A 72,089-nucleotide genomic window follows, 5' to 3' on the forward strand; every position below is an offset into this window, starting at 1 on the left:
CTATTCATAGAAGAGTCTTATATGTTGGGTTGCAGAGGGGCTTTATATCTTAGGTTATAGAAGCAGTGACACTCTCAGCATTAGCTTCTTAGATTGCTTATATCACCAGCATCCCAAAGAGCAACTGTCCTGGGCCTAAATGCAAGAAAGTAGCTTTCTACAGATAAAACTACCTTGCCCTAGTTCCCACTGTGCATAAGAAAAAGCCCCAGTGTCCTTCAGGAATATATATATATATATATATATATATATATATATATATATATATATATATATATATATACACACTTTCTCTCCCCAACCTGTTCTCATTATTCCCTTAACTTAGCTAGATTTGGGGGATTAGAAAAGGGTCATTCATGGACATGGTGTTTTACTGTCTCCCTTTTCTGTAGAAATGTATTGATTACAAATTTTTCCAATGCTACACACTCCGGGTCCTGAAAATAATATATATAAGTTTGTCACCCTATTTAAATTATCATAACAGAATCAGAACACCAATCAGAAGATCAACTTAATCTTCTTATCTCCAGTTGACTTCCCCATTTTACCCACATATGTCTAATGCATTTTCTCAAAACTTCAAAACTGGCACATAGTTCATGATATAAAGACCAGATGAGGAGGACCCATTATACAAACAGGATCTCCCTTCCCTCTCCTCTCATTGAACCATACACTCCAGCTCATGCTAGCACCTGGTTCTGCTGTGCTTCTCTGAGGTTCTACATCTCTCCCTTCCTTCTTATCTGTAAGCACTAGCACAAGAGCCACCACATCCACTATTACCTAGACTGAAATCTGTTTCTACTTTATATACCAGAGCATACTTTATTAATTGAATATATCTACAGTATCCCATTTCATATTGCTAATTGGGAGAAACAAATTGACTTATACTAACACACAATAAAAAAGCTTGGCAGGGGAAAAAATGTGACCAAAACATACGCAATGCTTTCAAAGAGTTTACAGTCTAAAATTATGCATATTCCTATCTCAATTGTTGTGTGTAATATAAAAGAGGTCGTATCAACAGGTTTCACCTTTGTATATTTTGTAGTACTTACTACATAAAAGGTAATTAACAAATACTACTTTCAGATCTACACTATTTCTTTAGCTTTGGAGTCCACTAACGTAATAGAGATTCCAATGTCATACTACCATTTGTATCTTTCCTATAATTAGACCTGAATAAATATTTCCATTCCTGACTGAGTCTCTTCTACCTTCTCACTCAAACTGCTGTGAGGAAAAAATTCACACCAACCAAAAATTAACAACATTCTTATAAAATCTGGAAAATATTTCTGCTAATAAGACTTAAAATGATGCACTGAGCCACCATCCTAAGCAATGTTTGTCCTCCACCTCAAAGAAAAACTAGGGCCAATTTCTTGGGCAGCCCATCTTAGTGTTACAGGCTGCTGTGACAAAATACCATCAACTGGGTAGCTTATAGATATTTTAAACATTTATTTCTTAGAGTTCTAGAAGCTCAGAAGTGCAAAGCCAAGGTGTCAGCACTCCCAGGGCCTGGTAAGGGCCCCCTTTCTCACATGTGTATTGTGACTGCACCCTCAACTGGTGAAAGTAGTGAGTATTCCCTTGGGCCTTTCCTAAGGGCACCAATCCCATTCATGAATTCGCTCTTGTGATTTAAGCACCTCCCATAGGTCCCATATACCATAGCCTTAGCAGTTTGGACTTCTAAAATCAGAACATGGCATGGTCAAAGTCATTCCTTCATTTGACATTTTTACATGTATCAACAATAATTCGAAATGGCACAGATCTTTTGCACCTGTGAATATTGAGTTTTTGTACTTGATGTATATATTTTTTTAAAAAGATTGCAACAAATTACACTATGGCTATATGTTCCAGTTTTTTATTGATTATTAATGGCAAGAGTAGAAATACAGATGACATGAAATTTTCAAGAAATAAGTAACCTCTAATTGTGAGAAAAAAATGTCTCTTCAGTCTAATGCTTCACTCTAGATAAATGGCAAATGGAAACACATCCCTTTCCTAAGGATAATCACAATTCCTAGCTCTTATAATTCAATATTAAGAAGAGAATGCTAATGGCCCAAGAGAGGAATTATATCAATCCCTAATCACCCACAGTATTGATTTTCTCTATCTTCTTTATTAGCAAACGGCAATTTTGTGAGCACATGAGAGAAAGTACTGAGGTAGGATAGAAGAAAAAAAAAGTAAAAAGAAGACAAGGGAAGGACAATGAAATATAATTTTAATCTAAAGTTCCACATGTCTTTCTATGCCTATCACTCCCAAATTTCTGGGAAATCTGCAAATCTTTGAGTTACCAGAAAGTTACTCACTTATGAAAATTACCTTGTACATTGTTAATTAGCCTAAGTAATAAATAGATTAAGCAAAGAGAGAAATGATATTTAAAGAAACTTACAATCTAGGGTACTTACAACATGATCTACTAATGAGATGATGGAGACCATGTCAGTCTAAGGATCCTGGGAACAACCAGACTAAGCCTTCTTATACTAAGAAGGTCCTAAGCCTTCTTATACTCATCAAATTGATATCATCCACATACACTTCCCAAGCCCACCCCTCGCTAAGTTTCCCTTAAAAGAGGAGGCTCAAAAGCCTCTCTTCCTCTAGAAATGTCCTGCATTCTCCCTCGAATATGTCTCTGCTCTCCTAAATAAATCTGTCTCTGACATATTCTTAAATTCAGTTCTACAATGTGTCAAGAATTCCATTCACCCTGAGTTTAAGTCCCCTACTCTGGAAACTCCTCAGACCTCCTCCAGTGATAATACTAGTTAAAAATACTTATGCACACTGCAGCTATGGATGGTCACATTACATAGTTCTAACCAATGAAATGAAGAGAGAACTGTCCTGAATCAAGCTTTCAAAATGTTACAAAAAATATATATTATTTTTCTAATAAAAAAAATGGACACCACTTTTTCTCCTTGTCATTCTCCTATTCAAGAGTCTCACAAGAGATATTAAATGATTCATGGAGTTGGTGAAGTCACTTTTCAACTATATGAATGAAAGTCACATTAGGGTCATTGGTTCAAAAACTAGAAGCATCAGCTTTGGTCCTGGACCAACTGGGTCAGCTCTGGACAGCCTGGCTCTTGACTTCTGGTCTTGTAAGAATTAAAAACTTCATCTCCTTAAACCTCTATGCTGACTTTCCTTACCCAAGCTGAAAATAATTCCAACCCAACACCCCTGGTTATGAGCCATAACTAAGATGGATTCACTTCCTGTTCAGAGAATGAATAAAAATGCAAAGAAGGGATGATGGTTGGAAAATTTTTCATTAACACAGAAGACATAGCTTCAGGGATAGATATTTTTAAAAATAGCACAAGAAATGCAATTTTTAGAATATTGTCTTGTACTCAAGATAAAATTTCCAAGTATAGACCTATGAAATAAGAGCTGAAGAATGAGGTCAGATAACACACAGATATAAAAATAATTTGGCTAGGAGGTAAATTGACATACAAAGCAAATATATTTAACAGAAAATGATTAGAATTTATATATTTAGGAAATTAGAATCACTCAAGATTAGATTCATTAAAGAACAAAGCCAAAACTGCTGAAAATTGAAATGTAATACAACAAATTTGAACAACTGCCTTCAATATATAAAAAATGAGAAAAGATGCAAAATGATGAAAGAAGAAAATGTAGATGTAATTCACAGAGAAATGATATGCAACATAATTTGCATTCTCAAAAATGAATGTTTTTAAAGAAGCTTAATAAATTTGAGATACAACAGGATAATGTACTCCTACACACAAAAAAAAGACTTGAATCTGGACTGGGATGTAGCTCAGTGGCAAAGCGTCTGCCTTGCATTCGCAAAGCCCTGGGTTTGACCCCCAGTTCCAAAAAACACACAAAAAAGAACTCCCACCAAAAAAAATAAGATTTAAAAAAAGACTTGAATTTATAGATCTTATGAATAGGCAACATTAATGAAGACAAAAGCTTGAACTAATATTGTTAAAATTCATTAACTCTAGGGAAAAGGAAAAAAAAACACAAGTTTAGTTCCTAACTAGGCAGAAAATCTTATTTACAATGAAAAAAAAATCAGACTAACATGAGATTGTTCCATATTTCTTATTTGAGAGGGTCAGAAAAAGACAGATAGACAATAATTTAAATAATTTTCAGTTATGTTTTTGAATATGCAAAATGTAAAAAGCAAATTCTAATATCCAAAGAATTCATCAAAACTAAAGAATTCAATAATGAACACACACACACATACACGCATAAAATAATCAACTATATGAACAAAAAGTTCAGCATACCTGTTTATCTGGTAAAAATTACAAACATTCAAATAACCTGATACACAAAAATAACTAAATGGATTATAGTACCATTAATGATGGACTCAAGTAGCTTTATAAACCATATATTCAAAGCATAGTGGAGAATACAGGAAATTTTCACAATAACAGTATTTCTCTTTGTCTGCAATTACTTTCTCTGTAGTTTCAGTTACCCACAGTCAACCACAGTTAGAAAATATTAAATAGAAAATTCTAGAAATAAACAATTTGCAAGTTTTAATATGCTTGCCATTCTAAGTAGCATGAGAAATCTCATGGCATTCTACAGTCACACCCAGGAAGTGTATCATACCATTGTGCAGAATATCCAACCCATTAGAAGTCTATCTCAGTTATCATATCCTATGGGTGGTACCCCAGCTCTATGTACAAAGTTTGGTACTCTCTGTGGTTTTGGGCATCTACCAGGAGTCTTGGAATATACCCACCACAGAAAAAGGGGAACTGGTACCTCAATAAATGAAATAGCAATTGCAAAATATATGTACAGGATGTTTTTCTTATAGCAGTACATAAATTTATATAGAAAAGTATTGAAGAAAATAACAACAAAATGTTTCTCTGACTTAAGACGTGCTGATTTTTATTTTCATTAAAACTTTCTGTAGTTTCTCCAATAAATCAAGAACAAATTGCATTTCCAATCACTTCTCCATTTCTTCCTTTTGGGTGAATTCATAGTTGGTCAGCTGTGGTGCCTTCTTTGTGGCTGTAGAAACTACTTACTCTATGATTGTAGTAATATTTGGGGTTGAAATAAGAATTTAGAGCATCCTATTGGTGAGATGATTATGGTCTGATCTGTTTCATTGCAACATCAGTCAAATTTGCCATTTTACCTGTAACAAGAAAATACTTAGCAATTTAGGTTTTTATAATTTTTCTCTTAAAACCATAAAACTCTGTAATCTGAGTGTATGTTTTCAATATGCAACCCTGTTTGGAAATACTATTTGTTTTTAGGTTATGACTATAAATATTTTAAAACTACAAGTTTGCCTCCACTTATTGCTTTTAGGGTCTCACTCTTTCTAGTTTTGTTGAATTTTACTTAACTGATTAATGATATCTTTCATAGGCCTCAGGTAGGTGGGTTTTTAACAAATACATAGTAGAAATCATAGGTTTTTGAGTAAGCATTATACTTTTCTAGAGTAAGCAAGACTATATGTTTAACTGAAAACTAAAATGTTATTTTATTTTCAGTTGGTCGTTTTCTGGAGTGATGAAGATTTTCCTGGTAGAGCTCAGCACAGTATTAGCCTTCGGCAGTGAACTAGGGAGATGAGGCTGTCAGCTCAAAGAAATATGTGTACGTGAAAAAATGGACTGTTTATGTTATTAACTGGAGGTTAGTTTATAGGTTCCTGGGTTCTTAACAACCCCCAGACACAGAAATTCACAGTGAGAGCCTCAGGCAGATCCAGGTATCAGTGACTCTCTGCTCCACCTTCGCTTCCTGATTTGCCAGCGGGTCTGCCCAGGAGTTGCTGAGAATCCCTTGACTACACCCAAGATAAAGCATCCAGAGTTTGACATTCTAATTCCCACTCTGCCCCTGGCTTACCAGAGATCTTGGATAAAACACTTATCTGGTCTGTGCCTAAAGCAATCTACAAAGTAAGAATAATATTTTGATCCCCACTCTCTAGGATGCTATGATGGTTAACTAATAATTTATTTTGAAGCTAGGAAAAGACACAGATAAGCTCGAAGTTATCAGTATATTCAGATAAACCATTTAAAATTGTAGGTATCAGAACTTTCTCATACCCAACTACCCAATATAAGAATTTAAGGAGGAAAGGAGTTTTCAATAAGCTGAATCACATGTTAATATTCTAGATCAAAAAATTCCCACTGAACCTTAATCTAAAAAGGTTATTTTACGTCATCCATGGGTAAGCTTTCCTTTGTTCTTTGATCAGCTATAACAATCATTTTACTTTTATAAAATTTAACTCACTAACATTTGCATTACTTTGTGACTTTTCTGGCATCAACATTTTTTGCTGCAGCCTCTTAAACTTCAATGAGGCAATAAATCAATTCATAGTTTTCTATAAACTTACCCTGATATGTCCTCCTTTTATTCCAAAGACGTCACCTTATCAGTGGTTATACTGATGTAGCTTTTCAATCAATGATCGTCTTTATTAAGAAGTCTATCTATTAACAATATATATTCTCCCATATATTTCCTTTAGTTTCTCATAAAAATATGCTGTTGTACATTATGTTATTGAAATGAAACAGCAAATGCCATAAGCTAAAAGTTAAAGTGTATAAATATAAAATAAAAATTTTATTTTTATTGACAGGTAGCATATTATGAGGGATTCCAATTTATTTTTTTTGAAATTGAGGGTAATAAAGATACCTAATACATAGAATTATTATAAAGATTAAAAGATTCAATCCTCAAAAATTATTATAACAGTATCGTGCAATCAATAAATGTTACCAATTGCTCTCATTCTAGTATAATTATATACATCATCCTAGTCATGTTAAAGTTATGAATATCCAATAAGTAAATCCAATATTATTTGTATTTTCAAGAATTTTACAGAAGAAATGATACAATAATATTTTTTAAATTTCTGATTTAAGTTGAATACAGAAAACTTAGTTACCTGCACAACCAACTAAATTTTAATTATTTTCTTCAATGTCATTTTTATGCATATACCATGATATAATGGAGATGCAATGACTTTACATACTTTTTTTTCAGTACTAGGGATGGAACTAAGCAGTACTCTGTACCACTGAGCTACAGAACCTAGGTACTTTTTTTTTACCAACTTGTGTTCTGTTATTTTGGTCTTCTGTGCTTTACTCAAGAATTGGAAAAAGCTTTTCAAAAATGCTGAAAGATCACTTTCAATACCAAACCTCCATTTATGCCACCTCTGGAGATCATTTCCTTAACACCAGAGCCTGCCTTGTTACACTTCAACACTGAACAAGTGAAAACAAACTGTCCTATTCCAGGCCATACCCTAATACAACTGATACCATCCCTACTGGGATATCTAATTGCATAGTATTTTTAAACATTTGCTATTAAAAAGTATTGAAGAAGTATAAAACTACCCATGTGGTTTTAAGAAGGAAAGAACTTTTAGTGTAAGCTTCTTAAAGTCACCAATAGCAGAGGAATACAGATATAGAGGGATGGTGGGCCTTCGATATAGACCCCATGTAGTTTTGAGTGTGGAAAATGAATGCACTTCAAAGAAATACATGAATTAGCTTTCACCCTCAACCACCTTTCTACTGGGGAGAAAAGATTTCATAAGTTTAACATTGTAAGAAATAACAAAAGATGCCACATCCCTGAATTTCTAGAAGGCATGGCAGCCTTTTTCAGTGATGGAAACTCAATGGACAGCACTGCTCAGAGCTTGGAACACAGTGTCATTCAAAAAATGTCATTTGGATGAATGAGTAAATGTGTATAGTCAGAAATAAGAGAAAGAGATGCCCCTTTTCATCTGTTCATCTCATCAAGACTTTCTTGAATCCCTGTGTTTACAGTTTGGAGGCAGATCCTTTAAGGATGCAGAGATTTTTTTTTAAAAAGAAATTAAAAGCTACATTCAAAACTTCATTTGGTCGTCATAATCTCAGAAAAAAGTTTAAAAAATTATAAGATAAAAGATACTTCTTTTATAAAAAAAAAGAACAAAAAAAATAATAATAAGTATATCATTTAAGACTGCCGCCTAGAGTTCTAGGTGAGCCTTTCCAGACACCAGATTTTCAGAAACCATTGTCTCTGGAGCTCTGAGGGTTTGATGAGCATGGCTGAAGTAAGAAGACTCTTAATAGAATCGAAACATATTAATTACACAAATGTTTCATAAAGGGATGCCCACATGAAACATTAATTCACTAAAAATAAATGTTATGGAAAATATGTAAAGATCCAACAGAAAAAGAAAAGAATTTTTTAAAATGTGTAAAAAAAAATAAAGAATCAACTCTGTAAAGGACAAATTTTTGTGTTCACATAAAAATTTAAATTTCCATTTCAAGATGGTAGACTGCATACCTGCATTTATCTCTCTTCCTTTTGAAATCTTGTTGTTATGGTTTGGATGTCCCCCAAAAGCTCACTTGTGAAACGATGCAAGAAGATTTGGAGGAGAAATTATTGGGTTATAGCTTTAACCTAATCAGTGAATTGATCCCTGATGGGATTAACTAGGTAGTGACTGGAGGCAGGTGGGCTGTGGCTGGAGGAAGTGGTTTATTGAGGGCGTGGCTATGGGGTATATATTTTGTATCTGGAGAGTGGATTCTTTCTCTCTCTCTCTGCTTCCTGATCATGCTGTGGGCTGCATCCCTCTGCCACAATCTCCCACCATGATGCTCTGCCTCCCCTCAAGCCCTGAGGAATAGAGTCGACCTTCTATTGACTAGGACCTTTGAAACTCTGAAACCATGACCCCCTAGACTTTTCACAACAGAACAAAGCCTGAGAGCCTATGAGCCATGCCCACATACCCAGAACACTGTCTGGCTATCTATTGAGTTATCCTATGATGTGGACAAAATAAATCCCAGTTATGCTGGAACCACCAAACTCTCACAACGCCTGTTTTATCTGCTTTTAAAATCTAAAAAAGCAAATAACTTCTAATCTACCACCTTCAAAACTCTTCCTCTCTAAACTGCAAAGCCAACCACTCTATTGTTCAGGTGAAGACCCAGGAGTCTTTTCTGGCATTTGTTTCCTTCATTCCATATGCAAGTTCTGTCAAGTTTGAGTCAAAAATCTATCCCAAAATAATCCACCTAAATTTGTTTCATTGAAATCACCCAAATTTAAACCAATGCCTTCTTTCACCTGGACTCCCACAATAGGCCTTTAACCACCTATCTACACCCCTGGCATTTATTCGGATTTCCTACAATGCATTCTCTAGGGAGAAACCAAAGTGAACATTTAAAAACACAAATCAAAAGTGGTTATGTTCCTGCTACAATCCATCCAAAGGACTTCATTCTCAGAATGAAATCCACATTCCTTACCAAGGATAGAGACTCCTGGGCCATCTAGTCCTTACCAGATTACCTTACTTCACTTTTCTCACTGTGCTGTAAACACATGGATCTTGAGATTTCTAAATATTACTTCAATCTCAGTATATCTGTAATTGTTGTTCTATATTTATGATCTCAGCTTCCATAGAAAGATCTTCCCTTATCACCAAATCATTCTCTGGAACAACTCAGTTTATACCCAGGACTTTCTTTGTATTACAGCTATATATGCTTAGTACGTTTATTTCTTGGGTACTCATGTATTATAATTCTCACACTCTAGGATGAAACCGCCACAGAGTGTGATAATCTTTTTTTGCTTATTGCAGTATTTGTAGTGCCTAGAACATGCATTTGAGCAGAGTAAGTGCTCAAAATTTTTGGCTGAATAATTGTTTGGAAATACTTTAAAATGAAAGAAAAAGCCAAAGAAAGCCAAGAGAAATCCAAGTCCAGAAAAAAACACACACAGTTTACCCAGTAGCAAAATAATAGCTCTTATTTTAATTATCAGCTCAGGATACAATAAACTGGAACCATCAGAAAATAAGAATTCATAGAAAAGAGAAAGGATGATTTTAACAAATATTTAGTAGGATATAAGGATAAAATTAATAAATTTCCTAAATGTACAATTAAAAAGTAAGAGATCAGAAATTTAAAAAGAGCTGGGCTCAGTGGCATACTTCTGTAATCCCAGATACTCAGGAGGCTGAGGAGAGAGGATCGCAAGTCAAAATCAGCCTCAGCAACTTGGCAAGCCCTAAGCAACTTAGAGAGACCTTGTCTCAAAATAAAAAATTAAAAAGGGGACAGGATGTCTCTCAGTGGCAAAGCACCCCTGGGTTAAATCCCTACCAGGAAAAAAAGAAAAAGAGAGACAGAAAGAGAAAGGAAGCAAGGGAGGGAGGGAGGGAAGAAGAAAGAATAGAAACAAAAGAAAGAAAGAGGACATAGACAATTTCTCCAAGAGGTATATCATACAACTAATGAAATTTCCAAAAAAGAGAACATGGTGAGGGAAGTATATTAATCAGCTCAGGCTTCCATAACAGAATGCCACATATGGGGGCTTAAATAACAGAAATTTATTTTTTCACGGTTCAAGAGGCTTGAAGTCCAAGATCTAGACATTAGCAGGCTTGGTTTCTGGAAAGACTTTTCATCCTGCTCTGTCCTCACTGATTTTTCTTTTGGGTGTACAGGGAGGGAGAGCTCTCTGGCATCTCTTCTACTTTATGTAAAGACACTAGTCCTGTCAGATTAGTGCTCCTTTCTATGACTTCATTTAACTTTAATTACTTCTTTAAAGTCCCTATCTCTAAATATAGTCACATTGGAGCTTATAACTTCTACTTGTGAATTTAAAGAGAAACATTATTCACTCCATTACAGGAAGTAAATAATTTGTCAGTGCATACAAGAAATTTTGCAAAGGCTAAAAGGAGACATAAACCTTAAAATTGAAGGAATTCAGTGAATGCCAGATAGATTTTTTTTACTAAGATCTACACCTTACCCTGAAATTTAAGACAGGATAAAGAGAATATGCATTAATCTTCCATAAGACATTGAAAGGGGAAAAAAAACAAGTCATCTACAAAGGAATAGGAATTACATATTTCTGCTCAACTTTTAGTGAGTGTCACTGGGTGTCATAAGACAATGGAGAAGAAAATTGTTGTCAACTCCAAACTCTCTAGCCAACTTAAATTACTAATTAAATGTTTAGGCAAAATAAAGTTTTGTTTTCAAGGGCACCTAAATTGTATATTTCACACACATTTCTTAGGAAGTTAACTCACAATGTCATGTCCAGCAAGATGAGGAGCAAACCCCACAGTAGGATATAGAACAGGCAGGTCAAAGCAAGAAAGAATAAGGGAAAGAACAGAGATGGTAGTGCCACAGGCTGAAGGAAATCAGTTCACACAGCAACACAAGAAAAGAGGACTCCAGAAAAGAGGTCACAGAACTTAGGAGGAGTTGCAAGAGATTCAAGATTAGAAAAGAGAAACAATGAAATTTTTAAAACCAAATAATTAGAAACTCCAAAGGAAAATCAATATAAAAATCCATATAATAGATAGCATATGACTAATGCATAGCATTTGATTCTCCAGAGAACAATATTAATGATATCATAATATGACAAACAAAAATAAATTTAAGATAAAAATATTTTGTAAAGTCCAAAGACACACAGAGACAGGAAGAGAAATATGTGAAACATGTAGAATGAAGAATTTATACACGAGGAAACAAATATAAATTGCTACGCAGATGACAAGCAACTCAATAGATAAATGAGTAAAGGCTATAGTGAGTCCATTTAAGAGAGAGGAAATGCAAATAAATATTTGAAAAGTTGCTCAGACTTATAGCTCAACAAATGTGAAAGCTCTGAAATCTCATTTTTCATCCATAATATTGACAAAAATGAAATTTTGGTAGCATCTAAAATTGGCTAGTGTATGAGGAAATAGGAACTCACATGCAATGTTGAGTCAAGTACATACTGTTATGAATTTCCTGAAAAGTTATCCAACAAGTTCTATCAGTAACTGAATGCACATACCCTCTATCCCAATAATTCCCCTTTTTGGATAAAAAAGCATCTGTATATAAGAATCTATACACATTGGTATGTACTGAAACATCGTTTAAAGTAGTAAAAAAGACCATTACCCAAATGTCCTTATTAGTGATATATTTGAATACAGTATATAAAGTATTTTAAACCAACTATTAAACAGTTGCTTTAAAAAAAAAAAAGATCAGCTATTGAAAGGGGATTTATTCTAGATTGCCAAGGTTTTTTAAAACACAAATTTCTGGGCTGTGGTTGTGGCTCAGTGGTAGAGCGCTCACTTGGCACATGTGAGGCACTGGGTTCAATTCTCAGCACCACATAAAAATTAACAAATAAAATAAAGGTATTGTGTTCATTTACCACTAAAAAATTATTAAAAAAAAACAAGTTTCTAAAATGAAGCATACAGAGTAGGATCCTATGTTTTAAAAGAAATAGAAAATCATATGTGCAAGTGTATATACATGTATAGATGTGTGTGCCTCTGTGTGTGCACGTATATTAACTTACATTTAATAGCAAAAAGGAAAACATGGAAATAAATACAAAGCAATCAGCAATAATCACTTTGGGAAAAGAAGGAAAAAAGTTCTATATAAACCTCCATAGTGTTTTCTCACTACTGGAGAAACAATTCTTTTGTCATTTCTAATTTTAGCCAATCAAGTAAAATAAGGAGGGAAATTGATGAGATTTTTTAGGAAGCAAGAAACCAATTATTAATCATGGAATTAAACACTACTCAAAGAACAGCACACACAGAACAGTTTTCCACAATGAGTCATTTTCACTTCAAAAGAACTGATGAACAACATGAAATCAATAAAAGAAGACATCTGAGATGAAGATAAGACAACAGAATCAAGGGAGAAAGGAGAGCAAAGTTAAAAAGACAAACTACGGATTAAAAATACCGCAGAAATAATAATAAAGTTGAAATAGCACAAAACAATGTAGGGATATATTGGGCCAAAATTGAATTGGAGACCCAAAGGATGCAGAAAATTAAGACAAAGAGGTTATTAATCTCTTAGAAGAAAGTTAATAGATATATCAGGCAGATAATAATGATCTGGTGAAAGAAAATCAATCATTCTTCTTTCCAGGGAAATCGTATATTCTGTCCTTTAATGGGATAGTGAAAAATAGTTCATTTTTTCTATAATACAAGAAAATTTTCAGAAAAAAATAGACCTGCCCATTAAATGAGCTCATTGTGTTTGAGAAGGTACAAATAATTATTAAGCAAAATTGTCAAAATTGAAACATATTCTGGAAATTTTCTAAATTTCCAAATGAATTATCCATTCAACAGAAATAGAGTCAAAGGAGAGGGGGGGGAAGGGGAAAGAAGGAAGGAAGGAGAAAAAGTAGGATCAAGGAAGAGACAGGAGGAAGGAGAGAGCAAAACTAGGATAGGGCTAGTACAGTGGAGGAGGAAGTCTGACAATCAGAATTGAACGTGAGTTGTTTCCACCGTTGTTAATCCTTCTTTTGAGATAGCTTTCCAAAACTGCTTCAAGAACACAAGTTACAAAGCTTATGATACTTTCCAGAAATATTAGTTAGGCATTTGTATTTTAATTTTGAATAAAGCTTTATATTACAGGAGGGGTAATCTAATGGGGGAAAAAGCAGAAAACAGAAAGTTAATGGAGTAACTTTAAGGGGTCTGAGAAGTCCGAAATCATACCAGGCAGAGAGCTCATAGCAATCCTTCTCCAAAGAAAAAAACAATGATAAAACTTTTTCTTTAATGTACTCTGTCCTTTCTTATTCTTCTGGTTTTTGAGATCTGATCTAAAAGTTGCAAAGGCGAAGATAGACTTTTTATCCCTGATTTGACAAGGTTTGACAAGACCCTGAAAATTAAATATCTTCTTAAAACAAATAAAAATGAAGAAATACCCGTGGCTGATACTAATTGTCTATTAAATTTCTGCATTGTACTGGGCACGGTGGCAGAGGCCTGTAATCACAGCAGCTCAGGAGGCTAAGACAGGAGGATCATGAGTTCAAAGCCAGCCTCAGCAAAAGCAAGGCGCTAAGCAACTCAGTGAGACCCTGTCTCTAAATACAATACAAAATAGGGCTGGGGATATGGCTCAGTGGTCAAGTGTTCCTGACTTCAATCCCTGGTTAAAAAAAAAAATCCTGCATTGTTTGACATACCCGAATACTTGATTTTCGCAGTCTGTGTCACAGGTTACTTGATGTCATAAATTAATATAAATGCTATGCCACACTTAACTGTGGAACACTCACCAAGGTTAGCCTGGCTGGCACTAGAGCTAGAGACTCAAAAGAGTTAAAATCATGAGTCCAGAACTTGTCATAAAAGCCTCAGGAAGCAAAGAATTCCATTTTCAAGTACAATTAAGGAGCAGAGAAGTTTGTCTAAACCTATGAGGAAAATAAGCACTAAGAGGATTTAGCCAAAAAAAGAAGTCATGGGGGTTTCCATAACAAGTACAGACTGGCAAATGTTGCCTTAATTCTTTTCTGTAATCCAGTAGAAATATAAATAGATTATTTCATTAATTTTTTATAAATCAAATATCATCAGCCAGAAGTTAGAGGTAACTGAATCAAATTTTGCCTTACACATAATTTTATGATCTGAACAATATGATTACTGCAAACATATTTCAGGGTAATAAAACGATTTTGAAGAATACTAAATGTCATCAGTGCACATTAAAAACCAACACCTTTCTAGCAAATGAGGTATATTTAAAGTTGAACTTAAACTAGTAATATCAAACAAGAAATAATGGAAAGCCATTGATCTGAACAGAGTAATGATTTTCTAGATCAGAGCACAACTGTTTAAGGGCAGTGAAAGTAATTCCAGGTCATGTCTTGATCTTAAAAATATTTGTTGTCTGTGATATTGGATTTTGCATTTGACTCCAAAAGGTCAGAGGAATAGCAAGAGAACTACAGTTCCAGTTTATCCATAAATCATTTTGCATTCATGAAGGTACTACTTCAGCCGAGAGCACTTCCTAGAAACCAGATTGAAAATGTCTGAATTGAGTAGGTTCCAGATGGGCAGTGATCTGCACAGTGACCACACATTTCAAAACTTTGAAAATGTGCGTGCATGTGTGTGTGTGTGTGTGTGTGTGTGTGTCCGATGAGACTAAGACACTTTTTCAAAGTCTGCATCTTTATAGTTTCAGAACAAAGACTCTGATCAGCAATGCATGGCTTTATGATATTGAACTAATAAAAAACTTTACAACTCATCAAAAATGTTTTAATAGAGATGGAGTGAAATAATGCATTATTTTTATTATTACCTACTTTCTGTAAATTCTATATATAGCTCAAATACCCCCTGATATAATAATATGGTAATCTTTTTCCGTAGAGTATGTTAAAACACACACACACATACACACACAATTTAGGAGTTTATAAGTCCTGTAGTCATACCTAGACTTTGTCACTAACAATAACAGCATGTTCTTTATAATCTCAACACCCAAATTTCCCCTGTTTGATCACCACCTTGGCACTTTCTAGCTTGCTTTCTCTGACACTCCAACCCAAATAATCCCTAGACATCACAAAAACCTCCCATCTATTATCCATTGACTTGAATACTCCCTAAATCCTACTTCCCTTCTTTATCATGTTGCAATTCCACCATCAATTGTCATAATCACAATGTTGCATATATCTTCCATGATCTTACCCACTCACCCCCTTCTCTCTTTCTGGCAAAAACTACATACAATCCATCTCTCTGCCTACTCTCTCATTTGCACTTTATTGGGTGAAATCAAAGTAAAGAAAATCAGGTTCACTGGACTTCCTTAAATTTTATACTCATGACAATGAACCAAGCCTGGCGCAGGGGCTACCCTTGGGGTATATATTTGTCTTTGTTGAGCAGAACTCTTGTTTCCTGGTGCCATGTCCCCTAGTTGCTTTTCTCAGCCACACACTTCCTCCATGATAGACCCTGAGGAATAGAGTTGGCCTTCTGTGAACTGAGATCTCTGAAATTGTCAGCCCCAAAATAAACTCTTTCTCCTTAAAATTGTTCTTGTCAGGTCTTTTGGTCATAGCAAGAAAAATGTCACTAAAACAGGGACCTTCATGGGTTCCTCTGCCTTCAGGCTTCAGTGTGCTTTCCAAGATACCCACATGGCTAATTTCCACACCTTCTTCCAGTCTTTTTTTCTTTCCCACCTTCACATGTTTCCTTACAACCCTATGTGGTTAGATAAACTGCAACGCCCCTACCACAACCCCTGAATTTCTGATGGCCTTCCTTACCCTATTCTGTTCTATAAGTTTTCTGTAGGACTTTTCATCTTCCACAGCGCCATTTAATTTAATTACTGAGTACTTTTACTTGTTTGCTATATGTCTACACTCACTAAAAAAGTAAGCTCCTTAAAGGCAGAAAGCACTATCTGAAAGTTTTCTTGTAATTTCCAAAGTTCCTAGAATAGTGCTCAAGGGCAGAGGAGGCACTCAACTAGTAATTCAAATAAATGAATTCTCATTTCTATAAGGGAACTGAGATTAGCTCATAATTCTTTTTCTTTTCTATTGTTACTTATATTCTTTTTTTCTTTCTGGTGTCTTCTTTCAGAAAACTTCTACTCTATAAGTTAGATATTCATTTTATGACCTAATATATTAATCATTGTAATATATTAGAAACATAAATATATCTGAAAATACAGCATATAATACACACCCCCACATCCCATCCCTGCCAAATTGTTCACACCCTAATTACCAGACTTATCAGCAGTAGATATGTTATCTTTGATGACAAAAAGGACTTTGCAAATGTGATATCTAAGATAAGGAGATCACCCTGAAATGGCCTGGCAGACCCAATCTAATCACATGGAATCTTAGAAGAGAAACTTTACTGGTTTCAGAACAAAGGAAAGAAAGCTACTGGGTTCAATTCTCAGCACCACGTATATAAATAAAATAAAGGTCCATCAACAACTAAAAAAAAAAAAAGAAAGAAAGAAAGATACAGCAAGAGAGAGGCAGGAAAAATGAGGCACAGTGCTTGTTTCTGCAGCACTGGAACAATATAGAGAGGATTAGCAATGGCCCCTAGGCAAGAATGGCATGCAAATTCATGAAGCATTCCATATTTTTAATGGCCAAATTATATTGCTATATTTTGTGCATGTACAAATATGCAAAAATAAATCCCATCACAACTATAACACACCAATAAAAATTATGTGGAAAAAAAAGAAGTTCAAACAAAATAAGGCACAAGCAGATTCAACCCACTGTCCTTCAAATGACTTTGAAGATTTAAGCTAATAATGGGCTCGCCAGCAGAAAAACAGACTGCATTCCTATAACCAGCTTGAACTCACAAAAGCCTAACTGAGTCTGGGAGCAGAACCTCAAACTTTCAGCATTGTAGCAACCACAGCAGAGAAATTAGCTGGGCCCACTGGATTTCTCACCCAGAGACAGTGTTTTCGGCCATGCTTTACATAAGGTCGTTTGTTAATGGCCATAATAGGTAACACAAAGCCCAAATGTAAAAGGCTTCTGAGCTGTGGTGAAGCCCCTGGCCCTAAACAGGGAAAAGAATAAGTTCCCTGTCCCTTGTTTCGCATGTAAAGGCGAAAAAACCACCGAAGTCTGAATTAGCCTTGTGGGCTTCCACCGAAGTCTGAATCAGTCTTATGGGCTTCCTGTCTATCTGCCCTCACAGAGAGCCTGGGACAGATTGTACCTACTGATTAGCTGACACAGCTGAGCCTTACATGAGCACCCTGCAAAACCAGACCTAGTTTGCTTAAAGCTGCCTGAAACCGCTTCCTACAGTAAAGAATGCGTGTATGTGTGTGTATGCTTAACCCAGAGTATGGGAGGATATATAAAAGGGGGGGAAAAATAAAATCTCTCTCTCCTGGATAAAAAACCTTGGTGTCCTGTGTCTTTTAACCTCGCCGTCCCTCGCCGGACTCGGCTCCCTTGGCCGGACGCGGCAATTGGAGGTCCCCACCGAGATCCGGAAAGCAGGGGTAAGCGGACGGGGCTCACCTTCTAAGAGAGAAGGGGGAGGATTGGTTTACAGATAATTTAAAGGAAAAAGGGTACGTACCATGGGAAACTCAACAGCGAAGGTTCGTCTGGCCAACGAACTGAAAGAGTTGTTGAATACACAAGGAACAGGAATAAAAACTAAAACTGCAACCGAATTCGTTGAAGTTATTGCCCAGGCTTGTCCTTGGTTTCTGACAGGAGGATTTCTTAATAATAATGATTGGGATTTAGTGAGACATGACCTTCAGAAATTGCTGAGGGACCGGGGCGCGGATAGTGTCCCTATTGCCACATTTTCCTTATGGAGATTAGTAAAGGATGCTTTATTGACAGACAAAATAAAAATCAAGGAACAACTTGCTGAATGTGAACAGGCCCTAAATCAGGTACAGGAGGAACAAATGGCCGAGTCCTTAAAGGATGAGGGTCCTCTTGAGGACTCGGGCTCGGGGAATAAGAAACGCCTCCAGATCTCTAAGCCTGAAAAGGATCCTGAGGACCTCAGTTCTCTCTCTGAGGAAGAGGAGGGATTAGAAAGGGAGATAGAGGAATTAGAACATCGCCTTAAAAGGACAAATGTCAGGGTGCCTACGGCTCCCTCAATTGCCGCACCTCCTCCCTATAATCCTGACTGGGATGAGGACACCCCTAATAGACGGGCGGGAGTCTATTGGGGTTCTAGAGCAGCTCAGGTTTTTCCAGTGATTGAAAACGCCGATGCTGATGGACAGCCGGCCAGAGCCCATGTCCCCCTAGCCTTTAAGGACATAAAACAGCTTAAGGAGGCGGTCATTAATTATGGACCTCATGCCCCTTTCACATTGACCCTCTTCGAGTCCTTCTCCGCTAGTCAACTGATACCTAGTGATTGGCAGCAACTTTGCAGGGCTGTGTTATCTGGAGGAGATTTCTTACTGTGGAAAAGTGAATATCATGAAAGGTGCCGCGAACTGGCTCAGATTAATCTGAATGCGGGCCATCAACGGCGAAATGCCGAAATGTTAACAGGAAGTGGGCAGTATGCCACCATAGGGCAACAAATTAATTACGATCCAGGTGTTTATGCTCAAATAGCCTCAGCTGCAGTCCATGCCTGGAAAGCCCTGCCCATTTCTAAGACAGAAACAAAAATTTCCAAGATCTCTCAAGGGCCCTCTGAACCTTATTCGGACTTTATAGCCCGCCTAATGCAGGCTGCTGGGAAAATATTCCCCAATCTGGAACAGGCTATGCCACTTATCAGACAACTGGCATATGAAAATGCTAACACTTATTGCCAAAATGCCATCAAATCCTCCCGAGCCAAAAGTACAGATGACATGATTCGAGCATGCAAAGATATAGATGGGCCGCACATCACTGGTCAGGTTTTGGCTGCTGCCCTTAAGACTGGACTGCAAAAATCTGATAACAGGGGAACCCACTCTAAGGGGTGTTTTGAATGTGGAAAAGAGGGACATATAAGGAGAAACTGCCCGGAAAGGAACAAGGGTGCTGGCAGAGGGATGCCTGGAATTTGTCCTAGATGTCATAAAGGAAATCATTGGAGCAGTGAGTGCAGGTCAAAATTTGACATCCAGGGTAACCCAATACCGTCGGGAAACGGGAGCAGGGGCCCGCCCCGGGCCCCGGAAGCCAAAGTGTACGGGGCAGTGCAGGGACAGAACAGTGCCCCGGGGAGTGGGCGTCTCCGCCGCTTCCCACTGACCAACCCCTTTCTATCTGGGAACTCCCCAGGGGAACACCAGGAAGTGCAGGACTGGACCTCAGTTCCACCTCCCGAGCGGTATTAACTCCCCAAATGGGACCTCAGACGCTGCCTACTGGGGTTTTTGGACCCCTTCCAGAGGGGACGGTGGGACTAGTGTTGGGACGAGGTAGCGCAACTCAGTGGGGCTTGAAGATTCTTACGGGGGTTGTTGATGCTGATTATCAGGGAGAGATAAAAATAGTAGTAAAAGCTACCCAAGGAATTGTCATTCTCCCCCCCGGGGAGCGTATAGCTCAATTGCTGCTGCTACCCTTAGCTTCCATTCCTGGACACGCCCTTTGTGGGTCCCGGGGCGAAGGCAGCTTTGGCTTTACTGGAACTCCCCGGGCCTTCTGGGTAGCTCATTTGGATTCACGTCCCAACCTGACCATTGAGATACAGGACAAGGCTTTCAAGGGAATACTAGATACGGGGGCAGATGTCTCTGTCATTTCTGAAAAACAATGGCCATCTGCCTGGCCCCTCCAGAGTCCCTCAGCTGTACTACAGGGAATAGGACAGACCCGACCAAAAAAAAGTGCTTCCTTTTTAAAATGGAGAGATAACGAAGGACATAGTGGCCATTTCCAGCCCTATGTAGTGACTGGACTCCCCACAAACCTTTGGGGGAGGGACTTGCTTCATCAAATGGGGGCTATTCTCACTACCCAGACTTTAAAAGGAAATAATGACTTTGTTAATGACACAATGCTAGACATGGGATGGATCCCTGGAAGGGGACTAGGAAAGAGACTTGAGGGCAGAATATCACCTGTGGATCCAGCAGAACAGGTTACCCGGCGGGGAAGAGACCGGAGAGGACTGGGAAATTTATCCTAGGGGCCACTGAAGTGCGGCCACCTCCACTGTCCATTACTTGGTTATCAGATGACCCTGTGTGGGTAGAACAGTGGCCCCTAACTAAGGACAAATTGCAGGCCGCTTCCCTATTAGTTCAAGACCAGCTTAAGTTGGGACATGTGGTGCCCTCTACCTCCCCTTGGAATACCCCTATTTTTGTCATACAAAAGGGGTCTGGAAAATGGAGACTTCTTCAGGACCTACGGGCCATTAATAAAACTATGCAACCCATGGGACCCTTACAACCAGGGCTACGTTTTCCTACTGCGATCCCAAAGAATTGGCATCTTATTGTTATAGACTTAAAAGACTGTTTCTTCTCTATCCCCTTGGACCCACGAGACCGAAAGCGTTTCGCTTTTTCCTTGCCTTCCACAAACTTTAGGGAACCTTACCAACGGTATGAATGGACCGTTTTACCTCAAGGGATGGCTAATAGTCCTACAATGTGCCAATATTTTGTAGCTGAGGTTTTACGGCCCTTTCGACAGCAGTTCCCACAACTCTACCTCATTCATTATATGGATGACATCTTACTGGCAGGGCCCAAGGAAGAAAGGCTTCTTCAATCTTATGAAGTCCTCCAATCCCTTCTAAAAGGGGCAGGGCTGGTCATAGCACCTGAAAAGGTGCAGTTTCAACACCCTTACAATTATTTGGGATACATCATTAATAACATAGGAATCTTTCCCCAGAGACCCCAGTTCCAGATAAATCAGCTCAAAACTTTACATCAGTGGCAGACATTCCTCGGAGAAATACAGTGGCTGCGCCCGTCTTTTCACATTCCAACTGGAGAGCTCAAACCCCTGTATGACCTCTTGAGAGGAGATCCTTCTCCTACGTCGTGTAGAGTACCCACACCAGAAGCCTTAAGAGCACTGAGGCTAATAGAAGAGGCTCTGCAGGACATGCAGATTACACAGATAGATTATTCTCTGCCCTTGTCATTTATAGTTCTACCTTCTAAAATTACTCCCACAGGAGTGTTCTGGCAAACGGGTCCCATTTATTGGGTCCACTTGCCGGCTTCTAACCCCCGGGTACTGACTCCCTTTTATGAGCTAGTTATTAACTTAATTTGGAAGGCTAAATATTTGGGTGATACATTGTTTGGAAAAACCTTTGACATACTAATTCAACCTTACACTCAAGATATGATACACAAGTTACAACAAGAACATGACCTTTGGTGTCTCTTCTTGTACAGCTTTAAGGGTCAGATTGATAATCACTTTCCTAAACATAGACTTTTGGAGGGCTTTAAAAGGTGTCCTATCATTTTCCCAAAGATTATAAAAAGGGAACCTATTCCAATGGCCCAAACTATATATACAGATGGGGCCAAAAATGGATTTGCCGTCGTTTTTGATGGATCCCAAATCCACCGACGACCTGTGTCAGGTCAGTCGGCCCAAAAGGCAGAAGTTGAAGCTTTAATTATAGCTCTCAAAGTTTATAGTTCCATTCCCCTTAATGTATATACTGACAGCTTGTATGTAGCTAATCTGGCTCTAGTCATAGAAACAGCATCATATATTGGGAAGCAATCCACCATCACAGCACAACTACAGGTAGTTCAGCTTCTCATTTGGGCTAGACGAGATCCTCTATACATTGGCCACATCCGAAGCCATTCGGGGCTCCCTGGACCTTTGTCAGAGGGCAATACAAAAGCAGACGCTGCTACTCATGCTATCGGCCTTTCCTGTGTAACAACTAAATATGATAAGGCCCTACAATTCCATAACAAATTTCATTTAAATGCACAGTCTTTACGCTTCCACACAGGATGTTCACGAGACCAAGCTTTACAGATTGTCTCATTATGTCCAACCTGTGCACCATTTATTCATTCTCCTTCCCTTGGGGTTAATCCAAGAGGACTACAGCCTAATGATGTCTGACAAACTGATGTTACACACTTCCCTAGTTTTGGTAAGCTCTCCTTCATACATGTCTCTACTGACACATATTCTGGCTTTATTTTTGCCACCTTACATACTGGAAAAAAGGCTAAGGATGTAATCAGTCATCTTCTAAAAGCCTTTTCCTCTATGGGCACCCCACGATGCCTCAAGACCGATAATGGTCCTGCTTATGCAAGCCAGGCAGTCCAACGGTTTTGCACCCAATGGGAAATCAATCACAAGACTGGAATCCCTTATAATCCACAGGGACAGGCTATCGTGGAACGAGCCCATCAACATTTGAAAACTTATTTACAAAAAACAAAAGAGGGGGAGATATACCGGAGTTGTCAGGGACCACAAGCACTTCTAAGTATAACTTTATTCACTTTAAATTTTTTGCTTGTCGATTCTAAAGGCCGCTCGGCAGCGCAGCGGCATTTTTCTTCTCCTGAGATGCAGCAGGCACAGGTAAAGTGGAAGGATCTGGCCACAGGGCAGTGGCAGCCACCGGCTCCGCTCCTGGCAAGGGTAAGAGGGGCTGTGTGCGTTTTTCCTCCAGGAGCTGATAAGCCCATCTGGATCCCAGAGCGCTGTGTTAAACCCGTGCAACAAAGGGAAGAAGTGGTTGACTTTCAAAATGATTCTCCCGGGATGGCTCCTGGTTTCGCTGTTCCTTCTGATTACGGCAAAGGGTGAGGAAGGGCAATGGTGGGCGGTGGCCCGAGCTTGGCCTATGCCACTGCCAGTTCATGCTAATTCTAGTTTTCTCCCTACTCTTTTCTCCACTTCATGTGACTTGAATGCACCTTGCCTTGCACCCCGGGGAGATTCCATTACTCCTTTTAATGGGTCCCGTGTGTCCCTTAAGGGAGTTTTTTGCTTTGCCATGAGCGAAAATAATTACATCTCCCTCCGAGTTAAAAATGTGACTGTCTGGAAAGATCCCATGCAGTCAAGCAAGGTGTCAGATGGCATGCTTTTAGCTGCGCTCACACAAGTAAGCCAGGGGATGCAAAGTGGCTCGGGTGACACCTCTAAAGGGACATTAAATATTACTACCCTAATGACAACTTCGGAGGTGGTAGTACCCATGACACCAAAAAATAAGACCCCTAATGCTACCCGTTTCCGAGCCTCTCCCCTATGCACTCCTAATAAAGAATTCCCTCCAATCTTTACATCCTGTCAGGGCTTGTCTTGGGACAAACTTCAGATCGCTGATGGATTCTCCCTTTCTCCGTCTTTAAAGAGGTTTGTTCTTAACTCCTCTAGTGGTAATTCTTCGGTTGGAGATGGCTGGCCTTGGTTTCAGTGGCTGGTGGCAAATGAACGGGGGGCCACGGCGGATATTTCTGCAGTGGCACAATTTCTGGGAACCCGGGACTGGCTTCATAATGTTTCTGGGTCCGTCGCTGAGACTCACAATGGCCGGCGCTTCACACCTCGTTCTTATAACTCCTTATTTACTAATTCCTCTCTGCCTCCTGCCCCAGTTTGCCTCCAGTCCCCTTTCCTGTTTCTGCTGGCTAATGACTCCACCAAAGATTTTTTAGACTGTTCTAATGTCACCTGTTACCTGGCCGAATGTTGGAATGCCTCTTGGTCCGTAGCAGTAGTGATGAAAATTCCAACCTTTGTGCCGATTCCTGTTACTGCCGATTCTGACCATTTTCCTCTTGTCAAGCTGCTAAGACAGCGTAGAGATTTTGGAATTACAGCAGCTATAGTTACCGCTGTTGCAGTTTCTGCAGCTGCGGCTGTTACAGCTGGAGTTGCCATGGCCAGCCAAGTACAAACTGCTGCCACTATTAATCAGGTTATTCAACAAACATCCACTGTACTTGAATCTCAAAGTAAACTCAATCAACATATTTTATCTGGGATTTTGGCTGCTAGTCAAAGGATAGATCTGCTTCAGGCTCAAGTTGAGGAATTGTCTGATCTGGTACATTTGGGTTGTATTGATCAACGTGCACATTTATGCATAACCTCTGTCAGATTTAATGATTCCAGAAATGCTTCTCACATCATCGGAGAATACCTGTCCGGAACCTGGTCCTTGGAAGCAGAAAACTTGATCCAGTCTCAACTGACTCAGATTGCTGTTTTGAATAGTACCCGTGTCGAACCAGTGACTTTGGGTCAACTCACCAGTTGGCTGTCCTCTGCCTTTTCCTTTTTTAAGGAATGGGTGGGAGTGGACATTTTTGGGACAATGTGTTGCTTTGGTATCGTACTTTGTTTGTGGCTTCTCTGTCGCCTTAGGGCCCGCCATATGTTAAAAAAGACAATGATTGTACAAGCTCTTGCAGCTCTAGAACAGGGTGATTCTCCACAGGTCTGGCTTGCTCATTTGAAAATGTAATCTGTTCCCATAAAACGGCTCCTTCGGTGTGTTTATCTTGTGGTACCCAGAGACGGGCAACTTCTACGCTCATGTCACAACCTAAGACAGGGGATCAGGGCCTCCCCAGAGACGGGTAAGTGACATGAGGGCGGTAGACGACCTAAGACAGGGGCCACTTGATTCCGCCTCCACTTTGCGAAAAACAAAAAAGGGGGACTTGTGGTGAAGCCCCTGGCCCTAAACAGGGAAAAGAATAAGTTCCCTGTCCCTTGTTTCGCATGTAAAGGCGAAAAAACCACCGAAGTCTGAATTAGCCTTGTGGGCTTCCACCGAAGTCTGAATCAGTCTTATGGGCTTCCTGTCTATCTGCCCTCACAGAGAGCCTGGGACAGATTGTACCTACTGATTAGCTGACACAGCTGAGCCTTACATGAGCACCCTGCAAAACCAGACCTAGTTTGCTTAAAGCTGCCTGAAACCGCTTCCTACAGTAAAGAATGCGTGTATGTGTGTGTATGCTTAACCCAGAGTATGGGAGGATATATAAAAGGGGGGGAAAAATAAAATCTCTCTCTCCTGGATAAAAAACCTTGGTGTCCTGTGTCTTTTAACCTCGCCGTCCCTCGCCGGACTCGGCTCCCTTGGCCGGACGCGGCACTGAGCTATTATGTTCTGCGTCATTTGTTAGTGATTCTCAGAAACCAAATTGCATCCTAGTGTGGACAAATGGACAGTTAGGAAGTAGCCTCTAATGACCCATCCAGAGAGGAATGCCAAGTCCATATCTCCTCTGCCTGTGTGCCCTTCGTATCATTAGTAAGTGTAATGTTGGGTAAGACTGACATTACCTGCATTGCAAGTTGACCCTATGTGGTAGACAAGGGTGCATGGGTGGATTGGCTGTTTGAATGGCAAAAGTTACTATGATGGTGCTGTTACCATCAGGAGTTAGGATTGGATTCGTGTTCTACAAAGTCAAAGAATGAACAGCATGAACTCTGCCAAAGTCAGCAAGCAAGCAAGAATTTTATTAAAAAGGAAAGTGAAGGAAAGACTCAGAATTCCCTGTGCAGTGCACTGGGTAGGGGTAGGAGTGCCTCGTAATCTTACAGGTCTCCTTGTTTTAAAGGCACATGAGGAAAAATTGTAAGTTCTTATGGATTGGGTTTTGATATTTCAATTGTCCCTCAGAGAACAGGGGCCAGATTATGGATTATGTGGTCGCTTTTGGCCAGATGGAGATTTACACCCTAAGAAACAGAAACTGTCTCATAACATATCAGGGCCTGTTAAAATGGCTGACCTCATGCTTGCCCTCCTATTGACATTCACCCTTCCTTCCCTATTCTCCACTGCCTATCCTTTCCATCTCACTGCTATCAATATAGTACAGGCAGACATATAAATCATTATAATGCTTCTGAAAGCATATTGATGTCTTAAAAGACTTTCAAAAGTTTATGCCACTTTACTCAGAAATTCTTCTTTTATGAATATCCTTTCAAGTAGATTTGTAAAGAACTCTACAAACAATTGAGGAATGGCCCAAACTCTGTATGGGCCATTCCTCAAAGCATTCGTTATGTTATTAAACATCCAAAAAAACAACATTTTATCAAACAAGAATAGCTTAATGCTTTTGCAGTCATATGAGGGGTTATTATATAATCACTGAAAAAGTAGGTTACCAAAGAGTTGCTTAAAACAGACCAATACTGATAATATAATATTGAGTTATTATTGGATCATTTACAATGATGTATAATTTTAAAATACATTTGTTTAGCTGTAAACATATATACATGAAATAGGAATCCCTGAATGGGAAGTCTTCCATCTGCCTTCCAGATTTGGCTATAGTTGAGAAGACATCTCATGTCAGAGGAACAGCTAAAAGCAAAAGCTTCAAAGTTAAAACCATTGTCACCTGTTATCACCTTAAAATAAATATACTTTTCTCAGAAAATGAACCCTCTCCTCCCAGCCCCAAACATTTTCTTTTCTTCATGTCTCTTATTTCCCTCTGTCTCTCTTTTATAAGAACACTTAGTAGCCACCTGTATAAATCCAGAATAATCTCCACATTTCAAAATCCTTAACTTAATTGTATCTGTAAAGACCCTATGATCATTTGCAGGCTTCAGAAATGAAGACATGATACATTTGGAGGCCGTACATACAACAGTAGGAGGAGTACTGTTTTCAGGTCTTCAGATACCCCCTGGAGTCCATGACTTAATATGACTTAGATTTCTTCTTTATCACAAGTTCCTTCCTGCCTCAGAGATCCTTAACATAAGGAGCAACAGGACAGACTACCAATTCCTACAGGGCTATGTTTATCCAGGACTCCCAACTTAAGGTAATTGAAATAGATGTTCATTCCAAGCACAGGAATTGTACATTTACATCTCTTTATGCAGGCTTGTCAAATAAGTCCATTTGATGGCGTGTTCAAGTGTAGGAAAATCTGAACTGTTGGATCCTTGAGAGAGGATCACCCAGGGATCTTTATGCAATGCAGCACTACAAAGCTGAACAGAGAGCTTGAAGTACCTCTCTGTGCCTGGCGGAGCTAAGCTGATTCCTCTGAGATCTGTTTTCACAGTGTTAAAGCAGCACCTACCCCACTGTGCTCCACAGTGGGCTGCGCTGTACCCTTTTATCTCACAACCTCTGAAGTCTCAGGCTAAGACTTTTCTCAGTCTGTTTAACTGCTTTGTCGTTTTCTTATATTTCTTTAACACATCAATATTTCCTGTTTCCTTGGGTCATGTTACCTCTCTGGCACGTGGCTGAGAAGTAGAGCCAGGGCCCCTTTCCCCTAGAGATACCAAAATTTGTTCTCTGATCATTTGTCTTCCTCGCAAACCAAGGGAATTTTTATATGCCTTCCTTCTCTCTTGATTAATCTACCTCTCAAAGGGCTCTCTCGTACCTGATGATTCTCTCAGAGATGTTTTCTTTTTTGATATTTCCTTCAGATCTTTCCAGTCTAAACTCTTTAAAGGATTTAGCCTTTGGGAACTAAGTCCAGACAGGCTCTTTTCACCTGGTTTTTCTCCATACCATATCTCTTCTTAGTCAATAAACAACGAGCAGACTACCTGCTTGAATTGGGGGAAGGAAAACAAGATACTATGGACAAAGAAAGTTTGTAAGTAGTTCAAAAACATTTCCCTTTGAAGACTGAACTTACCATTATTTATTGCTAGTGTCATTATGTTGTTTAACACTTAAAGAGAAGTGGCATAGTATTGGGAGGAAAAAAAACAAACTCCAAGAAAAGAAGAAAAGCTTTATCTCAACAAAATACACACTTCGAACTCACAATTCCACACCATGAAAAAGAAAGGAAAGTACACAGGCATTGTGTATTCAAGTTAGCCAGACACCACTGAAAGATTAAATATTAGAAACATAAAGGATCTAATATGTAGGACTTTGGGTCAATACCATACTACATGGTAAGCAAAAGAGAGAATCCAAGTCACTCTCTGTTTTTTGTGTTTTGGTATTTATTTTCTTTAAGGTTTTTTCTTTAGCCAGGAGGTTAAAAAATGTCACCAGCTCCTTAGAGATTTGTAACACGAAAATAACATCTTATTCCTGCACACAACCTTCACACATACATTTTAAGTTATCTATTATTTTTTTTAAAGAAGTAAAAGATTCAGTCATTGAGACTCCAGGAAGTCTCAAAGTAAGAAAATAAATAAATAAATAGGCCCTCAAGATAGTTATATGATATGTCAACTCAAAACACAGACATACTAAAAACATTTTATCAAATTACTTTCACATATAAGGTGTTTCTGAAACACAATTGCATTTACTACTTAGACTTGGCTCTCATTTTCAAGATATCTCATTATGCATATGCAAATATTCCAAATTCTGAAAAAAAATACAAAATTGGAAATATTTTTGGTCTCAAGTATTGCAGAAGATGGTTACTCAGCCTGCATATACACTCTGTTTGGTACTGCAGGTATATCCTTTTTATAGTTATTGCAAATCTTCATTTTTACTCTGCTGAGACAATCAGGATTCCCTGTTTAACTTTTAGAGTTAAAACAAGATATTGGCTAGTCTGAGTAAAATCCTGTCTCAATATTCTTTATGCCTCCCAGCCCCTTAACTAGTCTATTTTGGATGTGGTGTCAGTCCAAATCAATAGAACAACTAAAAATTTAAAAGCGTGTTTACCTCCTTTCATTAATGTGAATCTTTTGTCAAAGGTCAAATTTGATTGAAATGAGGAAAGACCAACATAAGAGAACAGTGGGGATTAGGTGAAGATTTAGTCCCGGTGTTTCTCCTCTGTTGCTCAGCCAGGGCACTTATTCTGCTTCCAATTTAAAAGTAGTAAATCTCTAGATAATCTTTTGAATGGCTTCCAGTCACTGAAATATATTTTATAGCTTACATAGAAGTGTAACACTGATTATAAGTAAGATTTGCGAAACATCGGGTAGCATTAGATTCTCAAATTGAAAATGAAGATTCACAGTCCAACGAGGCTGTCTGAGATAGCCGTAAGCCAAATCAGCTGATTCAACTCAAGGCTCATCTGACACGGATTTATAGACAGAGAGCTAACTCGGGAGAACTTTCACAGTCTATACAGCAACCCACTCATCTTTCAACAGCTTTAACTAATACCCTGGCCACTACAACTCTGTGGAAGCAAGCCCATATGAGAATGAAATATTCCAATATTGATAATAATGTTATTAATAATACCATTATTTTCTTAACACTTGCTCTATACTAAGCATATACTAACTAAACACTCCTTTATTTAACAATTATTAATCAAGATTTGAAAAAAATGAGCATAGAGTTGGATTCCACAGCTAGTTTCCCTCAGTCTATGACCTTGGCCCTCATAAATTCCCATCTGTAAAATGGGACAAAAATATTCTTACTTTTCAAGCTATGAAATAAATGTGTTTATATACATAATGCCATTGGAATAGAGCCTCTCATAGAGTAAGTTCTCAGTAAGTCTAGCTGTTATTGTGCCTAACATTGTGTTCCACACATGATTACTAGGCCCTGGGAATATAATGGTGAAAAAGTTGTTCACATTTCCTTATCTCACTGAAGCTTATATGCTTTTGTTGGGGATGTGGGGGGGGGGGATCACAAATAAGAAAACAATAAATTTTAAAGCATAACTTTATATTATGATAAAGAAAATAAACATGTGATTCAAGAAGGGAGAGAAGAAGACCAGTAAGAAGTCATTTTAATATTCTAGGCAGAAGATAGAGATGATCAGCAGCTAGGTTTGGGCAAGAGATGGAAACAGATGAACAGAATCACAATATGACTTAGAAGTAAAAATAAAAATAAGTAAGAATGACAATAATAAAGTAGGTAAAGTGGGTGTCGTGCTTTTCTTAACTTTGTAGGTTAAAAAAAATTACAGGTAACAGAATTTTAAAACTTAGCCAAAGAGAAGCCAGGGTTCAAGCAGTGGGATTTCTGATTGCCATGTAGACATTAGGATAAGAGGTGTAGTTGTGTGAACAAATAGCATTCACTTTAAAGCTTCCTAAATCAGCCTGTCTGGAAGCAAACTGTGTACCAGGATATATTCTGCCCACGTGCATCTGTTGTCTGTTTGCTATGAGGAGCATCTCCAGATTTGTTTTATTTACGTCTTGTAAATTGTCAAAGTTTTGGTTTTTGTCGTGTGTGTGTGTGTGTGTGTGTGTGTATACATGTGTCTTGCCTTTCCATTAATCTCAAGACAAGCTCTGAAAGGAAGCCCTGTCAGGGAATGTGTTCCTGTTTGGACTTTTTCCTTGAAGCAAGACAGTTTGTTTTGCCATGTTCTCCAAAAGATAGACTGTTTTCTGAAATGTGTGAACTTCCACTTGGGAAAGGGAAGTTGAACGCTTACTCATTTCTAATCCTGCTTACTCACATGAAAAAAGCACTATTATAGGATTCTTTAGTTTAACCACGTGCTGATCCACACTTGAAGCAAGATTTTGGTTGTAAGGGGGAAATCTTCCAAAACAGAATTTTGTTTTAGGGCTGCCAACATTTTCAGAATTTGGCACCTCACCTCCCTGAACACACTCTCACTGCAAAAATCTCAACCTATGTGACTGTCCATAGTTGCAGGAGATTTTTGTGGAAAGAACAGAAGTACAGTACATTAGGAAGATTCTCTAGGGAGTCACAGGGAGAGTTTTTTCTGAAATAATTAATGTAAGATAGTAACTTGTCTGATATCTTCTCTCCAGATACTCTGAAGAACATGAGCTTTGAGACTTTTTACTTAATTAGGAGAGCAATGGTACAACAAGATAGGAGAGTTTAGTAAATGGTACAAAGTTCAAAATGAGGACAGAAGAGGAAAAGAAAAATGAGTACGTTCCCTTTAATGAAAGTATTGCCATAACAAATCACTCTTATTAGAATCTGGAGAGCAATTTCACTTCGCTTTTCTAAAAATAACTTTTAAAATAATATTATTAGAGGGCAATTCTTTAGGCTAAGAACACATTACATATTCTATATATCCAAATTGGCTTTCCTACTTTACAAAACATTTGTAGAAGGAAGTTAACAAGGAGGAAATGGAAGATAGAATGTGAAAAATTTCATAGATATTCACAATCTATTCATCCATTTTCCTGGAGTCTCAATTTTCCCAGTTTCATCCACTTTTCATTTCCTGATTCTGGAGGAAATTTCAGTCCTTGGGAAAAAAAAAAAAAGGTAGGCAAGAATTGATACTAAAATGACAAGGAGAAGTGACACATACCTAGTAGTCAAAAAGAATCACTTAGCTCGGCACACAATTTAGTGAACTTCAGCTAACTTTTAGTATTGGAAGGGTGAGGTGTTTGCCTCTCCATGTTGTCAATTCCTACCATAAACTTCTGGGAATTTACTTTATGATTCTTACACAAAGCTATGTGTAAGATATTCATCTGAAACATCTTCATGAATATGAAATGATTTAGCAATCACTGTAGCTAGAGGATCCTAAATAAGACGGGTCACTGACAAGGTCTAGCTGCAGCTTTGAGATGCTCCAACTTGAGTTATGAAGCATTTCAACTCTTTATGATGGGGATCTATTTAAATGAGCCTTACAACAATTATTCAAAGTCACTCACAGTGGCGCACACCTGTAATCCCAGTGGCTCTAGAGGCCGAGGCAGAAGGATTGCAAGTTCAAAGCCAGCCTTAGCAACTTAGCGATATCCTGTCTTTAAATTTAAAAAAAAAAAAATTTTTTTGAAAAGTGCTGGGGATGTTGTTCATTGGTTAGATGCCCTGGGGTTCAATCCCTGGGACCAAAATAATAATTTTAAAAAATAATAATTGTAATAATAATTATTATTATCCAAAGCTTGTGATAAAGGCTTTACAGATAAGTGTGGCATATTTTGACCTATACATTATTTTCTCCCTGTTTGGAATATAGAAAACGGCCCGTGGAAATGAGGAAACAGGATTAGAAAGGCAATGAAGATCTCTGATATCTTGTCCTCACTCCTTCTATTCCCAACATTATAATTAGCATTGAACTGATCACCTCCATATCTAGTGCTGTGCTAGTAAATGTTCAACAAGAAATTGTCCCATAATTATACATCCTTGATTGGTAGCATTCAATAATTTCTTTGTGTGAATATTCCCAGCACTGTCAATTTCAAGCATGAGAATGAACACAAAGTTGGGAAGAGATGTGCATGTACATGACCAGCTCTGGAAAACCTCTCTGAGCATCCAGCACACCAGTAGTGCCCTCTTCACAGGCAACAGGAAGAATGAGGACAGGAAATATGAGGATAAGAAACCCAAATTGTCAGCCATCACAATGCTTGCTTACCAGCATTTTACCACAACCCATAGATAAATGCTACTTTGTGCCTTATGCGTTGAAGCCATTATTAAACCCTAGATAATGTAGGCATTTTGTGAATGGCTATCAAAGACATATTTGGTACATAATTGAAGAAGTTCACACAAAAAAAACTCATTTCAAATATAAATATGAGCATTTTGTGTACCATATAAATTATTTAGTATATAAACAACATTGGCATGTTTATCGGTTGAGATAGGCTACTCTGTCATCCTGAAAGAGTAGATTCTGGTACTTGCCATGAGCTGATATTTCAGCTGTTCATAATAAGTTAACCCAAAGGCAAATAAGCTTATAACAGAATTTGTTGTAATAATTACTAATGAAAAAAACATTGAATGTTTGCTATTTGATTTCTTATGCAGATACAACTGTAAAGCAGAAAGATCACCATAGCTGAACATTTCATCTAACACCCTTCACCTAATACCTTGACAGTTCTCCTGGCCTGTTGAAAAAAAAGCAAGCCTAATCCTGAATAAAGCTGAGATATTGCAACTTTCAGACAAATTCATGTTCAATTACTACTGAGTGTCATGATGTATCTTCTTCAGTAGCAGATACTTCCTTTTATATGACTCAGAGATCAATTTCCTACATAAAATTGAAGAAGTAAAATTGTTCATGAAAGCATATTCCCTGAACTGCTTGCCTTACCTGCAAATGTGTGTTCCTCTTGGTTTAAAAAGTAAAAAGCAAAGTAAATTCCTTTCTGTGAAGCGACAACACAGGACATTTGAATAATTCTAATTCTAGCATCTAGAAATTCTAAATGTGGATAAATGCATCACCTCTGGTTTTATTCCAGCCTTCAAATCTTTCTGTCAATGCCATAGCAGGTGGCTACATGTGGCTATTCAAATTTAAACCAGCTAAAATTAGATAAAATTAAGAATTCATTTCCCACTCACAGCAGCCACATTTCAGTTACTCACCAGTAGTGGCTACCATATTGGAGAATGCAAGTGTAGATCATTTCCACCATTGCAGAAAGTTTTATTGGAAATCATAGACTAAACTACCTCATTCCTATCACACTAGCAAACCAGAAAATAAAGGCAGGAGGAAAAAATGGAAATTGTCATTTGCATAATCCATTGTTATGCTCTTTGTGTTAGTTTTGTTTTGTTTTTTATCACTGTGACCAAATGTCTGGCAAGAACAACTTAGAGGAGAAATTTCTTTTGGGCTCATGGTTTCAGAGGTTCAGTACATGGTTAGCCTGCTCCATTGCTCTGAGCCTGAGGTGAGGCGGAACATCATGGCAGAAAGGCATGGTGAAGGAAAGCTGCTCAGTTCATGGTATCCGGGAAGCAGAGAAAGAGAAAGAAGAGCCAGAGACAAAATATAATTCCCCAAGGGCATGCCCCCCAGTGACATACTTCCTTAAGCCACACCCCATCTACCTACAGTTACCATCCAGGAATCCATTCAAATTATGAATCCATCAAATGGATTAATCCACTGATTAGGTTATAGTTCTCATAATCTAATCATTTCACCTCTTAACATTCCTCTATTATCTATCATATGAGCTTATTGGGGACACCACATATCCAAACCAAAACATTCTCATAGAAATAATTTGGGCCCAGCAGCATTGTTTGAATAGTCAGATGTTAGAAGCATCTTTATCTGAAATCCAATATCCTTGAGTAAATATGCAATATTTTTCTTTCATATATAATTTTCATGGGGAGAAATGGAGAAAACAAGTCACACTTAAGAAAGCAATTGCTAGGACCTCTTGTGCCAGAAGGAGAATTAAGATTCTGTCTGCTCAGAATTGATTCCTTCCCCTTATTTTGAAGTTCCCATTGCCCCTGGTATAATAGAAATTATAACTAGCACTGTTTTAGTCCTTGGGAGGAAACTCCCCAAGTGCTCCCGAATCCCTTAGCAGCCCAGATGCTTCTCTACTGAATCCTGCCTCTATCCAGCTGGATGGTAAAGCAAGTTCAGAGAGGCTCCTCTCTTGAGTCTATTAATGAAGCAGAATTTTGCTTCTTTGACAGGCAAGGGCTAATTATTGTCCTTGAGTATGAAAGATTCCCTCAGTGCTCCCAGAAAAACAATCAAAATTCAAACTTAAAGCCAGCAGTTTCTGAATTAAATTTTACAGACCCTCAGATTGATTAATTTCCAACTTGTTCAACAACAACTCTGTCCTTGGGCATGATCAGCACCCTTTCAATATAGTGGTTATCACTGTAGTAGAAATATCAGGAAAACCAATGCTGCGGAGACAGAAAATAATGTTTTGTAATTATATATCTGCCTGTCAGAGGTTCCTTATCTGGTCAAATAATTTGTTGATGATAGCAAGTAGATTATATGGCAAGAAAGAAAAAAAGAGACAAGGTAAAAAAAAAAACATGCATACACCTGCCTGATTATTTTAGATAAGTTAAGCAGAAAAAAATGACACATAGTGACCTATCTTGAATTCATGGGTTAGAGAATGACATTTTCCAAAATATATACTGCAAAGAAGTTACCATTGGCTGAAATGAAAGATCCCTGCCTGAAATATTTTCTTGGTTCATCTTTTTCCTATATTAGGTCACTTCCACACAGTTCGTATCCACTGATTCTCTTTTCTTATCTGGCACCCATTTGTCCTTAGCTACTGGTCATGCAACCTGGCAGCCCTCATCTGAAAAATGTCTAGTCACACTCTGACTTCCAAAAGGGATCTTTTTACTCAATCTCAAAGTGTTTTATCTATGATATAATCATGAATGGCACTCACTTTTAAAAAAAATAGATTAGAGAGAGTTTCACAATAATTCCTAGCTTACTTTGTTTAAATTGGGGGAGACAAAGGGTATTTGAGTGATACTTTCTGGTCATTTCTTTCTCTTTTTTTTTTTCCTCTTTCTGTTTTAAATACTGTACTTGACATTTTTTAGTTCTTGTTCTCTGTTTTTTTTTTCATTTGAAACTGTATGTCCTCTTATGATTAAGTAAGCAAAAAGAGTCTTGAAGTGCAGAGTTAATTTTGTATTCCTAAAGTCATTGCCACTGCAAAAATTATGAGTACAGATTACAGGACAAATGTTTAAAAATGGATTCTGTTTCCTCTCCAAATGTCATTTGCCTAGGCAGCTCAAGTGTCATTCAATTACCTTTGGCAGTTTGCAGGTTGGTAGTAGCACAAAGTTGTTTGGATTTTTTTTTCCCCACCTAGTGTAAAGTGGACATTCTATGGCCCATTCGTTTCTTGTTATTCTTACCTCTACATGAAAAAACCATGAGCAACTTCCATTTCTTCATTCCTATTTGTTCTGTCATCTGTAGAATTTAGCTGAGGTAAAGAGGCTCCTTTTCCTCATTAATCATTGTAAGTTAAGGAATAATTTTATTGCTGTGAATGTTTTTGGCAGCCTGCCCATCTCAAAGTAGAAGAAGGTGAGCCGACCCATTTTCTCACAAGATGTATGTTTCTGCATCTTCAACCAATATTCCTTAGTCTGCTGAAATACATTAAAAAGTAGGAAAGATAAATAGACTCACCTAGCTGTTTTGAGGTAGTGGATTGAACCATAAGGCATGTAGAAGTTACAGCTTCAGGCCTGCTTATAGTATAATAAATAACTTTGAACATAGACATTTTTTTTTTGCAAGATAAAGTCTTGAAATAAACCAGAAGGCTAGAAATACAAAACACTGAATGACCAAGTTGAAATAGAGAGCTTACCTCACTTAGTGACTTAACCTGATAAAGAGTAAAGCAATTATGTGAGACATAGAAATGTTGATTGGAAAATGCCTCTAAATAAATATAATGCACAATTTGCTTTGCAAATATTTGAAATCCCAGCTTAACAGAGCACAAAGAAAAATGGACTCAGAAATTCTAGCCTTAAATTTTTTCTTTTCTGTAAATAAAAAAGTAAGAGTAATAATCAATATATTTTCAAAAATATCAATAAACTTCACAAGGTGTGGGGGGGCGGGGGGAAGAGAGAGATTCATTGATAACTGCCTAACATATAGATGTGCCATAAATATCTGTTGAACAGTATATGATCTCATGTAATCTCACTTGACCTAGCAGTCTTGAAGAGTAGAAAATAGTCAGATTAGCTTTGTTTGTAGGTGGAGACTAAGGAAGATGTCACCCCAAGTGAAGACACAGAGACAAAAGATGGCTGGGAAACCAGAGGAAAACCCTTTGGTAAAAGAGGTAGTAACCAATGGGTGCCAATCCCCAGCATTCTGTACACACCAAATCAGTATTCAGTGAATGGTGAAGCCTTCCCTATTCAGTCTAACTTAACTCAGCCCTTCTCCCTTTACTATTGCAGCACCGTATCTTATTCTCTTCATAATTCTTACCACAATTAAAAACTATATTGACCAGTTATGCATTTATGTATTGTTTCTCCCATCAAACTAAAACGTCAACTCCGTGAATGAAAGGTCCTTGTCTTAGTCCCTAGTGAACTGTCTGATACATGGCAGATACCCTCTGAGATCTGGATGAATAAATGAATCAAATGGCTCCAGATTAATTTTTTTTCAATTATTTTCTCTTTGTAGCATACTTCACTCGGTTGGTACAATTGTTAATCTGATTTTGTTTGTATGCATTTGTGTCTGCTGCTTTTCTTATTCTCTCTTTCCCACCCCCCATAATTTGGACTGTGTCCTTCTCGAGTGGATGAGAAGCCCTCAGGAGATGTAGCAGCACAAGAAAAAAATAATCATCATAATTTGGATGACTGAATCTAGCCTTTCTGTACTATCTCAGTGTTTTAGTCAGCATTTTGTTGCTGTGACCAAAAGACCTGAAAAGAACAATTTAGAGAAGGAAATGTTTGTTTTGACTCATGATTCATTTTTACTCATGGTTTCATGATTTTTATTTTGACCCAAAAGTTCAGCCCATGGTAGGCTGACTCCACAGCTCTGGGCCCAAGATGAGGCAGAGTATCATGGCAAGGGTGTGGTGGAGGAAAGCAGCCCAGGACATGGCAACCAGGAAGGAGGGGGAGAGAGAGAAGGGGGGGAGAAGCTGTATTCATGAGGGACAAAATAATAGGGACACTCCCAGTGACCTACTTTCTCCAGCCACAACCTACCTGTCTACATTTACTACTCAGTTTACCCATCCAACAATTAGGTTACACCTCTCATAATCTAATTATTTCACTTCTGCAAATGCTTGTGTTGTCTCACACATGAGTTGGCGGGAAAGCATCTCATATCTTAAACCATAAAACTTAAGAGAGAAATGTTCTTTTTACCTTGTATTTCTTTTAGGCTTCCCCTCTTCCTGTCAGAAAGGTAAGACCCCAGGAGCCAACATTAAGGAATAAGGAGGCTACTGGTCCTACTCTAGCCTTCTAATCCAGGTCTTAAATTAGACAGGAAACTGATCCTTCATGGTTCACATCCACTCCATACAGATAGATATAATGTAGGCTATCTGACTGCCATGTCCCCAGCAAGAAATAACATGCACATCTGCCGTTATTGCCTGTTGTACCCTTACCCCTTGATAACCCAGGTGACAATAAACAGCAGGTAGATTATCCAGATCCTTGTGTTCTTTGGTCCTGTGTGAAAGCCAACAGCACAAACATTGCAGATGAGGAAACTGAGCCTTCCAGTAGGAACGAGACCAGAGAAGACACTGGTCTCCAAGGTTGCTCCTCCCTCTGCCGCCACGCTTCCCTTGCTTTCAGTTCACTGAAAATATGAAAATCAAAATTGGTGTTTTAAAGAAGCACAGCATGAAAATATACTTTTGATTGTCTTTTATTATTTTAGCTGGAAGGAATATTAAATGGTTTGTCTTTAAAACAGCTAAACAATACAAAAGAGGTAAACCAGCCTTAACTTTAACGTCATAAGAAAATCCTATTACCACCTTGACTCATTTGTTTGTCTTCTTACCTAACAGCTTCTTTTTCTCCTTCCAGGCAATTTTCTGGAACTATCGAAAAAAGATTTTGTTCTCATTTTATTCATTATGACAGTAATCCTAAATCTTGAAGCCATAATACTAGTCATTACAAATTCAAGGAAAGACTTGGAAGATTTTTCATAAAAATCTGGCTGTGTCTTCTCATTGGTGTCACATAAAGAGTTATTGTATAGATCTTGCTACCTTTCAAAATAGTTAGAACTCAAAAACGAGTGATCTCTTTTCTTCAGTTCCACATAATTCCTCCCTAGCCACATGGCCCAGGACTTTGTTCAATATTTGTGACTAGATTTAGTGATGGTTCCCAAACAATTCCTGTTTTTCTTCTATTTCTGTGTTTCTTTCCTCACGTTGTGGAAACGATACTTTTGTTCTTGCCTTCTGTCCCTTGTAGGGCACCGAACACTATCTTACATAGTTTTTGATCTCCAACACTCCGTTGTCTATATAAATGAAAGCCAGGGTTAATATGCAACAATTATATCCTCCTGTTTGTTCAGCCCACCCCCAATAGTCTAATATCCTCTTGATAATTAGATTTGCATTGAAAATGGAAATTTAGAAAAGGCTTTAGGCCAAAAAATGGACAATGTTCCATTATTGGACATTAGCAGAAACATGTCTAGACTAGATCCTAAGGAATTAAGCAAACACCCTGAGCAATTTCATGTTCAGTCCAATATATCTAAATGGGTATCTGTGTCCTTTGAAATTTTAATCACCTAGAAAGTTGTCACTTGTACTCAAAAGCCTGTTGGGTGAAATTATCATTCCACAGCATTTTTCAACAAGTACTAGTTGTTCCCAGAGCCACAGCACCACAGAACTTTCTCTTCCCTTTCAGTTAAAGGTGGTAAAATCTCTGAACAGATGACTCAAAGATCAGTCATGTAACTGTATCAACAAATACAGTAATCTCATGAATTTGTCAAGGTGAAAAACTGCCCCCTTATGTAAAACCAGTTGTTGTTGTTGTTGTTGTTTAATCTCATTATTCCAAGAGAAAAAGAGAATGATATCTTCATATAAGGTGGGTAAACAGGACTTGTTTCAGGGTTCTGATGTATAGGCTTAAAATTTAAGGGGAGAGATTCAGTTTTGGCAAGAAAAAGTTCCCAACTATAAAAGTTATTTGACACTGGAACGTGATAGAAAAGAAAAATCACTATGTTGCATCCATAGGATTTTAGATTTTTAAATGTAGTGGATTCTTCAAGGTCTATCCGGGAACAAAGAATCAGCACCAGAGAGAAAAATCCTGTGATTTTATAAATATAATAAAAACTGGGGATATTCAAAGGGTGATACAAGTCATTAGAAAAATGGAGAATAGATCATTCTAGAGGTTTAAACCCAACACAAGATATATGCTTCAATCCAAAATTATTCTAAAAATAAACTCAGCATTCAAAATTACAATCCCAAACATGTCTCTCTAGAGTCAACAGCATCAATTAACACTACTCACAGAATTTCTGGCACTAAATAAAACATTCCCAAAATAAAGTGCTTGCCCTTTATGTCCACATTCTATACAGAATGGTCCAATTTGAATATTACAAAGAATCTGCCTATATCCATTTTAAAGTTTGAATTATAAGAAGGCTTTTTTATTGGTGCATTATAATTATAAAAGTTTTAAAGTTGGAACTATAAAACATTTGGGGAGGTACACTGTCATCGCTTTATGCAACCTTAATATTATTTTTCACTTTTTTTTCATTTTTTAGCTTCTTCTTTTGTATGTACGATCCATAACCTTCTCAAAGCCTGTCCTGGTCACATTTTAAGAGGAGGATGAAAACCAGCCAAATCACTTGGTATGCCACAGGTGAATCAATCCAGCTCTCCCAGAGATTGCTGGAATATTTTCATCCCAGTGTTGCTAATCAATTACATAGCCTACACCATAAATGAAAGACACTAATTTAAATGCAAACACCATAAAAAGCTCTCTTTTTATTATTATTTCAAGTAAATTGTTTCATTAAAAATCTCACAAGCGAGGTGGCTTCCTGTGTTTGTACAGGGGAAAGTGCCAGGAACAGATAAATAAGTCAGCGGGGCCCAAATTAACTTGTTTCATTATCTCATCCACTCACCTACGCAGGAAGAATCTACCTCTCCACATCTCTTCCTTCCTCCGCCCACCTTCGCTGTGCATCAGGGAGAACGCACTAGAAAATGAGTTTGAGTTCCCACTCTCTCAGCACCACCCCAGAGAAAACTCCGTGACTACCGTGCACTTCAAGTGTTATTCAGCAACAGCTGCTGGGCATTATGTTGGAACAATATTTAAATGTTATGCCTATGAGCTGTGGTTTTTTAAATAGTATCTTTAAAAACCAGTGACTGTATTTGTGACAGACTCTACAAGGCATGGAATATGCACGGAGAAATCATTTTCTCCTCTAGAGGTTTCATAGTTTCAGAAATGACTTTACATCAGTAAGGGGAGTTTGCCTTTCTTCAGCGCATCCCCATGTACAACAGAGTTGAGCATTCCTGGCTTGCAGCTATCTTTCTTAAGGCAGACATCAAACAGGGAAAGACATTCATCAGTGAAACTTTTAGAAAAGTCAGTCCACAGCAACCTTGGCCATGGGTTCAGGATGACTGAAATTGAACAAAGAAGCAGTCAGAGCTGGGAGCCACCGCGATGACCATTAATAGAAGTAAGGTTAGTGCCGATGGCCCTTTGATCATTTTTTGGTCCATTGCTCACAAACTCCAGCCATTAAAAATTCTAAGAATAACTCTGTAGTTGAGCATGCAATGTTTTTTAGTTTTTGTTGTTGTTTTAATATACAGTTTTGTAGAGAGCAGTTCGGAGCTACTCTTTAGGAAAACCTGAAAACTACATTCAAAAGGTAAAAAAAAAAAAAATCTAAATTACAAAATATTATCACAAAATACTGGCTGATGTTCAGTGTGCTGAGAATCCAAATGATCCCAAAGCACACTGTAAAAGAGCCAAAGAAGTATGAAAATTTATGTAGGAAAACAGATTGGTATCTCCACACTTTAATAGGGCGAGTGACTCATTCCCCATGGGTAAGCTAGCATCCTGACCATTTTTGAAATGTTATGAAACTAACTCACTTATGGTTTCTGTTTCTGAAGTAGCAATCTGATAGAAATACCATAGAGGAACAAGAATGGGACTGTTAGACAAGACCAGGGGCTCAAATCTTGTCACCCATTACTTAGAACTGGTCTAACTTTGATATATACCACATCTAGGAATTCCTAAGTCACTCTTCCTTCTACTTTCTTGGAACCTTTTCAACACCATTCTGCTTCATTTTCTATGCTAATTATCTATGTTCTGTCATCCATCATCCGTCACTTTGTTCACACTTGGTCAATTTCCCCAACTCTCTTGAGCCAGTGTTCTCTCCTCTCACCTGACCAAGTTTCTAGTCATTAATAAATTAGTGAGAGGTACTAAAATCAGGCTGGTGATAATGTAAAGCATGTATGTTCCATTTTATTAAATCCTTCCAGAGTCTCTAGGTAAAGTACATCTTAAGCAATTCATAAATTTGTAAATCTTCTGCACACTGAGAATATACTATTTGCATTTTTACTTTCTCCAAATTTTCTCTTTGGTCAGCAGCTAAGAAAAGTACATTTTCTCCTTTTTCTGAGCTCTAATGACTGTGCATTTGATGTTGGTGACTAATAGATTCATCATTGCTAACAATCTTAAAACTAATACTGCATACCTAAGTACCAGTGGTCTTTTCTTTAACTATGGCTCATCTGACAATTTTTCAACGTTTTTATTGTGCAAAAGCAATATACATTCATTAGAATTTTGATCTTTTCCCAGGCTACCAAAATAAAGTATGCCAGCTGCAGCTCCCAGTCACCCATGTGATCATGACAGTAAACAGCTAGTACTCTGCAGAGAGCTATGTTGCTAAGCTATGATGTTCAATAAGTTAAATGGATTAAATACATTTTTAACTCATGATATTTTCTACTTATGATGGACTTATTCAAGTGTAATCACATCATAATTTAAAGACCACCTGTATCTTTTTATCTTCAAAAAGCCATGAGCTAACTTTCCAACATGATTCCATAAGCCATGTACCCCCAGCCTCTGAGGGCGCTAAGGATGTTCCAAATATTGCCATACAATTAAGAGCACTTGTGCTCAGTGACTTGGAATTGCTTTGGCAAATTCAGCTAAACCTTATAGTTAAGTGGCTCCCAAAAGGGCCACAATTCCTCTGTAAGAACAGAAGATTCCAATGACCGTAAATCAACAACATAAAGCAGGAAAGGACAGCTGAGTTTTTGCTAATGGAAGGCAGAAGCAGAAGAGGGTTGACCAACACTAAAAAGGTCATCCCTGGTTTTTGTTGTTTTTGTTTTTGATACAGCAAGCAAATAAATATTTCAGATAAATACAGTTATCAACTTTATTCTTACAGCATGGATGTTGACTTTAATTCTGAATTTGGAATGCTTTGCTCTACATACAAAGTCCTTTTGAAATGGTGTTCTTTAAAAGGAGAAATAATGACTTATCTAGTGATAAACTTTCATTTGTGAGTTTACTGGGGGCCAGACAACCATGTGTTTTGTATACAACTTGTGTGATTTAATCATCATGACAATACTCTGGAGTTACTATCAACAGCCACATTTTACAGATGAGGAAACTGAGGCTTGATGTGCTCAGAACTATTGGATAATGAATGGATCAGAGCTTTTACTTAGCCTGCCCAGACTGCACCCCAGTAGTTCCTTCATTCTTCTGGCTTCCTATTAATTAATAATCAGGACAGATTGGATAATTTAAAAAAAACAGGGACTAATAATTATTAAAAACAGGTGCTAATCATAGCGCAGGGTAAATGAGAACAATAAAAGGATTGCATTCAAGCTATCTTAAAAAGGAAAAGCAAAACTCACAGCAAGTTGCAGCCTTCCTTACAGAAAAAGAAGACCAGTGATCTTTCAAGAGACCTTAAAAGTTCCTCGATTCAGATATTAAAGGTCTTTGTCACCAGTCTTCTTTAAAGCATTCTTACCCTTAACCACTCTGGGGGCTTTTTTAAGAACATGGGATGTTACCTAGACCGACTGCTATGTTTTCTAGGAAATGAAACACATTGACTAGTAAAGTGAAGGAACTAATTTGTCCACTGTAAACCACTAGTATCTCTTTTCAATTAACAAAGATTTCTGAAAAGAGGTTTTTGGGGTTTTTGGTTTTTTTTTTCTATTCCAGTTGTTCAAGTCTTCTATCTGTCCCCATGGTTTCACTAAAACTCTTTTATCTGTTGTTAAACCCAACAATTATTTTCAGCTCTTGACTTATTCTCTACAGCTTCACTTACTATATTTATACAGACAACCTTGAAATCACTATCTTCAGATAAGACAGATATTCATATCCATATATCAAAATGTCCACTAGATCTCTCAGACACCTACAGATTCCAAAATTCAGTTATCTTTCTCCAATCCCAAATTCTGTCCATCTTCTGGGACTCTGAGTCCCTGTAACCTGGGGATCAAACTCCTCATCATTCCTCCTCATTTTCCATGTCCAAGGAACCACCATCACCTATGATCCTACCTCTTAAATATGTCACTATTCTTTTATCCTCACTATCATTAGCAATGTCCAAGGTCATCTCTCCTCTACTACAACTAACTTCATCGATGGTTTTTTTGCTTCTTGGTCCCCTGCAGTCTATTATTAGGAAAACCATATAATTGATCGTCCAAAACAAAGTTTATGACTGAAAGAGGCACTGCTAAGGTTTTACAGCAGGACAATAAGCAGAAGCAGGACACACAGTCGTGTATCAGACACCCCCTCACAGTGCCAGGGATCTGCTTCAGATGCATCCTGGGCTCCAGTGGCCTCCAGGAGGGAAGGACACACTTCTCAAGAAGGCGCTTCTTGGTGTGGCTCTGCTGGTCTCTCACGCCTCATTTCTCATTCCGTCTATCTTGTATCCCACACTTCCACCACACTTTAAATTCCTCCAGATTTTCATGCTTCCTGTTGGTCCTAACTGTGCCTATACCACTGTCTTCCCAGAGGCTTTTTCACTACTTTTTTTTGCTACCAAATTTCTATATAGCCTTCAGTTTCAGGTTAGATGCTACATCCATAGGAAGATTTCTTCTAACCCCAAGACTGATAGCATGCCACTTAATATATGCTGCCAAAATCTCTAAGGCTCTATCATGTGGCACAACAATTGCATAATTTTTTTTGCCTCTATTGACTATGAGATCATGATAATGCCAAAAATTTTCTGTATATAAGATACTTAAGAGCAGAGAAGTGATTTGGGGGTGTGGTGGACAAAGGATTTATCATTTAATGTTTTTACTTTTACTTACTATTCATTTGATATAAATTTGGAAGGGTTAACAATTTTGAGGATAGAGGATTTAAAATTTCTCACAAGCCAGCTTTTGGTATTACAACTGCACCAAACCAGTAATCAGAAGATATTTTTGGTTGAAATCTCTATCAGTGAATAATATGTGATAATATGTGCACACACATATTATTATGATATATTGTAAAATATATGTGGATGTTATAATTTATAAATTATTCACATGTTCTACTGTAGTAATGAATAATATGGCTGCTAAATATTCTCGAAACCAAAATTTAAAAGAATTTTTAAAGGTAAATAGAGATCCTAAGGTCTTCTATGCATCAGTTAACCATCTACTGATTCCTGTCTGAAGAAAATTTTTAAAAGTGGGTCGTGAACACAGGAACTCTAGTAGGTTGGCTGCTGTAACAACCCCAGGGCTGGGCCTGGCACAGAGCCTGGCCCATAGGAAACATTCAATAGTCATTGGGTGAATGAAAGAAAGTGTGAGCAAAGGAATAAATTATGGGAGGTACTTTATCCCCAGTTGGATTCACGAACATTCACAAGGTAACTCCTCTAAGAAAAATTTCTCAAGGACACATAAGAAGAGGTGTTTGTCCTCCAAGATGGAAAACCCAAATTCAGTACTTCAGCAAACACACCATCATTTCCTTTTAAATTTAAGCAGATTTTTGATGGGTTTCTTAAAACAAATTCTAAACATTTCCAATCACTCACAACATAATAGCAATTATCAATAAGGTTTGGGGGAGTGAAAGAAGAAGAGATGTATTTCTCTAAGTTCAGTTAATCAGTATGTTTCTAAATATTCCTCCACTGCATAGGTTTTCCTTCAGATTTATGTCTTAAGTGGTTTTTAGACCTGTCATGCTATAAATCCAGCACTGCTGATGTCAGAAAATATAACTATTGTTTATTATTCGGGCCAGATATAACAGCAAAGGAAGGTCTCAAAGGCACGCCGAGAATGGTGAGCAAAGTTTACAGTCTGTCAGAAGTTACCTAGGAAAAAAGATCATTTTTTTATCCACCCTACTTCAAAATAATAATATTAAATTGCTCAGATATACAAGCAACATGGTATCCATGTCTCTTGACAAAAAGGAACATAACTTACTGGGTCTGGTCTGCTTCAGGGAGATTGTGTAGGCTCAAGAACGTTTCCTAGGTCACAGGCAAACACAAGCCCCATGGCTTGACTTCTGATGCTTTGATTTAGAAACATTTTGCTGGTTTTCTTCTGAGTGATAGAAATGAAAGTCATGCATTCCTGCTCTTTAAGACAAAAAGACGGTCAGACCTGGGTAGCTGAAATAATTAATAAGTTTGATTTCCTCTCTCTTGAAGAATATTTTAAATTTTCATGAAACATTTCATGAAAATCCAAGTTTATTCTAAATAAATTCAGATTCTTTTTCTTCTGATCTTTAACAACATTTTTAATCATACAATTCAATGACCACTAGTAAATGGAGCAAGTTGTGCAACCATCACCACAATCCAATTTCCAAACACTTTCATTCCACCCAAAATAGACTGTGCACTCATTTGCAGGCATTCCTCATTACCAATCCAACTCCCGGGTCACCATTAATCTACTTTCTGTCACTATAAATTTACCTTCTCTGAACTTTTCCTTTAAATGGAATTATACAACATGTGATCTTTTGTGTCTGGTTTCTTCCCCTCTGTGTAGCGTTTTCGAAGCTTCCCCATGCTGTAATATGTATTAGTACATTTTTATTTTATTACCCCATTGCATTTTCATATATGGATATACTACTTTCTGTTTATTCATCAGTTTATGGACATTTGAGGTTTGTGGGGGTTTTTTCCATTTTCTGGCAAATGTGAATAATGCTGCTAATAAACATTTACCATGCACAGATCTTTGTGTGAATATATAAATGTTTTCTCTCTCAGATAAATGGTATTAAATTTTCTAGGTCGTATTCTATGTTTATGTTTAATATTTTAAGAAATTTTGCCAAACATTTTCCAAAGTGTCATGCACTTTGGAAACTAGCTAACTTTAAATTTCCTGGGTACCAGTAAAATAACTGTTACTTTGTTTTGAACAAACCTAGGTATCCTAGCCTAAGTGCTCTCTAAACCTCCACCAACTCCCGCCAGTTAATGTACTTCCATCGTTCCACCATTTCATATCTACCTAAGCATTGCTAAACCAATACGATTTGACAAAGTTGAAGTATATAGATGCTAAAAATAGATGCTAGTTTACTTTGAATCATTAGGAAATTCATATACAAATGGGCCATTAAAACTGACAGACCTTCTTGGAAATACTCTAAAAAAAAACATCGGGAGCACTCATATCACTCATGTATTGATTGTGAAGAGTTCCATCACAGTGGTAAAAGATGAAGACTAACAAGGAAAAGTATGATTGTATGCTACAGAGAGATCTTTCCAGAAGTCGTCTCTGTAAAGAGACAAGAAGTTGAGTGCTCTGATTTAGTTTTTAGAGCAGCGTGACATTTCTGTGAAAAACAATATTTTTGCGAGAGGGTTGTTTGAGTAGTCCGTGAAGGATAAAGGAAAAAGGAAACTAAACATGGTTCACAGATCAACAGATGTCTCTCCACCTTGAGTGAATTCTGCATTGTCAACCTCAAAAGAGCCAAGATATAACTATGACGTTAAACATAGTTCTTAATACCAGGACTGAAACATTCAGCTTTTCTCCAGGAGGAGAAAAAAAAATCTAAATTTCATTTAAAAAAGAAAGAAAGAAAATCCACATTTAATGATTTCATGGAAGAACGAGACCACCCCCTAGTGGACAGTTTGAGAATTTTTTTTATAGTCTAATTTGGAATTTACACAGCAAAACATAATAGACGTAGAGAGTGAGAGATACACGATAGAAATGTTGATAATTAGTTCTTGTTTACTAATGAAGCCAATTAAAATTTGAAAAGAACTCTCTACTGTTGCAAAGAGATAGGGAAATGTACAGTCACTAATAATATACTTAAAAAATAAATGCTGAAAAGAGAAGAAAGTGAATAGGGGCAAACTTGAAAAAGTATGGAGAACATTTAGCTGGATAATTAAAAACATGTACGTATCATTAATCCTTTACACCATATGAATTACTACGGAGACTTTTGCTCAGCCACAGGCAATCAAAGTCTAGGATAATTTCCATCAGCAGTCCTGTGGATAGCCTGAATTTTCTGATCAGTCAAAAGACCTAAAGTGACCACGCTTTTTAAATTGTATCATTTTTCAAAGGCAATTATAAGATACTTATAACCATATGTAATAGTTTTCAAATTGTATGTTATTCATATTTAGTTGATTAAAATCCTAGAGAATGGAAGATTTGAAGCTTATAATTGTGTTACATTGTATGCTTTATTAGGATCTCAGCACCTGTATAGAGATTAAACAAAAATTAACACTGTTTGAGGATTCGCTATGTTTTAGGTGCTGGTAGGAGTCTGATACAAATTGTCTTACGTAAGCCACAAAATGATTCTATGTCATTCCTTTTTTATACATGAAATAGTGTGGCCAGGCATGGTGGCATATGCCTGTAATTCCAGTCACTTAGCAGGCTAAGGCAGGAGGATCCCAAGTTAGAGGCCCCAAACCCTAGGCAATTTATCAAGACCTGCCTCAAAGTAAAAAAATATTTTGAAAGAGCGCTGGGGATGTATCACAGTGGTGAATCTCCCCTAGTTTCAATCCCCAGTACCAGAAAAGGAAAGCAAAAAAGAAGAAAAACAAGACCTTTGGCACAGAATCGGCAAAACTGGAAACTGAGCCAAGTTAGACAGCAGAGAACATGTTCTTAACCTGATAGTGAAGAGAGGAGGTTGACACAATATGAAGTAAAAGCACATTTTTTAAATTTTTTTAAGGATAAATGTGCATCCTGTTCTAATTTATATTATGTATTTGCTAACTTCCCAATTTTGAACTTCCCAATTTAGTGGTAGAACAAAGACGGAAGTAAAAATTTGAAGTCCTGAGCTCTCTTTGTGTCTGCCTTCAGTTCCCCTTTGACCTTTGAATATTCATTGAACCTTCTAATGAAGTGACCTGCCTCTTTTACTAGTGTTTCTGGTTTTGAGGCCACAGGGTGGTATATTCATATCAGTGATGATACAGTAGGCAATATATCCTAAAATGGATAGGTTTCTTATGCCCACTAAAATACAAATCTCCATGTACTAGGAATCTACTTAAGACAGAAGGAGGATTGTTTGGTACAACTTCCCTTGTACCTCTATATTATATACTAATTTTTTCTATATCTTGAGTGGGACTCTTTGGGGGCACAGTAGTCCTATTAGCCTTTGGCAAGACAATTCTTGATTGTGCAGGATAATTACATGATTGCAAGATAATTAACATCTTTAGCTCCACCATGAAGAATGAGAACACCTGTAATCTCAGCAACTTGGGAGCCTGAGGCAGAAGGATTGAAAGTTCAAAGCCAGCCTCAGCAATTTAGCAAGGTCCTAAGCAACTTAAAGAGACCGTGTCTCTAAATAAAATACATAATTAAAAAAAAAAAAAGTCTGGGCATGTGCCGCAGTCCGGCTGCAGCAAAATAACCGGGGGGGGGGGGGGGGGGGTGACGAATAACTTGTGTATGTTGATACAGCAGGAGTAGGAGCCGTTTATTGCAGGACAGGAGCAGTATTTATACATTCCACACAGCTTATCTAATTAACATAAACTAGATACATCAGTCAACCAATAAGGAATCTCCACACTTAATGGCTTGTTTTTGTTACTTCTCAAACCACTCCCTCTGGCATTTTGCCAGGCACCATCCAGACTTGTTTATGAACTCTAACATTCCCCTGGCAAAATGCCAGGTGTTATTTTGACTTGTTTGCAGACTCTAACAGGCATGCGGATTAGTGATTAAGTGCCCTTGGGTTCAATCCCTACGGAAAAAAAGAAAATGAGCCCTGCGCACTTCCAAACATATATATCCCTAGTGGAAATAGTACAAACTTCTATTGAAAACTGTGGAGGCCACCCTGCCCATGAGCTAAGCACCCTCTCTCAGCCTAGAGTAAGTGGTGTTGGTGTGGCATCGCAGCCTTAGGCTGTGCGATGCAAGTGGCCTCCACCTTCCCTCTCCAAAGAAGTTTGCTCTAGCCCTGGACTTGGGCATTACCCAATGGGATGGGACAACCCCCCTTTGTAACCTTATCCCCTGCCTATGTTTGGTGAAGAACACTCTATAGAAACTCCTTTGTGTGGCCCCTCTATATAAATAAAGAAATTCCGAGTCCACGTTCTCTTTCCAGCACCTTTCAGCGTGGAAGCTGACCCTTAAGGTCGCAGAACTGTCCTACCTTTGACACTTGACATGAAAATTACTTCTGTGTCCCGTGCTTTCTCGCCATTCTCTTAGCTTAATGTTGTGACCAGGTCTTTTGAACTCAGCTCATCTTGTCAGTGCGGGTTGTTGGCGAGAGAGAACCATCATAAATTTCCTGCAGGTCTTGAAAGGAATCTTTACCTTTCACTTTGCCCAAAGATTGCTAAGATTATATATATATATATATATATATATATATATATATATATATATATATATATAGATATATAGATAGATAGATAGATATAGATATATATATAGATAGATAGATATAGATATAGATATATATAGATATATATATAGATATATATATATATAGGCATGTACACTGAGTCAACCAGTCAACAAGCAACAAGCACATGCTGATTACTTATGAGGTCCATCATACCCAGTGAGGAAGAGAGCATCCAAACTCCAGAACCCCACATGAAGTGTGTGGTGGCAGGTCCCCATCGAGACCTTGCAGATTGAAATGCTAGCATTCAAAATATTAACAATGATTTATGCTCCCCAACATGAAGACAACGAATGACTAGACACAGAAACATATGAAACAGGCTTTAGAGCCATGGTGTGAGGGGAGTGGGCCAGAAAGTTGAAGCAAGGAAAGAATATTTCTAACAGAGTGAGTTCCAATCAAATAAAATGCCTTTTAAATTTTCTGTTAACTGGATCTCAACTTCAATACACTATTATTCTCCATGAAAGTAACAGTAATGTGATCTAATCATCCAAAACAAACTCCAATGTTTTCTCATTTTTTTTTCTTTAATCCCAGTATCCTCACTCCTTTATTCCTTCTTCATGTGTGGGGTAAGACACGAATGATGAGAATTATAATAACAATGGCTGACATTTGGGGGGTACTTATGGTGCCATCCCTCCTCCACCACTTTCTGCCTTTCCATCCTCAGGCAAATTATCTACTTTCTATCATGATGAGTCTACATTTAAAAAGGAAAAAGAATTTTATATGAGTGGAATGACACTGTCTCTACTTTTTGTAGCTTGGCTTCATTTACTTCATCTTTTTGAGGTTCATCCATGTTGTTGAATACATCAGTAACTTATTCCTTTCTATTTAGATAAATATACTTCACTTTCTAGCCAACAGTTAAGCGTTGTGTCGGTTTCCAGTCTTTAGCTATCACAAATGGAGTCCTAGGAATAGTCATGTCTAAGCTCTTTGGTGGACCTAGGCTCTCCTTGCTCTTCTACTCTTCAGAGTGGAATAGTGGACACATAAGTTCAGTGCTCACACATCAACTTTTCAAGAAAATGTTACACTTTTGTTGTTTTAGTCAGCTTTTTCATCACTGTGACCACAAAACCTGACAGGAACAATTAAAGGAAGAAAAGTTTATTTGGGGCTCATGGTTTCAGAGGTGTCGGTCTATAGACAGTGACTCCATCACTGTGGGTCTGAGGTAAGGAAGACGATCATGGAGGGTGTGGTAGGGGAAAGCATCTCAGGTCATCACACCAGGAAGCAGAGAGAGAGAGGCTTCACTCACCAAGGACAAAATATAAACCACAAAGGCACAACCCCAGTGACCTACTTCCTTCAGTCACAGCCTACCTGCCTGTAGTTACTGCCCAGTTAATTCCTATCATTGGCTTAATGTACTGATTAGGTTAAGATTCTCATAATCCAGGCTGGGATGTGGCTCAAGCCGTAGCGCGCTTGCCTGGCATGCGTGCGGCCTGGGTTCGATCCTCAGCACCACATACAAAGAAAGATGTTGTGTCCGCCGATAACTAAAAAATAAATATTAAAATTCTCTCTCTCTCTCTCCCTCTCTCACTCTCTCTTTAAAAAAAAAAAGATTCTCATAATCCAATCATTTCACCTCTAAACTTACTTGAATTGCTGCACACGTGAGCTTTTGGGAGACACCTCATATCTGAACAATAATATTTGTCTTCTAAAATGGTTTTACCTTTTTACATTCCTACCAGTAAGTGTATAAGATAGAGCTCACATCCTCAACGTTTGATATAGTCAGACTTTTTAAATTCTAGTCATTTCAGTGAATGAGTAGTAGTGCCTCATTGGGTTTTAATAAGATTTCCCCAATGACTTTGAATCTTGAGCATCTTTTCATGTATTTATCTATCATCTGGATAATTACCTTAATAAAATATCATTTCAAGTATCTTGTCCATATTCCATTAGTCTCTTTTCTTTTTATTAAGTTCTGAAACATTTTCTGTGTTCTAAATACAAGTTCTTTATCAGGTATATGTTTCACTATTTTTTTCTCCACTTTTATTTACATAACAAAGTAAAGGTTTTTAATTTTGATAATGTTCAATTTATTGATATTTTTCCTTTTATGGATTGTATTTTTTGGTGTTGTTTTTAACTAATATTTTCCAAGACCAAGATCACTAAAGTTTTCTCTTATGTTCTCTTCTAGAAATCCAATAGTTTTAACTTCCTTTTTTAAGTCTATGAACTATTTCAGAGTAATTTTTGTTTTTCTTGTGAGGTCAAGAGTTGAACTTCAGTTTCTTTTAAGGGACTGTTTAATTTTGTCCATGCCATTTGTTGATTGATATTCCATAATGTTTGAAAATTTCTAGATTCTTTGTGTTTCTGAACAAATTTGAGAATAGTATTGTCCATTTCTAAAACAATAAAATACTTCCAGTGAATCCAATTATGATTGTATCAAATGGACAGATCAACTTGGGAAAAGTCAATAAGAATATTAAGTCCTCTGATTTAAATACTGTATATTCCTCCTATTATTTAGGCCTCTTTGAAATTTTCTTAGTAATCCTTGGAAGTTTCCCAGGTATAGTCCTTACACATTTTTATTAGTGCATCCTACTTATTTCAATGTTATTTTTAATGTACTTTCAAATTTTCTGATTGATTGTTGACCTGTATATATGTGTGTATGTATGTGTGTGTGTATATATGTATATATGTATGTATATTATATATATACATATATATATATATATATATATGTATATATATATATATATATATATATGTATATATATATAAATTTGGGATCTTATCATCTACAAATATGGTTAGTCTTATTTCATTTTTTTTTACCTGTATGGCTTTTTTTTTTTTTTTTTTTTGCTTCTCTTGCCAATTGCACTGCTTAGAACATCTAGTACAATACTGAGCAGAAACGGTGAAAGCAGTTGGGTTTTGTTTCGATTTGTTTTGTTTTTTGCTTTTGTTTCTTTTCTGTTCTTCGAAGGACAGCAATCAGTCTCTCACCAATGTTGGATATTAACTCTAGATTTCTCATAGATGTCCTTTATCAGATTGAGGAAATTCCCTTCTCTACCAGGAGGTTTTGTCAGGAATAGATGTTAGATTTTCTCAAAATTTGTTTCTCTACATCTACTGAGAAAATCACAGAGTTGTTATCTTGGAATCTGTTAATATGGTGAATTGTGTAGATTGATTTTCAAACTTTAAACCAAACTCCACACTTTTTGAAAACTCTCACTTGATCACAATATATATTCTTGTAAAATATTATTGGATTCAGTTTACTAAAGTTTTTGTAGAATTTTTGTGTCTCTATTCATTTAGGCTATGGATCTGTAGTTTTCTTGTGATTTCTTTGCTTTTGGGCATCTTGACTTCACAAAAGAAAGAAGAATTTTCTGAAAGAGGTTGTGTAAAGTTGACATTCTTGCTTTGATACAATTGACATATATATTAACATATGGTGTTAGCATATGGCAGAACACAATTATCATCACTTTACAGGTCATTAATTCATTTGTTGATGGGCCACAGTTTATATAAGTCATGGAGCCAGAATTAGAACGTTGGCTATCCAATATCAAAGGCCAATCACAACTATGTCACATACTGATTTCTGTTAGAGTCAAAAGAAAATTGATGTGTTTGATAAATAAGTGGTTTATAACTTAAAATCCCATTTAGGCCTGATTGTCCACAGACTAAAACCATGACAGAGAGGAACACCCTTGTTCTAGTCTATGAGGGAAGAGTATAACAGCATGTTAAAATGGGAAGGTTTCAGGGTTTTTTTGTCATTTTTGTTTTGTTTTGTTTTAACTTGATAAGGCCACAAATGGTCACAGAGGAAAAAGAATTGAGGAGAAGGAAGAAGGGACAGGAAAAGGCAAGAACAGTGGAATTAATCTGACAAAACTTTCGTATGTGCATGCATGACTGTGGCCCACTGGGTCCCAGCATCAGGTGTACATACAGGACACTAATTTTAAAAAAGTAAATCGTAAATGGATTGAAAAGGGGATGTGCTGGGGATTCATTGGAGTGTGCTGTATTCCATGTTTTGTTTTGTTTTGTTTTGTTTTTGATAATGTCAGGATGTATCCTGGTGTGTATATAACTGGTGTTGTATTTAAATATAATTTAAATTATATTTTTTAAATAATAAATTTTAAAAATTCATTATTTTTTAAATCAATAATTAACAAGAAAAAGGGCCAAGAAATTAAATAAAAGGTACAGAATTTGTGAAAGGGATGATCAGAAACTTTTTATTAGTCTTAACTTGCAAACAATCAAGAATCTTCAGTTGAAGAGGCTGAAATATATGAAGGTTGAAGAACTGTGGTCATTCTTTTAATCCATGCACCTAGACATAAATCAAGAAAAAAAAAAAAGGAGATTTGAAAGACCATTGGTAGAGCTAGACGTTAGCCCCCTGTTGTGTGAGAAGCAGAGAGACTGGTGTTGGACCCACATGTTAGAAAAGCAAGTGCAAAGATCCACCTTGTGACTTGCCCGTGATGTCAGGACAAGGAAAGGCAGCAGCAAATTGGAGTAGCTTTCCTTCCAGGATTCAGGGTGGCAATGATACATGACTTGTCTGAGAGTAAGCTGATGTTCCAGAAGGTCAGCAGGCTGAAGCATCTTGAACAGTCCACTCCCACAAGGGCTGCCAGCCAGAGTAAAGGGGCCTCAGCAATCAGAGGCAATAGGCTATGCCACCCAGAGAAGGCCTGGGGATAAATCACAAGATGTTAGCTGGAGCGCACCTCACCTGTGCCCCACCTCACCTGTGCCCCACAACTACAACGTCAGACACCCAAAGAACTCATGAGTGTGCCCCCCAGGAAATGAATCCTATTTTGAACATCTACCAGATAAAAATTATTAATGCCATATCTATTAGTTTCGTGTCATTTAAATATTTTGAATTGTTATCCATACCTATGATTGGTCATGGGGTTATAGGTATAATCTTTGTTAGGTTTGGGTAAGTTTTATGTTAGTTTGGTACAAAGAGTTTTCCCTCGTGGCCCAAGTAAAATACTGCTGCTTCTAGTCTCAGCACCTTAGGTGTGAACTAAAGGGGCTCATAGAATAACCAATATTCCTGGTGAAACCACTCTACCCACTCTCACCCACAAACCCCTGCAGCATTCCCACTGACCACAATAAAGAAACTGACATCCCAGTTCTTTCAAAAAAAAAAAGTGTCTGAGAATATGTAATCCACTATCTCCTCTTTCCCCTAAGAAACCAACATCAACCCTTCATTCCTGTTCACCTGAGAATGTTGGGAATTGTCAGACATCCCTCCCTAATCAGGATTTTAATCTCACATGGCTTTGTACATCCACAACCTAAAACCAATAACTACCTCCCAACAATTCACCATATTCTTTCTCTAAAAAGCATAATCATAAGCATAACATATTATATCTTCAGCCTCCTTTCCGAAAATGATTCCTCCTTCTTGCTCAGGAATTCAGACTACCTCCTTAGGAGACAGATTTTGTGCAGATCTCTCAAGTGGAGGTGATTTTTCTCTCATACCACACATACCACCAAATCTAGAGCTAGAATGGGTGTCAGAATTGCTTTTCCTTGTCTCATCCCAAACCCTTTACCTCTACTTCCTAAAACTCTTTTTATGAATATTAGTTTTATTTTTTATCTATAAATGTTTTTTTCATCTTTTCATTTTTGTTCTTTTTAGTTATACATGACAGTAGGGTATAATTTGACTTATTTATACAAACATGGAACACATATTATCCTAATTAGGATCCCAGTCTTGTAGTTGTACATGATGTAGAGATTCACTGTGGTGTATTCATATATGTACATTGGAAAGTTATGTCAAAATCATTCCACTGTCATTTCTATTCCTGTCCCCCTCCCTCCCTTTCCTTTCCCTTTGTCTAATATATTGAACTTCTATTCTTCTCCTCCCATTCCCCTTGTTGTGTGTTAACATCCACATATCAGAGAGAACATTTGATCTTTGGTTTTTTGGGGATTGGTTTATTTCCTTTATCATAATAGTCTCTAGAGTCATCCATTTTCCATCAAATGTCATTAAGTCATTCTTCTTTATGGCTGAGTAATATTCCATTGTGTATATATACCACATTTTCTTTATCCATTAATCTGTCATAGTACACTTAGGTTGGTTCCCTATCTTAGCTATTGTAAATTGAGCTGCTATAAACATTGATGTGGCTGCATCACTGTAGTATACTATCTTTAAGTCCTTTGAGTATGTACCAAGGAGTGATAATAACTGGGTCAAATGATGTTTCCATTCTAAGTTTTCTGAGGAATCCCCATACTGCTTTCCATAGTAGTTGCACCAATTTGCAGTCCCACCAGCAATGGATAAGTGTACCCTTCTCCCCACATCCTCATCAACATTTATTGTTACTTGTATTCTTGATTGTTGTCATTCTTACTGGAGTGAGATGGAATCTCAGTGTAGTTTTAATTTGTATTTCTCTAATTGCTGGAGATATTTAACATTATTTCATGTACTTGTTGACCTCACAAATGGGATGGAATCAAACTAAAAAGCTTCTTCACAGCAAAAGAAGCAATCAAGACTTCAAAGAAAGAGCCTACAGAATGGAAAAAAAAATCTTTGACACCTGCACCTCAGATATAGCATTAATCTCCAGAATATAAAGAACTCAAAAAACTTCCTAGAACTGTTGATAATTCATAACATGTGCCATGAGAACATGATACCCTTCATTCACTGAGAAATTTAGCATCCAGCATGTGATTTTCTTTCAACCACTAATCTTACTACCAATTTGGAGGACTCACTCTACTCGTAGATTTGACACCAAGGTCACTCAGTTTTTTTACTTCTTTTCTTTCAATAATTTTGTCCAACACCCCACCTCTTCCAGTAATAACTATGTCATTTCCAACATCGGGGTTACAATATCCAATTCTCTGATCATTACATCCTCTCACTACCCTGAACATTAGTGCCTACCCATTTAGGACCATCACTCTTACAGTCTCCAACTCCGTCACTCACTCAACTTCCAACCCACTGACTGGCCACCATTTTATATATAGCCCATATCAATAACTCACGTACCTCCAGCTGCTCCAACTTCTTTCCTTCCATTATACTTACAACACTGGTTAAATCCAGTTCTAAATTCACCCCTGAATTCTATATGCTCATTAAACTCTTGTTTGGAGTTTTACATTGTGTACTTTGTTCAAGAATTCATGGATGCCATTTACTTGGGTACTTTCATTGTTGATGAATTAATCTTCATGACTTAAAACAAGACAGGCATTTTTTAAATTTTGTCCAAAAAATTTTCCACTCCTAATATTTTAGATATTTCTTTACTATCTTCCAGAACCAAAAGTTCATGTGGAAAAATTCTGAAACCTGGATGATATTTAGGTAATACTTTTCTTTGAACCCTGAGTAATTATTTAATTTTCCTTGAGGATCAGTAGCTTCACCTTGATATGGATTGGTCTTGATTGCTTTTCCACTTTTAGATGTTGAAACTTACAATTTTTCTATTTTAGAAATTTGTATTATTATTATTATTATTATTATTATTATTATTAATTATTATCTTGGAATATTTTCCTATGTCTCAACTCTATTATATTATAGACTATTTTTCTATGAGACCATTGTCTTTCATATCAACTACATTCTTTCTAAATTCTTTCCTGCCTTACTAATCTTATTTGCAATATCTGATTTCTTTTTCTAGCTTCTTGACCACTGGTTCAATTTTACACAGTATCTACTTCACTATTTCCAGGTGGTTCCAATATGTCTTTTTTATTCAATTCTTTTTCTATCTCTTTCATATTCTTTTCTTGTCATTTCTCTTCATCTCTTATTTATAGCTTTAGGTATCCTATATTCCTTTTGATTTCCTTGAAATTGAAAACACTAGTTGTGAATATTTTTCTTCTGTTTCTTAGGGTACATACTCCTGCAGAGTGCTCTTCATGGGACAGGCATTTCATTTTCTGAACAACCATAGCAATGTCTCACAGTTATCATCCTCTTCTCTTTTTCACTCACATTGGATATGGGCAGCTCTTGTCTGTCCACATGTCAACTCCCCTGAAGTCTCTTCCCATTACATGAGACCTAAGTACATCTGACCTTCAGAGCCCAGGGAAGAGACTGAATATTGAAATGTTGTATTCACTCTGTTCTTTTAAGGAATGAAAATGTACATGGTGGGCAGTTAAGATGGATGAGATTGGTTTCTTCTAGTTTCCTTATTAATTTTTAAAGTCTTGTTCCATGTTTTATTCAGTTAAATATTGACTTATTTCCTTAATTCAGACTAAAACAATATTAACTCTTCATTCCACAATATCACCCACTCTCATTAGCCTTTTTCTTCCTCTTATATTTGAATATAACTTTCAAAGGAGGGAATTTTTTATACCAATCTGTGCCTGCTTTGCAAATGCTAAAACAAAACATTGTGAGAGATTAAATTACTAGGTCTAGTTAGAAATGATCTCAGAAGATTCAAGCTGGAGAACTGGAAGTTGCTGTCCAAACTCTCTAAACTCCAACATGCTCATAAGCCCAACTTTCTGAAAATGATGTTGATAGTGTCATTCCTTACTATTAATGACTGCCAAGAAGTTTTCGAAACCCCTTTCCTCTTTCCTTCTTTATTTGTGCTCCATCCTATTGACAAATAAATAATATCTCCATTATGCCATGGTTTAATCATTTCTTCCAAACTAGTAGCTAACCGCTATTCCTAACCCATTTAGGTAAAGAAAAGATGCTGAGCCCAAAGTCCTAACATGCTAAAGGATTTCCTTCCAATTTAAACACCAAAAAGATTCTTATCAAATGTAACAAATTTTAGGTTTAAACCCAATTCCAATATATGTCATATGCATATGCACATATTTCAAGATCAAAAAAGATAACTTCAAAATTTGTAAGACTTCTGGTTCCAAGCATTTCAAATAAGGGATATTCAACCTGTACCTATTCAACTTATTCCTGTTGTTTCCAATAGCTCCATGACCTGACTCCAAACAACCTCGCTGACATGCTCTTCCCATGAAAGTATATATATGCAATTTCACTACCACAGTTTATTCACTCTTCCCCTACATACACATCACTTGTGTCTTCAGTGAAGCTATTTCATTTGACAAGAACATCTGTCCATTTTTCCCTCTCCTGCTTCATTTCTACTTGCTAAGTCCTATTCAGACTTCTGCAAGGTCTAAGTCAAATATACTGCTACAAAATATTCTCTGAGATTTCATAAAGAAAGAATTTTCCCTTTATTATGTATTAGTGCAAGCTAACTATTATTCTCATTCTATTTATATTATATCTTTATTCTCATCTCATTTGTCTCCTTTATACACTCTCTATTCCTTCTATAAAGTCCTTGAGAGCAAATTCTAGGAGTCAAAACACATCATTCTTTGGTTATTTTGCATCAAAAAAATAATCCAAGAGTGAAGCTACCTATTTTTGATTATCATGCTTCAAAACCTATAATATATAATTTTGCTCAAGTGCAAAAATGACAAGTCATTTTCACACCAGGCTGCTAATACAACTTCTAAAATATAGAATTATGATATTTACATAAAATATCTTTCTGCATTAATATCTTTAAATGTCATGGAGTTTCCATTCAGAGAAATGTGATTTTACCATTTGTATAGACTTGATCCTCACAGAGAAAGAAAATGCAAATGTCTGCCATTTTCTTTTCATAACATATTAATACTAATACTTCTTTAATTCCTTCAAGTTCCAAAGCACTGTTCTATACATTATCTTACCAACACAGGCAAAAGTCATTGAGAGCTGATCCAATGAAGAATGTAGGTGGCTAGAGAAGCTTTCAAGAAACACTCCAGTCTTCCCAACTGCAAATGACAGAATTGCACAAATGACCTGGGAGAGCTCCTCCAGTTCTGACCTTTCATTATTTTTAAAGGTATTTGTATAGTTGAGTTCAGAGGCTAATCGAGAATCTCAAAATGTTTGGAAGTGATGGCAGCCATGGAACAAAAATTGCTGTCACCTCCCCGCAGAGTAACTTAAAAAAAAAATTAGGTACCACTTTAGGGATGTTTACATTCATGTATGGTTCAATAAAACTGCAGGTTCACTGCTTTACAGAATTACTCCAGGCTGAGGTTTACTTTTATAAATAAAGTTTTGTTAGAGCACAGCCACGCCCGTTCATTCACATATTTTCCTTGAGTAATTTTTTACTATAATGGCAGAAGTGAATAATTGCAAGAGACCTTAAAGACCAGCCAGGAGCAAAATATTTACCACCTTACTCACTATCAAAAGTTTGCCAAACCTTGCTTCAATAAACAAACAAAAAAAAAAACCTTATTTCCATGAATTATTAAAATGTTAGGTTTTTTCCAGAGAACAAAAAAAGTCCTTGAAAGTAGAGATAAAGTGATTTAAATTTTTCTGAATAACCTTTGGTTATTTATAAATTATTATTAATAATAATATCTGAATTAATATTTTTATTTAAATATAATACAGCTTCTATGAAATGCAATACACAAGTTGTTGTTTCTTATAATTTCTAATGTTCAGAATGTTCTGAAAATACAAAACTTCAGTAATCTGGTGAATCCTCGATGGCATTTTTTTTATTATTGATCAGCAGAGGGCGCGCGTGATCCGACATAATTGTACACACAATGGCAGCCTGGAAAAAGTTCAAGTGCTGTTTGCAGGAAACTTAAGGAAGGCATTCTTAGTGAGTGAGTTTTCTATTGTTGTATTCTTAGTGAAAAGCCTTTGACTAGCACAAAAAGACTGGTCTGTTACCATTTAAGTGACAGTGATTCTGCTTGAGAAGAAAATTGTCCATCCACTTCATCTCCCTTCATCTCAGCATTGTTTGCAGAGACCTTGAATATTTTCAGCAAGAGACAGACACAATTTGGCTGCAGAAAACAGGGTTGTTTTCCACCAAGATGACACAGCCCATCTTGTGATAGTAGCTACTCTTTCTCCATCCTTCTTCCCTTTTCATTGTTCCCTCCCTCTGTGTACTGATGCCATTAGTATGGAGAGAGCTATTGTCCATTGTAAGGAAATATAAAAGAAGATCATTAGAAGTTCAGATTTCTGTAGTGGCTCTCGGAGTTTTTTGATCAACACAGAGGCTGTCTGAAAAGTGAAACATTTCCAAGGAGAATGTGCTGCTGGGCTAAAGAATGCTAGGCCCTAAAAGGAGTCTGAAAAAAACCCACCTACCAGCAGGCTAGACAAAGGGTGCAGGTTGGGACCTCTTCTTTGAAAGACCTGATTAATGTGAGGTCCTGTTACCTGCTTTATCACTGTTTTGTTATGAGTGAAAGGTTTCAGCATTCTTAATTTGTCTTGGGGATGGGAAAAGGGAAGGCAAACTTGCCTGACGGGGTCTCAGGGTGAGGTAGATCCATTTGCCCTCCGTGAAAAATAACAGACACAAAAGACACAGGTCATTGTACAAATTCATACTGAATTTTTTTTTTCTTGAAAAGGAGCCGAAAGGCACTCATTGCTCAGCCACTTATCTTGAAGAATAAGGTGTAGGTTCTGGCAGCTGCTGAAAATAAAAGTTATCCATTATGCTAAAGGGAAAAAAAGTAGATTCAAAGAATTGAATAGGGGAAGAAAAGATTTTAGGAAGGAATTGAGAAAGTAAAGAATGCATGTGGAAAGATAAAAACAAAGTAATGATTTTACCTCATTATTTCAAAACCTGTTACTTAATAAGTTGTTCCAGAGCACAACAAGCTAAGTTTTAAAGCTTAGGAATAATTTTTTTCATGATATATACAATTTAAAACTTAATTCCAAAAACTTTCATTTCAACTATAGCATTAGGACACATATAACATGCCCTGAAATTTTAAGGATTTTTAGATAGGAATCAAAATGTAGGTATTTAAACTCTAATTCCCTGAAATTTAAGTCTTAGGAGAAATTTCAGAGATACAGGCTCTTGTTAATGTCAGATATCTGCCATGTATTGTCAGGGGTGAGGGTCAAATGCCTCGGCTGGTGAAGTAGTTGATGAACACTGTCTAATGAGGACTAATATTTAATAGAACCTGAACTTAAATTCTACAGGAAGTCAATGATACAATTGTATTGTTAATAAAGTAGAAAAATACCCCACAATAAGTCAGTAAGTGAAATGTATAAAAATGGACTGCATCCGATCAAATAGTAGGTAGTAATCATCGTCATGCTATAATTACAATTCGGTTTGATTAAATTTATTTTGTCAACCTTTTTATTTACATTTTGATGTTAGGCCTAATAAACGTTGTCTCAGTCTTTTCCTCCTTATGGCTAAACTTTGACGTGAGAGAAAGTGATTATAAAAACATGCACACATACAAACATTTATGCATTTGTACATATATGTAATTTTACTATGAAAGATTAATTATTGGTAAATCCATCAACCTAGTGAATAAATAATAGTGTTTGCTTTCTTTTACAATATTTAGTACCCAATGAACTTAAGAGTTACAGGATGAGATGATGGATTCACTAGGCCATGAGCTCACTGATTCTTTCTGTTCTTTATACTTCCCAAACTCAGTTAAGCCCCTTACATAAAAATCTACTTTCAAAAAATGTTTGCTAAATGAGTGAACCTAGACAAGATACAACCAAACTTTTAAATTATTTTTCCATGTTTGACCATCTTAAAAAAGAAGGTATAAAATCCTCATCTCCCAAAAACACATCACAATGTGTCCTGGTTTTCATACCACCTAATAAGTATTTTGCAACCTCTCTGAGTCCACTAGGGAAAGCCTTAACTCAAGCAAGCGGAAAGCCTTGATCATTTAAATAGTATCTCCTGAGGGACTGAACTCTATAAAATCAAAAAGAAAAGGAAAAGGAAATAAAGGAACAAATACTTGTTCTGGTAAGACTATTTACAGACCAGGCTGGCTGGCCCTGAACAGTGTCGGGGAAGCCCCTCCTTGTAGAGTGACTGAGATGTGGTTCTGAATCTTCACTGTGTGAACTTCAGGAAGAAACTTAACTTCTGTAGACTCAGTTTTTTTTGTCTGGAAACAATGATAATAATACCTCTACACACTTTCTGAGGCTCCTTGGAAACACAGGAGTCCTCCCATCTTCTGTCCATGTGAAATCAGCCACCATGTGAGAAGCACTTACCACTCTGCCAAACTTCCCAGGTTGAAAATGCTAGAAATCATTACATGCTCCATGCTGCGCTGAGCTCACAATGCTGGCTCTTAGTGCAATAGTTGACTCCTTTCAGATTTCCTCAGGAGACCCCAAGACTGCACCAGTTTTATTACTATGTAGTTAATTAACCAGCACTTACAGTTGGTGGACACCGTTCAAAGCCCTTCAATCCTATGAGCTTAGTGTAACCCCCTGAAATACAGCTCTGTGCTCTTATTCTACTAAATAATCTCTTCTTCATGGTTAAATAATTCAGCTTTCATTCTTAAATAAAACACTGAGCGATGACAGTAGTTGTTAACCATGGGGTCAGGCCTTAAGTGTGCCGCAGAAAATCTGGTGGGGACTATTCAAGAAAATTATTTGGAATGTTATCTTAAGAGAAAAGATAAGAAATATCTTCTACCTGAGCCCAGTCCTGTGACTGTCAGAGGAAGTTTCCTGTCAACAAGGCCAGATCCAGAAAATTCCAGATGTCTCTCTGCAAAACTAAGTACCATTTTGCATCCCTTTCATTCTTACTGAAGCTTTGAAGTACGTCGCAATAGAACAAGATCTAGCAAATTACCTGAGAGCTGAAACATCTTTGACATAAGTCTTGAGAACAGAGCAACATATGATTTTTTTTCCTCTGTCAGAACACTGGCTGTGTTTCATCTCGGAACCCTGATTGACAGAAATGGTGATGGACTGATGGGACAGCAAGGCTCCATCCCCTGATGCTGAAGAGAGACCAAAAAAGCTGAGGCTGCTGCTTTCCAGAGACCTGATGCTAGATTTGCATACATATTTTTAGCTACTTGGTTCCACTGAGAATGCTCTGTTAGAATATTACATTAGAATAATGCAGTAGTGGTGTTAGCAGGCTTGATTATTCAGGTTGTCTTGATTAGAAGATTGGCTCTACTACTAATTAGCTGTGTAAACCTAGAGAAGTGGTTTAACTCTCTTTACCTCAGTTTCTTTAGCTGTACAATAATTATAACAGAGCCTATCATAAAAGCATGTTGTAAAGATTAAATGGGTTAATGTATCTAAATATTCAAGGGATAATAACTATCCATACTGCTATCCTCCCAGAATAGTCATAGTAATGAACTAAATTTCTCTTTTTTAAGAGAAATACTATTTCCCAAACTGTGTTTTGAAAGCCAGTGGTCTCTGAATCTGGCATTGTTAATTTCAAAAAACAATTGGCATTTGCCTTGGGAATTCATAATGCACTGAAACGTACTAAGGGCTTTGACAGACCTGTAAGCAAGGAAACTGTTTAATTTTATTTAGCATTATGAACATCCAGGATCTGAGTGACCCTAAATCCAAAAACAGCTGTCTTTATCAAAGAAAGGTAAAGGGAGACATGAGACACAGAAGAGAAAAAGACAATGTGACCCCAGAGGCCGAAAGAGGTGAGATGTGGCCACAGGCCAAGGAACCCTGGCAGCCACCAGATGCTGAAGAGGCAAGAACTAAACTCCCCCTAGAAGGAACCCAGTCCTGCTGACAATGAGGTTTCTGGTTTCTAGCTTCAAGGACTGAGAAAGAATAAATTTCTCTAGTTTAAATATCCAGTGAGTTTGTAGTAATTTGCAATGACAATCCTAAGAAATTAGTACACTTGATTGACCTTTTACAAACTGGTTTTACTAAAAGCTCCCCTTGCTCTGCCATTGTCAGTACTGTGAAGGTGACATGCAATAATGCACACAAACACGCTTCCACAGCTCAAAGCCTTTGCATAGCTATGACTTTATCTTATCATCATTGTGCACAATCCATGAACTGTCATTCCTCCAACAATTCCAATTTTTGGTTGCTTGGCAACTTCTCTGCTTTACCTTATTCCTTTGTTTTATTCTTCTTTGTTTTATGAGTACTAGACTCAAGATCCTCATCTCCATTCAATACACCATATGGCAAGTACCCAATTCCCCAGGAAACCTTTGGCCATAACTTTTATTCACTTCCAGCCATAGAGAAGATATAATCACAGAATTGATCTGAAAATAATTGTTCTGAAACATGTCAAAGCTTGAATCAATAGATACATATTTAAATCAAAACAAAACCTATTGAGATAATGGAAGGAAACTAATTAGGAAACTTAATCTAGATTGCAATGAAATACCTCCTTTATTAAATGACTTGCTCCAGAGATGCTTAGCATTAGATTTTAATTTAAATAAAAGATGCACTGGACACATTTTAATAAAATCTGCATCTTTAATTTCCTCAGTAAGTTGAGTTTTCCTCAAACTTCTTCCTGAAAACCACACAAATTCAAACCACAAGAATTATGGCTTTTCAAACTAAACAAATACAATTAGAGATTCGGCTGACCATAAAGGAAGGGGCATGAGAGCCCTCCCCTTAGATTAACTTCCTTCACTAGCTCAAGAAAAGAAGCTCCGAGATGCTACATCTGTCAAGAAGAGCATTGAAAGAACCAACTTTGATACTCTCACTTTTTGTTTTTTGAAACTGTGTCCTTTTTCTATTCATTTCAGCAATTGACTTTACCTACTCCCCGCAGTGATCAAATTTCTCTTTCTTTTTAAAGTAAGGATCTTCATTTGATAGAATCTAGACTTGACTGAATATTTAACTCAGAGTAGCAAGCACTGAGAGTTTCCAAGGGGTCTTTTATTGTGGCATTCAAATTTAAATTGATTTCTAGAAGCAGATTCTTTATCTCTCAAAACATATTAAATGTTATTGGAAATTCAATACATTCATAGAAAACTTTGCTAAAGCCAAGGGGATTTTCATTCCAACTTATCTTACTTCTAACACACTCTCATTTCACAGTCCCCACTACCATCTGGAAATTCTACCACGGTTTTTCTCCAAATCTTTAAGTTCTTTAAATAAGCGTGCTGGGAAAATGGGGTTTGGGCTCTGATTTAATTTATGGTTTGCTCTACACACCTCAATTTAGTCCACACATCTCCCTAAAACTACATGATTTACATTTGCAGCATTCTTCCAAATCTAGGGTTTGCAAAGGCATATCTGATGCTGTACATTGGACTGAAACATCATACACTCTTGTAAATCATGACAGGTGAAGGATGTGGGAAATATTCTCAATGATACAAGCCCATTCCCATAAGTATAACAGAATTCCCACAAGAAGCCCCATTAGAAATCTGCATTTTGACTTATACAATGGATTCTACAATTTTTAAACACCAAGTATGTCTCAAAAGTACATTTCTAGGAGATTCTAATATGTTAGTGAATTAAAGTAAAAAAAAAAATCTCAGCCTTCAAAGAACTTACATTCAAGTGACTAATAGTAGTTAACTCTTGCTATGGGTCAGCACTGTTTTTTTTAATTTTATTTTATTTCTTGAGATGGAGACTCCCTAAGTTGCCAAGGTTGTCTTGAACTTGCCATCCTCCTGCCTCAGTCTCCCAGTCACTGGGACTGCAGGTGTGTGCCACTGTACCTGGCCAATCACCGGTTTTAAATCTTACATATATTAGCTGAATGAATACATATAAGAACCTTATGAGATTGATATCCCCATTTAAAAGAAAAAAAAATGAGGTGTAGGGTTAAGTGACTTACTCAGAGTCACAAGAGCAAAGTCCATCTTGGCTTTAACCCTCAAAGGAAAACTAAAATGCAAACATTTGTGAAAAACTATGACAGCTGTCCAGGATGTGGTTCAGCACTCAACAGACTCTGGCAAATAAATTTATCCCCAGTGAATGGTTAGGGGACTTTTGTTACACAGCATCTTTTGCCACCAACAAAACTAAAATTATGAATGTGGCCATGGCTTTGTATCTTTCAGATTTAGAATTATAAACTCATTAGAAAAATTCATATTCCAATATGACAAGAAAAGTACAATTAATTGTAGTTTATTATTGATTTATTAATTGTAGTTTTATTAGTGATTTATTACTGTTTTTGGTAATAAATCATTTTGGCACTTACCTCAGTTCATTACCACACACATATTATTGATTACTGGCTCTCTTCAGCAATTACCCTGTAATGCAATGTGTGTCTTCCATAATAGCAAGAACTTAGCACAATAATAAAGCGTCTTGCATATAAAAAAATGTGCAAGTTTAACATTTGCCTTGAGGTATTTCTTCCAAGAACAACTACTCTATGTATACCTTTAGATGGAAATACATAAGTGTAAATTTGCAATGAGACTTATGCCAGGCAAAAAAAAAAAAAAGAATGAAAGAAAATAGAAAAAAGTGTCAAGACTATTAAATGGAGAAAGAATAGTTTTTCAATAAATTGTTCAGAGGAAATTGGATATCTGCCTACAGAAAGATGAATTTGAACTCTTACTTCATACCATACACAAAAAGTAAACTTGAAATAAATGGTAGACCTAAATCAAGAACTAAAACCATAAAACTCTCAGAAGAAAACATAAGAGTTAAATGTCCCTATCTTGGATTATATAAACATTTTACAACAGCAAACAAAAAGTAATAAACAAAATGAATAAATAGGCATCATCAAAATTAAAAATTTTTGCATTTCAAAATATCCCCTCTCTGAAGTACAAGGATCAGCCACAGACAAGGAAAAAAGTGTTTTAAAATCATATCTCCAATAAAAGACTTGCATCTAAAATATATAAAGAATTTTTCAACCCCAATAATTAGAGTGGTAAACAACTCAATTAAACAGTAGGCAAAATATTTGAATCCATATTTCACCAAAGGAAACCCTGGCATGGCTAATAAGTACATGAAAACATGCTCAGCATTATAATTAATCGGGGAGATGCAAATTAAAGCTTCAATGAGACCCCATATTATATCCAATAGGATAGCGATAAGCCAAAAGTCAGACAATGCCAAATGTTAAAGAGGTTAGGGAGAAATTGGAAGAAATATTTCAATTATACTGGTGGGAGTATAAGATGGTGAAGTTACATAGAATATTTCCATCTATCTATTTTGGTCAGCCTGATGAATTGCTATTCTCTATTCTTTAGATTGGAATCAAGATACCCTTCTGCTTACAACATCAGCAAATAAAAGACAAATATCCCACGTTTCCCTACTCTATGGCCCATGAAAAATAACACCAATCTATCATGGAACTCTTCTCCCATCCAGCCTACAAACAACTTCACATTTTTTATCAACAAAGAATGCTATTAAAACATTTCTGTATGTCATCTCCTATTATTTAGACTACTACAATCCCCTTCTTTTATAATATTACCATACCTGATCTTACATAGATTACATGTTAATCTTATCTATAAGCTTTAAAAAGTTTGGGGAGGAAAAACATGTATTGCTTATGCCTTAAAACTAGACCATAAAAACTACTATAGAACAGATCTGGCTACAAATCTTGCTCTATACAAAAAAAAAAAAAAATCACATACTGAACTTCATTATGAATTTAACTTATTTCTTAGTCAAATGTTAGTTTATATCTCAGTCAAATATAAGTCCCATGAAAGTTTATTAAAATATATGAAAATAAATTCTAAGATCCATTTAATAACTCTAAGAATTCTTAGAATAAATTTTATTATCCTACAAGTACAAACTCAGAAAATATTGTATAATAATCTAATTTTATGATTACCCAAGAGAGGTAAAGAATAGATAGAGCCTTCAAAAATCTTGATAATAAATCTTCCTTCTTCTTACGTTTTCATATAATAAAATTTTATACAGTAAATAATATTCATTTTTCTTTTATTAGGTTGGTTCAACCATGCCAGCCTTCACTTGAACATCGCTACATTTGGCAAGCTATTTTGAACCACTGCTATTATGGTGAAGGAAAACGTAGAGCTGAAATATTAATCCTCCCTTTAATTCTAGCTTATGACCTCTTGTGTTGAGGTTATAATTATCACTGAATCTCATACGGATAGCTCTCAGGAAAATATTTCTTTAATTTCATCCTCAACCTAAATAGAATGTATGGCTTTGAAGTCACCTGCTGGGTTCTTTGTTTTCAACTGCCTTAAATCTTACACTATATCCTCCACAGCTAAGTACAAAATCATGTAAGGCATACCAAATTTCCTGGAGCTATTTTAAATGGGGCTGTATTCAACAATATTGTTAGTCAAATTGACCTAATGCAATATAATACACTGTCAGAGTAACAGAAAGTGAGATAAAAGCCTTCATGAAGGATCAAATAACTATTACCTTACCCACTGGGAGTGTTCTTTTAAGATGCACTTAGTACACCTCAATCTGTAACATCAACCCTGAATCATTTTTTTTAAGTGATTTGTCTCTATTCAAACGTTACCTGCGGCACCTGTTGCCCACAGAAAGCATAAACATGGGGTAACAAATAAATCTGAGATCTGGCTTGTTGTGCCCAAATCACATCTTTTCAGGGCACTCTAAGCCATGGGTTGCCACCTTTGTAAAATATTGGCTTTTGGTGCCCTGCCTCCCTCTGGGTTGTTAATATCAGCATGACAAAATACGCAATTAGGCTCCTCTATCTTAGCATAGTTCTTTTGACAAGAGGCAGTGCTGTGAAGCCCTATGTTAACATGAACAGATGATAAAGAGGGTCAAATAGCCCATCCAGCTGCCAACGTGAGGGTTCCATGAAACACAGAAAATCTAAAAGCCAGCTCTTAAGCCGAAGCCCCAGGGAGAGGAGTTTGCTTTTCTAACTCCCTATGTGTTCTCCTCTTTCTGGCCTTGCTATGAGCACTTTCTCTCTATACAGCTTGGCAGCTCATTAAAGCGAAAAATGCTTTAGTGGGGAAAGCAATAAAGTTGAATAATTGATGCCTTGAGTCTTTCTTAAAGCCATTTGAAAGATGACCATTGTAAGATAGATTTACTTCTGATAAATGATCTTCCTTAAAGAGGAAGGCACAAGTGGCCTCAAGAGTAGCAAGTGCCTCCCTTACCAGGCTCAGCTAGTCCTTCACGAACAACCCAGTGAGGCTGGCATGGCTCTGCTATTAGCTACCATTGTCCATGAACTCAAGAAACTGTTTCTTTTATAATCCAAGATCATTGTCTAGTCACTCAAAAGGAAGTATGACTCATACTGGGCACAGAGGAGCAAAAACAAGATTATAAAGTTTGAAAAGACAGAGTCCCACATTAATATCATTTGGAATCTAACAGATGAAATGGAAAATAAACAATTCTCACCACAGTAACTTGCATGGATGTGAACAGCATGGAGAGTCACTCCGGGTCCATCTTATTTGATAAATGGAAGCTCTGATTCTGGCTAATTGTATGATCTTTGTTAAATTTTCTAATCTCTACTTGCTACTTTTTGATGTCATTGTGAGGATTAAGTGAGAGACGACCAATAAAAAAAAAAAGTAAAAGCCAAAGGATTTAGACAGATATATGTTAGCTTTTAAAATTCTAAGGGAAAGAGAGGCTGGGTATGGTGGTATGCATGTGTAGTCCCAGCTATTTGGGAGGCTGAGACAGGAGGATCACTTTAGTTTATGAATTCTAAACCAGCCTCGGCAAAATAGCAAGACCTGTTTCAGAAAAATTCTGGTAGAACAAATGACACAAAATTATACAAAGACATTTAAATATCTCTATGGAATTAGAAATTGATATAATGGAAGTGCACAGATCTTAAGAGCAAATAGAGCAATACAATTCTCCAGGAAACCTTCAAAAAATAAATATAGTTTACTGGAGAAAAATGAATAAGGTTTCTTAGTGGTCCAAAGATTTCATTTATATGAAATTCATTTTTTTTATTTATTTTAATTAGTTACACATGACAGTACAATGATCCTGACATATCATACATTTGAATCAAATGGGGTACAATTACTCCTTTTTCTGAGTGTACAGATTGCTGAGTCACATTGGTCGTACAGTCACATATATACATACAGCAATGGTAGTGTCTATTTTATTCTGCTGTTCTTAAAAAGGCAAGATTTCTCTCTTTTCTAGAGCAGTTGAATAGTTGCACTGAGCCAGAGTATAGGAGTGGGGATCAACTTCAAGAGTACAACAATAAAATATTTTAGGATAGCAGAATTATGCTATATCTTTATTATAGGT

At 37.0% G+C, this 72,089-nt stretch overlaps 1 protein-coding gene and 1 non-coding gene across 3 annotated transcripts; both read left to right on the top strand.

Moving 5' to 3' along the window:
- Positions 1-17,080: 17,080 nt before the first annotated feature.
- LOC114107311 (U6 spliceosomal RNA) lies at positions 17,081-17,184 on the top strand. The gene has a single exon (XR_003585323.1). It is a non-coding gene; the product is annotated as a U6 spliceosomal RNA (small nuclear RNA).
- A 779-nt stretch (positions 17,185-17,963) lies between these two features.
- On the top strand, positions 17,964-25,555 carry LOC139705255 (uncharacterized). 2 transcript variants are annotated; one of them, XR_011707159.1, is made up of 2 exons: positions 17,964-18,074; positions 24,619-24,798. XR_011707159.1 is itself a non-coding variant. In XM_071610416.1 (2 exons), the coding sequence occupies exons 1-2, from the start codon at positions 23,258-23,260 to the stop codon at positions 24,983-24,985; spliced, it is 981 nt and encodes a 326-aa protein (XP_071466517.1). In that variant the 5' UTR covers positions 23,141-23,257; the 3' UTR covers positions 24,986-25,555. The 2 variants fall into 2 exon arrangements, 1 of the variants encoding a protein (XP_071466517.1); XM_071610416.1 differs by lacking the exon at positions 17,964-18,074 and adding an exon at positions 23,141-23,871 and having other exon boundaries at positions 24,619-25,555.
- The last annotated feature ends 46,534 nt before the right edge of the window (positions 25,556-72,089 follow it).

This window comes from Marmota flaviventris, chromosome 3 (assembly GCF_047511675.1).
Source record: "Marmota flaviventris isolate mMarFla1 chromosome 3, mMarFla1.hap1, whole genome shotgun sequence".
Classification (NCBI taxonomy): Eukaryota; Metazoa; Chordata; class Mammalia; order Rodentia; family Sciuridae; genus Marmota; species Marmota flaviventris.

Bases quoted from the DNA above. Each gene is read 5' to 3' on its own strand.
- LOC139705255 (XM_071610416.1), top strand. From the start codon at position 23,258: ATGATTCTCCCGGGATGGCTCCTGGTTTCGCTGTTCCTTCTGATTACG. The intron at 23,872-24,618 runs GTTTGTTCTTAA...AACCTCTGTCAG, and splicing joins CTTTCTCCGTCTTTAAAGAG to ATTTAATGATTCCAGAAATG.